The following is a 72,089-nucleotide window of genomic DNA, read 5'->3' on the forward strand; positions in this document are numbered from 1 at the left end:
GTAAGGGTCGAATCCCACGGAGATTGTTGGTTTGAAGCAATCTATATTTATCTTGTAAATCTTAGTCAGGAAGTCAATTATGTTTATCAGTTAAATTGCGAATAACCAAGAGAGCATAAATTAAAGGTTACTTGTTATGCAGTAATGGAGAATATGTTGGAGTTTTGGAGATGCTTTGTCTTCTGAATCTCTGCTTTCCTCTGTCTTCTGATTCACGCACGCACGTCCTCCTATAGCAAGCTGTGTGTAGGTGGATCACCGTTGTCAATGGCTACCATCCATCCTTCCAGTGAAAAGATTCCAAATGCGCTGTCACCGCACGGCTAATCATCTGCAGGTTCTCAATCATACCGGAATAGGATCTGCTATCCTTTTGCGTCTGTCACTACGCCCAGCATTCGTGAGTTTGAAGTTTGTCACAGTCACTCAATCATTGAATCCTACTCGAAATACCACAGACAAGGTTTAGACTTTCCGGATTCTCATGAATGCCGCCATCAGTTCTAGCTTATACCACGAAGATTCTAATTAAGAGATCTAAGAGATACTCATTCAATCGGATATAGAACGGAGGTGGTTGTCAGGCACACGTTCATGGTTTGAGGAAGGTGATGAGTGTCACGGATCATCACTTTCATCACAATTAAGCGCGAATGAACATCTTAGATAGGAACAAGCGTGTTTGAATGGAAAACAGAAATACATGCATTAATTCATCGAGACACAGCAGAGCTCCTCACCCTCAACAATGGAGTTTAGAGACTCATGCCGTCAAAGAGTACAAAGTTCAGATCTAAAATGTCATGAGATACAAAATAAGTCTCTAAAAGTTGTTTAAATACTAAACTAGTAGCCTAGGTTTACAAAAAATGAGTAAACTATGATGGATGATGCAGAGATCCACTTCTGGGGCCCACTTGGTGTGTGCTGGGGATGAGATTTAAGAAATTCACGTACATAAGGCTGTTTTGGGTGTTCAACGCCAGGTTTGGATCCATTTCTGGCGTTGAACTCCAGCTTTTGATCCTTTTCTGGCGCTGGACGCCAGAATTGGGCAGAGAACTGGAGTTGAACGCCAGTTTACATCGTCTATCCTTGTGCAAAGTATGAACTATTATATATTTCTGGAAAGCCCTGGATGTCTACTTTCCAACGCAATTGGAAGCGCGCCATTTCAAGTTCTGTAGCTCCAGAAAATCCACTTTGAGTGAAGGGAGGTCAGAATCCAACAGCATCAGCAGTCCTTTTTCAGCCTGAATCAAATTTTTGCTCAGCTCCCTCAATTTCAGTCAGAAAAATACCTGAAATTACAGAAAAACACACAACTCATAGTAAAGTCCAGAAATATGAATTTTTCCTAAAAACTAATAGAATTAAACTAAAAACTAACTAAAACATCCTACAAACTATATGAAATTAACCCCAAAAAGCGTATAAAATATCCGCTCATCAGAACTGGAGGGACTATTTGGGTAGAAGTGGTGCCTTATGAGAGAGGAGAAGGTTGTGCATACTTATCCGACCAAGAAGATGTTGGACCAGATTTGGGGGGAGGAGTCGAGCTACCCGATTTCTTGGCCTTATTCAGCTTGGCCCGATGAAAAGCTTCATTTTCTTAGCCTGCTTGAGTTTCTTATAATTGTCTGAGTTGTTGACCATTTTTTATAAAAAGAGAAAGCAAGATTTAGAAAATGCAAATAGTATATACAGAACTACCTACAAAGTAAAGCTATCTACCTAACTTGGTCCAAACATAACTCGGTTTAGCTATCAGAAATTTCTTCGTGTTGAGATTGGGAGCTCGACCCCAATATTCTTTAAATAAAGTCATGATCAATTGCTCCCTCTCATTGAGATTTTCCAAGTCGTACTTTAGAACTTTCGACTTTTCTTCCAAATACAGACAAGACATATATTGGGACTTTTCATTCATATAAAAAGGTTGGGTACCCTCAACGGGTCAGATTTTTAAATAATAGTTTTTAAAATCATGAAGCCTACTATTATTTTTTTAGAGCTAAAGGTTTTAGTTAGTTAAAAAAAATAGAAGAAAATTTTAAAGGATAAAGGAAGGTCGAGCACCTAGCTAACCAACTGGGAAATTTTCATAAACCCCCAAGAGTTTGAATGGAGTTAGGTAGGAGAAACTCGGGAATCCAACAAAATATCCATCTCAAAATCAGTAAATGGAATCCTTGTGCGTAGCCTAAGGAAAAGGCACTCATACATGAAGAGGAAATGGGATTCCAATTTGTTAAATAGGGCATAACATGTTCTCTCTTCTTGGTCAAAGGCTACTAAGACATACTTCTCTTAATCCTCTTGTTTGATATAGATAGGGTACTTAAGGCAAAAATTTGCTACGGTTTTCCTTTCCATTATAGACACAGTTGCTAATACTATGTTGTCTACCCAATCTAACTCATCCAAAATTTTAGAAGCCATAACTTGGACTACAAAGCAAGATATATGAGATGTATACCTGCAAAAGAAAAATAACTAGCCATGTAAAATACTATAATTCGGATAAGCAGAAACGCAACAAGTCAGATCACCCAAAAACATCCAAAATAACACTTGCCATTCCCAATGAAAAAAGAGGCCAAAGTATGGCCTTGGTTCATAGAAACTAAAGTGGCATCATCATCAAAGGCAACAATGGCACCACTGAGGGGGCATGGTAAGCCAAAAATATCATGCACCATAACAAAATCAAGAATCCTCCAAAAACAACATTCTAAAGTCAAAAATCCCAAATACAGTTCAAAAATTTCAAAAACAAACTCTTGATCCTAGACTATTTAAGGCACAAAATCATACAACAACATCACAAGTAACTAACTACAAGTAAGCATTGATATAGAGAAGAAAGAAGCGCTAACCTTGATAAGGAAAGTAGATGATGGAATCATGCACAAACATGGTCCTAGAAATAGCAGCCCCAAAGCAAGAAGCTTCAAGAAAGAACGATCTCCAAGGAGTGTGAGGAATTCTTATACGCACAAAGAAAAAGAAAAACTTGTAGAGAAAACGGTTTTCAGGAGTATGAAGAGTATTGAGAGGAGATTTTGTGAAAAGAAGAAGAAATGAAAAAATGAGAAAAAGAAGAAGAGTCAAGCTTTTATAATTTTGAATAGGGAAAAATGGTAAAATCACACGCATTAAATGCTACACAGTTACCAAGAAAACTAAAAAGGCGCGTAAATGGTTGTAGAAGTTTAAAATGTCACATCAATTCAAAATTACATTGAGTTAGCCGACTGATGCGTGAGTATCTTTCCTATCTTTTTCTAGTGAATTTACATTCAAATTGTTGAGTTTAAACAATATTTAAATATCTTTTAGCCACTATGGATGCTACTTTGAGTTGTGTGCAATTCAATTTATTTCAGGTAGCATTCGGATGGATTTGATGGAGTTTTTTATAGAAAAAGAGAAGAAAGTGAATGATGTTGTCAACCCTAACCTCCCTGCACTCCAACAGGAATAACACAAGCTACAAAGGTCCAATTGATGTGATTCTAGTGGCATTGGAAAGCTAACTTCTAGAGCTTTCCAACGATGTATAATAGTGCACACTTCTTCTCCAGAAATTCTGCCTTGGTGGCACCTAACTTGGGATTTTCCAAGTTAGGCGCCAAAGGAGACTCCACACGCCAAAACCATGCTGCAAGGTGGCGCCTAACTTGGCTTTTTCCAAGTTAGGCGCCAAGATACAATCAACACGTCTAAGCAAGGCTGCCATAGTGGTGCCTAACTTGGGAATTTCCAGGTTAGGCACCAGCCTTAACTCATCAAGTGGTCCCAACGCTCAATCAAGTAGCATACGAAGATCTCATTCAATTTGGATTAAAACTTATTTTATTTTAAAATAGGAAAAGATATTATTTAGTTTTAGAAAATATATTTTACATTAATTAAGATTAGATATAAAAGGTAAAAGAATCAGCCCTTTGGGCTCTTTTTCTCTTCTCTCAGACCTCATTCCGTATTTTACAGTTTTACAGAACCCTAATTTTCTCTCTGAACCATGAGCAACTAAACCTCCATTGTTAAGGTTAAGAGCTCTGTTTATTCTATGGATTAATACTATTACTGTTCTATTTTAATTTATGTATTGATTTCAATTTCAAGAATTATTTTCGTTCTTTATCTTATGAATCTGGGTGGAATGGAAGTATGACCCTTGTTCTAATTGAGTTCTTTTAAAACTTGGAAAAGCTCTTTGCTTGAACAACAGCTTGAAAATAATTTCTCCTAAATTTCTAATTATCTGGACTTAACGGGATACGTGATATATAATCCTCTTATATTTGGGTAATTAGGATTTTTGTGGCATATAAACTAGAATTGAACTTAACCCTCTAATTGGAATCAAGCGACCAAGGAATTGGCGGTTGTTGAAGGTTAGAGGAGACTAAAAAGGTCTAAGGAATTAGGGTTTAGTTACATATAGTTTGCTATGAATTGAATCTTGTATGATTAAAATAGTTGGTAAGAAAAGTTAATCCGAAAAATAAATATCTCTGAAACCTTAACTGTGTTCTCTCATATATATTTCACAACCCGTTTACTGCTTGCTTTATTAATTTCTTGAATTTACTGTTTGATGCAATTAAACTCTCAAAACACCATTTTCTGTTTGTCTAACTAAGTAAATCACACAATCATTGTTACTTAGTCCATCAATCCTCGTGGGATCGACCCTCATTCACTTGAAGTACTACTTGGTACGACCCGGTGCACTTGCCGATTAGTTTGTGGGTTATAAATTCCACACGACCAACCTCCTCGGATAAAATCACATCCAAAAACCGATCGCAGAACGGTCAAACTTGAGTACTTAACCTTACGAACTATTCAACATTCCAACGCCAACACAACTCGTCTACCTGCTTGCTCGAGTCTGACTTATCTAACTCAATAAACAAAGTCAGGTCTGAAATGAAGGCCCAATCTACAAAGAAACCAATTCTACTACATCAAATCTGCCCAACCTGTTGAAGCATGAATCCTTAGGTGCGACCCGACTTGACTTGTACATCAAAAAGATCTTAACTATACTAACGTGTATCCCTACAAATTAGCAACACTATCACTTCATAAATAATTGGAAAGTATCCACCCACCATCATAGGTAGATAAGTTACCTAGTGATAGTAATATTATCACTCTTAGTGTATAAATACCCATCACAGATAGGTATTTCTTAACCCTAATTCATAAAACATGCCTAACATTTTTGCTAACTTAGCATCGAAGTCCCTTACAGGTACAACTCCCCATTCACCATAAAAGACCTCAGATAGCTTTGTCTCGTTTGAAAAGACGTCGGGACCTTCACTAGAAGGATTCTGGACCTCACGTTCAGGCCCAAACTACTTCAATTTCACGTAATTTTTGGAACACATCTTATATTTTTCTTTAGCATACTATGAGCTTGTTTGAGTGCTATTAGGTTGTTAAAAAATTTTTAATAATAAAAATAAAAATTCTAAAAAAATTATAAAAATATCATTTATAAGCTACAATTTATATCATTTAAAAAAACCATTTTTTCTTAAAAAATATTTTAACAAAATAAATAGACAAAAACTATCTTTATATCGTTGTACTTAAGGTTCTGAAAAATCAGACCAGTCATCGAATCGTTCTAGTCACTGGTCCAACTGGTTCAACTGTGGTCCAACCAGAAAAATAATTTTATAATGAAATAATAAATAAATTATAAATAAATACTCTAAAATATAATTATACTCTAATATAAACTTTGAAATATCTTCTAAATTTAAAGTATTACATTCATGTCATCAACCAAAGCCTTAAGATCTTTAGAAAAAGTACAAAATTAAAAGTAAAATAACAAAAAAAAATATCCAAATACAAAATGCTAATATAAAAGTTTATCATAAATCATCAAAATCTGCAAAAATGTGCTGTAGATTTGTTGTATTGGGATAATCTTCACCTTCATTTTCCAACCCTTTTTTGCAGAAGAAACAAAATATATAGCATAAATCATTAAGGCAGTCACAATCTAAATTAAAATCAATAATCAAGACATTCACAATCTAAATTAAAATCAAGACAGTCATCAAGACTTTCAAAATTAATAATTAGTAAATTAAAATCACAACACACAAAACAGCAACACAGCACAACAAGAGCTATTCAATAATCACTAATCATTCAACAAAAATTAAAAACACAACTACAGACCTTCGAAAGATAGAAACAGAGCATAAAAACAAAAAAAATGAAGAACACGTGAAGAACAAGTGAGCACTGAGCCACTGACCTTTGAAGACAACGCTGACAGATTGGTGATTCAAAGACCAATTACCGCAACAGACGATGTCGACCAAATAATGGTGAACAGCTAAAGACGATGGATGGGCTGAGCTCACAAAAGAAGAAAGCAGGGATTGGAGACTTGGGGGCAATGGCTTGATGGACGAACGGTGGTAGTAGCTCGATGGACGGAAAAGAGTAGTGGCTCCACGGACGGACAATAGTAGTAGATCGAAGAGATGCTAGGATTGCAGAAGAAAGTCTTTTCTGCTTGAGTGAGAGCTGAGAGGAAGAGCAGTGAGAGGCATGCTTGAGAGATTTGATTCATTTCAGACATTCAGCGATTCAAAACGGCATCGTTTCCTTTAAACTGTCTAGTTCTCGGTCCGAGCCAACCAGCTGGTTTAGTGGTTCGCCACTGATTTTTTGCTCAGTAGTTTCACATGGTTAACCGAACCGTTGCTGTTACTGGTTTACGGTTGGACCTATCTGACTGGCCAGCTCGATCCCATTTTTAGAACCATGGTTGTTTCTAAATATAATTAATAAATTAAAAAATATTTTTACATGAGATATTTGAACATCAAATTACCTTAATTTTTCTAAAAGATCTTTTCAAAAAATCATTTAAAAATTAATTAAAAAAATTATCGAAACAAAGGATTTTTATTTAATAAAATAAATTAATTATGTAATCAATTGAATAGATTTTTAAAATTTTACCGTTTTAAACATGAAGAGTGCTAGGGGAACAATGAAAATTTTGAACAACATGAACAACCACCAATCAAATGAAAATACACTACACCTTAATTTAATGCTACTAATCAAATTTACTCTTTTAACCCTATTAATTCACATTGTTTACCCATTGTTCAAAAACTTTGTTAGTTACCTATACTTTTCCTTTAAACATTTAGGTATGATTTCGCTGGCACAAAAAGCGAAATCATCGATTACATTGATTGTGCAGTTACCGGCAGCGAAATTCAGGAAGAACTAAAAGTGCGCGGTTGCGCTATTTATAGCCTCCACCACCATGATTTTGCAGGTAGCAAAAGCGTAATCAGGCGCTTTCTAATCTTTCTGGATTTTGCTGTTAGTAACCATGCAATCAATGTAATCTGCAATTTTATTTTTTTTTGTGCCAACAAAATCGTACCTAAATATTTAAAATGGTAAAAATCTACTTAATTGAATAAATAATTATTTTATTTTATTTAAATAAGAAAAGCTCCAAACAAATTCATATTTTTTATCCTTTTTTATCTTCTCTCTTACGACTAGGCCTAACACTATATGGATTGAAGATGTACCTGAGAACATTAGAAGAGAGAGAGAAAGAGTATGGAATTGCAACAGCATACAAAAGCATCACAAACACTGAAGATGATCAATACGCAACTTAAAAAATAATTTCAACTTAAAAAATAATTTGGAATTGAAAAGGATCTCAACTTAAAAAATAATTTAGAATTGAAAAGGATCTCAACGTATAAAATATTTCATGTAACTCACTTTGCATAATAAACTTCTAACTACAAAGAGAAAGCAAAGAATTATGGGAACATTACCTAGTTGTCATAGATATGTTGGAACAGAAGAAACCTTTATACATGCGCTTTGTGGTTGCCTAGTGATCTAGACAAGATTAATGCATCTCTTTAAAATTAAAAGCTTCTTCAGAGCTCCCTTCAACACTTGACTAAGGTGAAACCTCACCTCAGAACTGAGCAACAAACTAAATGACTCTTAGATGGATAGATTTATAATTGGATATTAGTGGATCTGAAAATGAAAAACACAGAAGTATTCACCCCAACAGTGAGTAAACCCCCCAAGTCTACATCAGCTTACAGCTCACCATGTTGAGGAGATTTACACAACTTTCAAAAAAGAAAGTCTCTTAAACATAGTCGTAACCAGATTTTAAGCGAACATAAAATGGAATAGGCCTCCACAAGGATGGGTAAAATGAATTCAATTGGGAGGTCAGCGGGTAATCCTGGACCAGCTGAATGCGGTGGAGTTGTGAGAGATGAGAATGGATGATGTATAGCAGGTTTTATAGAAAATTTAGGGACATGTAATGCTTATCAAGCAGAACTATGGAGAATTTATTATGGTTTCAAAATGTTGTAGGAGTTAGGATTTAAAAGGACAATGATGGAACTAGATTCCAAAATAATGATAGAAGTTCTTGTTGTAAAAATCAGAGCAAAAAAACATCCAAATAGTCTAATAAAGAGAATTTACTCCCTTATCAATAAGGAATGGCAACTCAATTTCAACCATACATACAAGGAAGAGAACCGCATAGCTGATTGCTTAATAAGGCTAAGTACAAAAAAGAAACTTAGGTATCATTTTGTGAATCTGTCTTTTAGTGTTCTTAAAATGATTATTAATGATGATGTCCGAGAGATTATTTTACCCCGTATAGTTAAAATATAGTTTTTAGTTCCCTGAGTTTTAAGCCCCGTTAAATATATCAAAAGGAGAGAAAAAAAAAGTTTAAGTTTTTTTCTAATATTAGATTATTATGCATAAACTTTTTAAAATTGACTCAAATTATGTATTATACACTGTTGTAAATCTTTACCAAATGTTAATAATATTGTTCATACCCTGGCCCAACGCTAGGGCCCAGGATCCAAGTAAGAAGGCCCAACCCAAAGGATTGAGCCCCACCCTGCACCAAATCAACCGCTACAAAGTCGGTTTGCACCACGACTTGCTCTAAGGAAGTCGGGAACGAGGATTAGCTGGCAGATAAGCACTCATTTGAATGGGTAACTGCCCCTAGAATCTCTCTAACCACTTCCACGAGCCATATCTTAACTTCCCTAAGATAAAGGGACGATTAACACCCTAGAAAAGTGGCACTACTCCAACGGTGGTTATTGGTTCACCACTATAAATACACTGACACTCCTCAGGTATCTCTAAGACCCAATACACTCTAAACCTGCTCACGCCCTTGCTAACTTAGGCATCGGAGTGTCTTTGCAGGTACCACCCCCCATTCCTCCACGCACGCACAAGTCGGAGGGCACCGAGTTGTGGATCCACCGGGAATCCTCCTCATTCATACGTTTGGACCAACCAGCACCGTCCAGCCCATTAATCTCCGGTTACCCACCGTAGCATTGGCGCCGTTGCCGGGGACCCGAGAGATCAACCAGTGATGGCGGACAGATCCCCTGAGGAGGGTCATGTGGAAACAGATTCTGAACAAGAGAATCTGGATACCGGAAATAATGACGCGGACCTAACCCTCCATCAGGAAACCAATGATCAACACAAAGAAGGAACCTCCGGAGTCAAAACCCCGAAGGTGAATTCCTCTGAAGGCCGTGAGTCAGAGAAAGATGGACAGTCCCACGCAACTGAGCTTATGGGATTAGTCCATGTCCACCAATGTCGTTTGGAACAACTAGAACAGGAACGGGAGCGACAAAGGGAGATAGAAAAGCACCTAAGAGAGGAGATGGATCGACGAAAAGAGTTAGAGGAAAAACTCTTAAAGTTAGAATCCTCCCTCAAAGGTCGGAACTCCCGTGACGGTAGAAAAGATTCGCCCCTAGGGGGGAAGATCCTTTTAGTGAGGACATAATGAGGGCAAAAGTTCCGAGAAACTTTAGAAGCCCCGATATGGACCTCTACGACGGAACCACTGATCCAAAGCATCATCTGAGCAACTTTAAAAGTCGGATGTATCTGGCTGACGCTTCTGATGCTACGCGATGCAAAGCTTTTCCGACAACCTTGTCAAAAGCAGCGATGAAGTGGTTCGACAGGCTCCCCCTGAAGTCGGTTACCAGTTTTGAAGACCTCTCAAGGAAATTCTTGATGAGGTTCTCTATCCAGAAAGACAAAGTTAAACATGCACCAAGCCTCCTGGGAATAAAACAGGAGGTCGGAGAATCCTTACGAGCCTATATGGAAAGGTTCAACAAAGCATGTTTAGAGATTCAAGACCTGCCCACCGAGGCAGTCATAATGGGGTTAGTCAATGGGCTCAGAGAAGGTCCCTTCTCACAGTCCATATCCAAAAGACATCCCATCTCTCTAAGTGATGTACAGGAAAGAGCTGAAAAGTACATCAACATGGAGAAAAATGCTAAGTTAAGAGACCTGAGTTGGCGACCTGGGCACCCTCCCTCAACAAAAGAGAGAGAGAGGAAAACCAAAAAGAAGGAAGAACTCGGTCTCGATAGACCAAGGAAATATCACTCTTATACTCCCCTAAAGGTCTCCATGGTGGATGTATACAGAGAAATTTGTAATACTGAAAGGCTGCCACCCCCTAGACCCATTAAAAATAAAAAAGGGGGGAGCCGCAGCGACTACTGTGAGTACCATAAAATATATGGTCACTCCACAAACGACTGCTACGACCTTAAAAATGTGATAGAAAAGCTGGCTAGGAAAGGTCGGCTCGACAGATATCTCATAGAAAGGTCGGACAGTCATGGGAAGAGAAAGCGAGATGATATGGATAGAAGAGACCCACCACCGCAGACTCCGGAGAGACAAATCCACATGATCTCAGGAGGGTTCGCGGGAGGGGGACTCACCAAATCCTCTCGCAAAAGACATCTCAAGAGAATCTACCAGGTCGGAGGAGATTCATCCGACCTCCCTACCATTTCATTCACAAAAGAAGATGGGCAAGGAATAATCCCTGGACATGATGATCCAGTGGTAATAACTATGATCCTAGCAAATGCTCATCTCCACAGAACCCTAGTAGACCAAGAAAGCTCAGCGGACATCCTTTTTAAGCCCACTTTCGACAAACTAGGGTTGGATGAGAAAGAATTAAGAGCCTACCCCGACACCTTATATGGACTAGGCGACACGCCAATAAAGCCACTAGGATTTTTGCCCCTCCACACCACTTTTGGAAAAGGGGAAAAATCAAAAACTCTGAGCATAGACTTCATAGTCATCGATGTAGGGTCAGCATATAATGCTTTAATTGGCAGAGCTACCCTTAATTGACTCGGAGCGGTGGTATCCACTCCTCACCTTTGTATGAAATTCCCGACTTCAGCAGGGATAGCAACGGTAAGGGGAGATCAGAAATTGGCAAGAAAATGCTACAATGAAAGCCTAAACCTGAGAGGAAAAAGCCGAGAAGTTCACACAGTAGAGCTCGGAGGCGCAAGGGCTAGAGAGGAGCTGCGTCCACAACCGGGAGGAAAAACCGAGGAGATACAGGTCGGCGAAGAGGATGGAAAAAATACTCACATAGGGGCCAACCTAGGGGAAACCCTAAAACAAGGGTTGACTAAGCTCCTAAGAGATAACTCCGATCTCTTCGCCTGGAAGGCCTTCGACATGCCTGGGATAGACCCCGAGCTCATGTCCCATAAGCTCTCGGTTTACCCGGGGTCCCGACCTGTACAACAAAGAAGACGCAAGCTCGGCCCCGAGCGAGCCCTAATAGTAGAGGAGCAAGTACAAGCGCTCCTAGAAGCCGACTTCATTAGAGAAGTCAAGTACCCAACATGGCTAGCCAATGTAGTGCTAGTCAAAAAACAAAATGGCAAATGGAGAATGTGTGTCGATTACACCGACTTAAATAAGGCATGTCCGAAGGACCCTTATCCACTGCCAAGTATTGACACCCTAGTGGACTCCAGCTCGGGGTATCAATACTTGTCGTTCATGGACGCCTACTCGAGGTATAACCAAATCCCAATGTATGAGCCAGACCAGGAGAAAACATCATTCATCACGTCCAGAGCTAATTTTTGCTACGTGGTCATGCCATTCGGATTGAAAAATGCAGGGGCCACATACCAGAGGCTGATGAATAAGGTGTTTGCCTCTCACCTTGGAAGCTTAATGGAAGTGTACGTCGACGACATGCTGGTAAAGACCAAGAAAGAAGTCAATCTCTTGGCAGACCTCTCACAAGTCTTCAACACCATAAGGCTACACAGGATGAGACTAAATCCCTCAAAGTGTGCCTTCACAGTAGAGGCAGGAAAATTCCTAGGGTTTATGCTAACACAAAGAGGGATTGAAGCTAATCCCGACAAGTGTAGAGCTATCCTGGAGATGAAAAGCCCGACTTGTTTAAGAGAGGTCCAGCAGCTGAATGGCCGACTTGCAGCCCTTTCCAGATTTTTGGCAGGATCGGCACTAAAATCCCTCCCACTGTTCTCCTTATTGAGAAAGGGATGTCAGTTTGAATGGACTCCTGAATGCGAGGAGGCGTTCCAGGAGTTCAAAAGATTCTTAAGCCAACCTCCTATTTTGACCCGACCAATAGCTGGGGAAGACCTCGTCCTATACTTATCTGTAGCAGACAAGCAGGGGTGGCAAAGCGGGCCGGCCCGCCCCGCCCCGCCCCGCCCCGCCTAAGCCCGCCCTATAAATGGGGCGGACCGGCCCGCCCCGCCAACTAAAATGGGTTCAAAATGCTAGCCCGCCCTGCTTTATGGCGGATTGGTGGGTTGGCGGGCTAGCCCGCTTCTTTTTTTTTTGAAAAATAAAATTTATTAAAATTAACCAAAAAATAATAATTAAAAAATCAAATACAAATAAAAAATAGTCAAATTATAATATAATTTTTTTACTATTTTTTTTAATTTTTAACTTCAATAAAATTGTTTAAAATAATATTTGTCAATAGAATCATCTTTATTTTAAAAAATAAGTCACATAATTTGAGTATATATACGAAATTGTAAAATAAAATAAATAAAGTTAATAACTAAAGAAGAATAAAAACAAAAAATGAAAAAAAGTGTTTAAAAATTCTATAATTATTAATTTTATAATAGTCATCACTCTTTTATTTAATAAAAAAAAAGAAAAACAAAATCTTCGGCCCGGCGGACCGGCCCGCCCCGCCCCGCCAAAACCCGCCAATTTGGCGGTGCGGGTTTGGCGGGTTTTTGTATTTTGGCGGGCTCCAAATCCTAGCCCGACCCGCCTTTTTTAGCGGGTTTAACGGATCGGCCCGACGGGCTCGACCCATTTTGCCACCCCTACAGACAAGGCAGTCTCGTCGGCCCTAATAAGAGAAGACGAGGTCGAACAGCACCCAGTATATTTCATCAGTAAAGTCCTACAAGGCCCTGAGCTAAGGTACCACAAACTAGAGAAGTTTGCCTACTCCTTAGTAGTAGCCTCACGAAGACTACGGCCTTACTTTCAAGCTCACACAATAAGAATCCGCACAAACCAACCCATGAAGCAAATCCTCCAAAAGACGGATGTTGCAGGGAGAATGGTTCAATGGGCAATAGAGCTCTCCGAATTCGACTTGAAGTATGAAACTCGGACAGCGATCAAAGCCCAGTGCCTCACCGACTTCATTGCGGAATACGCGGGAGACCAAGAGGAAAAACCAACTACATGGGAACTTTATGTAGATGGATCCTCAAACAAAATAGGAAGCGGTGCAGGCATAATATTGGTGGACGAAAGAGGGACCCAAATAGAGGTTTCCCTCAAATTTGAATTCTCAGCTTCAAATAATCAGGCAGAGTATGAAGCCTTGATTGCTGGATTGAAGCTGGCGGAAGAAGTCGGTGCTACAAAAGTGATGATATACAGCGATTGGCAAGTAGTAACCTCCCAGATAAGAGGAGAGTATCAGGCAAAGGACCCAAATATGAAAAGGTACTTAGAAAAAACTCTGGAACATCTTGGGCGCTTTGCAGAAACCGAGGTCAAACACATAACTCGGGATCTAAATAGCAGAGCAGACGCCCTATCCAAGTTGGCAAGTACCAAGCCAGGAGGGAATAACAGAAGCCTGATCCAGGAAACTCTCCAGAAACCCTCCGTAGTAAAAGAAAAAGACAAACAAGAGGAGGTCCTTGAGGTAGTCGGATTAAACCTCGGTTGGATGAGCCCCTTGGTCGAATACATAAAATTCGACATCCTCCCCAAGGAGGAGAAAGAGGCCAAGAAGATCCGAAAGGAAGCGCAACATTACACTTTGGTGAGAAATATCCTCTACAGAAGGGGGATATCAACACCATTATTAAAGTGTGTACCGACTTCAAAAACCACCGAAGTGTTGAAAGAAGTCCACAGTGGGATCTGCGGAAATCATCTCGGAGCAAAGTCACTAGCCAGGAAAGTAATCCGAGCTGGATTCTACTGGCCGACCTTACAGAAAAATGCCACGGAATTTGTGAAAAAGTGCCAACCATGCCAGATGCATGCAAATTTCCATGTGGCTCCCCCGGAGGAGCTAATCAGTATCACTTCTCCATGGTCTTTTGCAAAATGGGGAATGGATTTGTTAGGTCCTTTTCCCCAAGCGCCAGGACAAGTTAGATACCTGATTGTGGGAATAGATTATTTCACAAAGTAGATAGAAGCAGAACCATTGGCCACCATCACCGCACAAAGAAGTCAGAGTTTCCTCTACAAAAATATCATCACAAGGTATGGGATACCTTATTCCATCACTACAGATAATGGAACTCAGTTCACCGACTCTACCTTTAGAAGCCTAGTAGCCAGTATGAAAATCAAACACCAGTTCACCTCGGTGGAGCACCCGCAAGCCAATGGGCAAGCCGAGGCAGCCAACAAAGTCATACTGGCAGGGCTAAAGAAAAGATTACAAGATACAAAAGGAGCCTGGGCCGAAGAGCTCCCACAAGTGCTATGGGCTTACAGGACAACCCCCCAATCCGCCATTGGAGAAACACCCTTCCGACTAGTCTATGGCGTAGAAGCCATGATCCCAATAGAAGTCAACGAACAAAGCCCAAGAGTGATTCTCCATGACGAGATCGGAAATATACAGGGGCATAAAGAGGAGCTCGACTTGCTCCCCGAGGTCCGAGAAGAAGCCCAGATAAGAGAAGCAGCGTTGAAACAAAGGATGACTACAAGATACAACAAGAAAGTCATTCGAAGAGCATTCACCCCAAGTGATTTAGTCTTGATCAGAAACGACATTGGAGTCAACAAATCAGGAGAAGGAAAGCTCGCTGCAAACTGGAAAGGACCATACAAAATCAATGAGGTCTTAGGAAAAGGCTATTATAAAGTGACCGACTTGGACGGCACCGAGTTACCAAGGTCGTGGCATGCTTGTAATATGAAAAGGTACTATAGCTAAAAGCGAACTCTACTCCCTGATGTACTCTTTTCCCAACTTCATGATTTTTTTTCCAAAACCAAAGGGTTTTTTCTGGAGAAGGGTTTTTAACGAGGCATCATAGTAGAGACTAAGGGAAATAGATTGTCAAAAACCCTTAGTAGCAATAAGGTACCTCCCCAATTAATAAAAGATCTTTTTTCATATATATCTCTTGCAAATTCCTTTTTTATTTTTTCTTTCGACGAAACGCGCCGACTTAAGCTCGACAAAACGTGAAAATCCCATGAACCGACCTAGATGGTCGTCAGGATAAAACGACGAGGTACAAGTCGGTGTAAAGAGGTTATAGAAGTTGATCATGATAAACTCGGAAATATCCCGACTCATAAGTCGGAAAGGGAAACCGAGTAAAACAAAAATGAATCACGAAAGTAGCCTAAAGTCATAAAAACTCAATGAAACGAAATTGAGTACTAGGAATAACCAAAGAGAGGTAGGAAAAAACCTAAGAAAAGATTAAAAGGGTGTCCTAAAGATCCTTAAAATAAAAAGGTTCAGAAAGGCAGACAAAGCCAAAGAAAAGGTTTTTCCAGAAAAGATCAAAGGGAAGTTCGAAATCAGAGAAACATGCACGCATAAGGTAACTTAAACCCTTATCCAAAAAAGGGTATTTATTTTTTAACTTAAACCCTTATTAAAAAAGGGCATTAAAAAGTGTTTTGTTTACGGCCTTAAAAGGCCAAAAAATTGTTCACGCACTACCAAAATTAAATAAAGAGTTTAAAAAGAGGGGACCCACAGGCCGGGCCCCCATATAGCCAATAAAATTATTTTTTAGGAAGGAGAGTAGACGGATCACCATCACCAGAGCCAGGAGGAGCACCACCAGGACCGGGAAGAGAGGCATCCATAGGAGATGAAGAGGAAGTCGAAGGAACTGTGGAGGAACTCGGGGCGTCCTTAGGGCGGGGAGGAGACTTTATAATCCTTTTCCCCCGAGTCTTCAAATCTGACTCGGAAATAATCTCGGGGACAGGGGGATCCACAATGGCACCATCGATGACAACCTTATCGGGATCTAAAGGAGAGAGGTCCAAGTCAGGAGCAATGACTCCGACCTGCTCCTTAAAGATCCTCCAAGCCTCCTCAGCGCCATCAGCAATAGAGTCCTCCAACTCGGCGTATGCCTTCCGAGAATTCAGCAGATCATTTTTCACAGACACAAGATCATTAAACAAACTTTGATAGCTATCCTGTACTGTCTTCCTCAAACCGACCTCCATGTTGCATTGGGCTTGCAACTTCCTCTCCCTCTCCCGGAGGTTATCTCTCTCCTCCCTCAGCTTGGCGACTTCCTCCTTCAACTTCCCCTCATGCTCTTGATATATGAGAAGCCTTCCTTCCAGCTCTTCGACCCTCGAGGTCATCCCTAAAGAGCTGAGAGGAGCCTTCTCAAAAATATCTAAGAGTTTGCCACAAACCCCCCGCCGTCTTAAGGCTCTCCTCAACCAGAGTGGTAAGGTGGCGCCGAACAGAAGCATCATCCATGCTTATACGAGCATGGGGATAGATGTTCTTTCGGACGAATGCAAGAGCATCCGCCTTCACCTCACCAGAAGAGCCAGACTCTAAGGTCTTGCGCTTCTTATTCTTTGGCTCAGGAGAAGGTCGAGCAGAGGGGGGCGGCTGAGAGAAAGTTGAAGAAGAAATCACAATGGGCTGAGAGGGAGTCCCAACGTTCCGAGGAGGAGGAGGATGAGAGATGACCGCCCTGGCGCCACCAGTCCTGGCGCGAGACCTTGCTTTAGCCTCCTGGACCCTTTGGTAAGACTCCTGAGCGTTTGCCTTTGCCATCTCTGAAAGGACAATAACAGATAGATCAGACAAGTCGGAAATCTAACAAACAAATAAAAGCTACCTAGCTGTGCCTGAACAAAGGTCGGAGACCCCTGGAGAAACTTTTTTGTGTCCAAGTATGGGGCCCTCCCCCACACTTCTCGGAGGAACCCCACAATGGCTGCTTCTACCTCATCCAGGTCATCCAGACCATATTTCTCGCAGGGGGAGGCCTCCAGCCAGTATAAAGGAAATCGGGGAGAATAATTATCATCCAGAAAAAAGGGATGGTGACCCTCTACGGCTTGAACTTTGAAAAAATAATTTTTAAAGTCATGAAAGGATTCGTCAAAAAGGGTAAAAACTCTCCGACCCTGTATGGCTCGGAAAGACACCCATTGTTGCTTATTGTTTATCCCACTGAAGGGTTTGGTCATATGGAAGAGATAGAAAAAAATCTTCAAAGAAGTCAGGAACTCCAAAGCCTGGCTAATAAATTGATAAATTTTCAAAAAACCCCAAGAGTTGGGGTGAAGCTGGGTAGGGGCAACTCGGCAGTGATGCAAAACAGATATCTCAAAGTTTGAAAAAGGAAGGAAAACACCCAAACGGGTGATCATGCACTCATACATAAAGAAAAAATGAGGGACCGCCTCATTGACCCTCCCAAAGCAAACCCGGTCTTCAGGACCCGGGACTACCAATTCGTACTTCGGCTCGTCATCCTCAGAAGTACAAATTCTGTGGTGAGTGCGAAGGTTGGTGATAAACTTAGTATCGACCGAGGGTTCCTCCCCTAGGACCGTGACATCAACCCATTGAGAAAGGATATCTACGGAAGCCATTTCTTTTTCTTAAAAAGGTAGCAAAAAACCTACAAGGGAAAAAGAAAAGAAAAATAAAAAACACGGTCTCTAAAGGAGGAAGTACGGAACTGAAGTCTACAAACCAACCTATCTACAAAATGAAGGCATGCAAATAGAAAAACATGTTACAAAAAGAACTAACATTTATCCGAAAATGAGGGTTGAAGGAAACGAAAAGCCTTCGAAGATACAAGAACACAGCACGAACGAATGAAGGGGAAAATTTGAAAAATCGCAGAAACGAAACAATGAAAGAGAGGGAAAGTATTTATAAGTACGTTAGGGACACGATGGTAAAAGCGGAGCAGTCATTAATGAGAGTGCACCGTTACCAAGGCCATCAATCCCTACGCACATCCCTAACAGACGCGACGCTTGATTAGACGTAACTGTCAGAACCAAAAGGTCACGAAAAGTCACGTCGGTTTTAAACCATCACGTCGGTCCTCCAACAAGTCGACCACAATCCCGAGTAGAATACTCGAACCCAAATCTTAAAGAGAAATTGGGCTCGAGTAGGGGCACTGTTCATACCCTGGCCCAACGCTAGGGCCCAAGATCCAAGTAAGAAGGCCCAACCCAAAGGGTTGAGCCTCACCCTACACCAAATCAACCGCTACAAAGTCGGTTTGCACCACGACTTGCTCTAAGGAAGTCGGGAACGAGGATTACATGGCAGATAAGCACTCATTTGAATGGGTAACTGCCCCTAGAATCTCTCTAACCACTTCCACGAGCCATATCTTAACTTCCCTAAGATAAAGGGATGGTTAACACCCTAGAAAAGTGGCACTACTCCAACGGTGGTTATTGGTTCACCACTATAAATACACTGACACTCCTCAGGTATCTCTAAGACCCAATACACTCTAAACCTGCTCACGCCCTTGCTAACTTAGGCATCGGAGTGTCTTTGCAGGTACCACCCCCCATTCCTCCACGCACGCACAAGTCGGAGGGCACCGAGTTGCGGATCCACCGGGAATCCTCCTCATTCATACGTTTGGACCAACCAGCACCGTCCAGCCCATTAATCTCCGGTTACCTACCGTAACAAATACTTTGTCTTTTTATAATAAAAAATTATTTTTTTACAAAATGTTAGTAGCATTTTATCTTTTATAATTAAAAGATATTTTTACTATAAGACATTAGTGATGTTTTGTCCTGCTATTATAACAAATGAAATACTAAAATAATTAAATATTTTGTATTTCACATTACAATAATTTATATATAAAAAAATTTCAAAAACTTGGCCAATATTTTTTTTTAATCATCAATTTAATTTTTTTAATTTAATAACATAACATTATTTTATATATATATTCCTTTTAAAAAGAGTGTTTACGACGTGCACGCACGCGCCTCGTTAGCAATAAAATTTAACCGAGGCGTTTTTGACGAGGTTTGATTTCTGGAAGCAATCCGATTCCCATGGCCGAGGATCGGAAACCAGATGCACAGTTCTTCGAGCTTCTATCCAATCTTCTCCAAGAGGTTCCTCCTGCCATCTTCTAACTTTCATCAATTTATTAATTTGTCTGTTCTCATGCCGGGTTTGCTGTTAGTTTTTTTTTATAAGCTTGTCATAATTCTGAAGACTGCTTGGTTCTGATGTTTGTGTTTTGAGTTGGTTTTCTGTTTGATTGATGGGGAACTAACTTTCAATTTTCCAATTATGTGAGATTTGATTATCTAGGTTATGTGATTTTTGGTCATTACTTGGGGAGGTTTTAGTATTTACACCATGATTTGTAAATTGTGATAATTGCGTTTGTTTTGCCAAGTATACTAGAGAGTAACTTTCATGCACTGTAAAATACATAAGAATTTTGCAATCATACACTGTTATGTAATAGAAAAAAATGTAATATGAAAATTGTTCTCAATCTGGTTTAATGGCTAAATTTGGCTATTTTCACATGGGAATTTGAGTTAATGCGGGGATTCGTGTTTAGCACGTTATTTTATTTCATTTTATTTTGATACAGAGGCATTCCCTGTTCTTGTTGTTTTGAATTTAGGTTTTAGGTTTTAGTTTTTGGTTATTGTCTTACAAGGTTTTTTCCACACCCTTTGTAGAGTTAGGCTGATCAGCGTCCCAGAGTGTTGATAACACCCTTTTTTACTTCATTCTCTTATTATCAATGTAATTTCATGGTTACTTTTGTGTCTCCTGATAATTGTTTTGTACTCTTAATGTTAATGGAGTATTCTGAAAATGCGGTTTGCTCGTCCACTTTATTGGTGGATTATGCAAGTCCTTGAAGACAGCAGATAAATTGGTTCTAGAGGAAACTAATCATGAATTTGCATGCCACTTTGTACTCACCTTGTTCTTGAAGATCATGAGTTTGGGTGAATAAAACAACTTATCTCTTTGTAATGTACACAGGCAGTACCTTGACAGGTTTTGATGTGTTTAAAGAGCTACCTAGCATGAAATCTCTTCATAGATTTTCATTGTGCACCATGAATTGCTTTTGGAAAATTGTTTCGGGCGGCATGTATTAACTGCTGGTCACATACCATTTTTATGGAGCTGTGCTCATCTGTAGTTATATTTGCTGTTTTGACAAAAATAGGATGAAAGGAATACATGAAATATGCACATCCATTCATCCAATAATACTGTAGCAGAGGATATAAAAGAATAGTAAAGCGTGATTTCTTTGAAACTATTTAGTGATAGATTTCTCCATTGTGGTCTGAATTGACTTTTTGGACTATAGTGAACTGTGTTTCCTGTGTTGTGGATCTAAGCTTAGATTTTTTGGAAGTATCAATGTTTTGCAATGAAGAAGAATATCCACATGGTTAATTAAACATGCTCGTCTGCTGTTCTTGTAAAGTAGCAAATTATTTGGCTACTTGTTCACACTTGATGAGCATTGTTTAGCAGTATTCATCATCTGATTAGCTTTGGCCACTACTTTCAGAAATTGCAAAATGTTGAATCACTCAAAATGTTACTGTATTAGACACACTAATTTTTCTTAAGCAATGAAGATGATTGCATATGGATGCCACTTTACTGTTCTACTTCCACAGCACTATCCCTTACTGATCATCACCCGTGTTGGATGTTAAACTGTGTAGGTGGAGACTCTGACAAACCAAGAAGAAGTTGAATTGCGTTCCAAGATTGAAGCCCTTGGATTAGAGGTTACAAAAGTTCCTTCAAATTCAACCAAGCAGCTTAATGAGGTAGTTTTCACATTTCAGTTTTCAGTTTCACTTTGTAGTTTTGTTTTAACCTTACTCAATGCACAGGGCTCAGTTTTTCTGTTAGGTTTAAAACCACATTTTGATCCCTATATGCACCCGTCATTTTTGTTCTGGTTCTTATATTAAAACTTTTTTGGTTTAGGTCTCTGTAGTTATCCACAAAATGCTGAAAATAAAAATGGGAATGGAAATCCCCTTCCTTGTTTTGAAACCTTTACAAACGGCTTTAGGATACTCGTTAACTAAAGCCATTTTTTTTTCAAATATGACTATCTTAATTTATTTATACAACAATAAAGCTTCATCTCACTAGATAAGATTGACTACATAGATCAAACAATGTCATGTGTCTTGTGACTCTTGTCCATAAATAACGAATCAACTTAATCCATTTATGCTTAAATCTCTTATCTTGATTTATTCATATGTTTAGTTAAAATCCAATGAATCATAAATTAGAAACTTAGGGCTTGTTTTGAAGGGTTTTTAAAAGATTTTTTTAAGTGATGTTTTCTTTTAAAAAAATCTTTGGAAAAAGTAAAAATAATTTGATATTTGGATATCTCATTTAAAAGTTTATTCTATCAATTATTTTTGGGTACAACATATAGGATCATCCTTAAACAATAAACATTCCTTACTAAGTAAAGAATATTGAACTCGATTTTAACTAGAGAACTTTTAATTTTACATTTTGTTATGTTTTTTTATGAATGTTTGCGATTGAAAAGGGTAACTTACTACCAAGTTAACCATTTTTTCTTGGGCTGCATATATTGTTTTTTATAGAAAGGAAAACAAAAAAAAATTAAATCCATAACTTCTTGTTTTATTTATTACCTATTTTACCTCTAATAGGCAATAGCAGGTCACCTTTTAAGAAGCACTATACTTCTTATTTTACTTAAGAGTGTATTAGCAAATACTTTTCCAAAGTAAAAAGTAAATTATAACTTCTAAAAAAATTATTTTTTTATATTTTTATTTTTCTAATATTTTTCCTTTTATTTTAAAAGATTTGTCAAAATCATACTAAAAGATAAAACATCTTTTTCTTTTAATAGAAGATCTTTTTTCTTACATGCACCCAAACACACGCTTAATGCCCATTTTAATCTTCCTTAACTATTACAGAGACCTCAACTTCTTTTAACTTCTAACCATCTTCTTGTGTACATAGTTGGAAATAGCTAGGGAGTTGGATAAATTATCAGCAAAATTGGATGATGTTGATGAGATGATATCATCAACCATGGCTGAAGATCCACAAGTGAGGTCTCTCTTAAGTGATACAGCTGATTTGTGGATGCCAGTTATCACTGCCAGTTCCGAGGAAAGGCGTAATTTTGCAGCTTCATCTGGAGAAGATAACAAAGACCAAACGCAAGTGGAAAACTCTAAATAGATTCTTATTTCTTGTATTCCAATATTGATGAGCTTGTAGCATTATTATTATTATTATTATTATTATTATTATTATTATTATTATTATTATAGAGAGAATTAGAGATAATCAGAAAGAATAATAGAGGAATTCCTAGAATTAGGGTTAAATAGAAAAAGAAGAGTTTTTAATTACAGTTCATTTTTTTAGATATTGGAAAAGATTTGGAGTAATGCTTTAATATTGGAAATGACGGTGTTTTGCAAAATTCTGGCGGCAATAGAATTTACAGAGAGAGAATTGGCAGAGGGTGGATTCTGGGCGGCAACAGGTTTTTCTAGCTGTTAATTCTTTGGTTGCAAAAGGGGCATTAATATTGCCGAAGGGTTAAGAAAAGGTGCTAAGATAGTGGAAGACCGAAAAGAGAAGAATCCAGTTGCCAGTATTATACTACTATCTAATGGACAAGATAATTACACCGTCAATAGCCCTGGAACTAACCAACCTGAACCAAATTACCAGTTGCTTTTGCCTACTTCTCTCAGCGGTCGTGATACTTTGGGATTTTAGAATGCTTTTGGATTTGGCACAGACCATGATGCTTTATGTAACACTCCAATTATCCTAAATCTTACCTCTAGTCGTAAAGCAAAGGTTAATCAGAGGTTACGACAGTCCTAAAGTTTATACATATTTATATATAGAAAGAAATAATATATTCTAGGAGCTTGATGAAGGACTAAGCTCAAAGACAGATTTACAAAAGCGCGAAACGTTCATACGTAGCTAACGCATAAGATACAAGGTATAAGTATAAGAGAATAAAATATATATATAAATATAAGAATATAATAATCATAGAGAACTAGTCGCAACTTGCGAAGTTTAAGCCGACTAGTTACAAATAGAAAGATACAGAGCTTTAGAATTAAAACAGCTTATACAACCTATCTCTCAAATAAGCCTCTAAAGCCATACAGATAAATATACAAAAGGTGAGAGAATACTATGACGAAAGTAAAACAGAAATAAACAAGGAACGAACCATACTCCGCTCTGTCACCATATCCGTAATCTCACCGAAGTAGATTACGACCTGCATCTGAAAAACAACAACAAAGTATGGAATGAGAACCAGAGGTTCTCAGTTTGGTAGCAGTGCCCAATGATGTAAGATGTAAGGCTCCGGGACGCCGAAGGCAATCCTAGAACTTCACATCACATACAGATATTCAAGCTTAACGAAATAAAATAAATACATAAGAAACTTAAACCATAAACCGGGTTATCTAAACTTAGGGGAATTCTAACTAATACTAATCATACCGCTGTATCCCACAGGTTTCGCCAACCTAACCTCTATGCAATTCCATCGCCACCACCTACCTAACCTCCTCAGCACCAGACAAACACAAGATAAATGCAAGCAAGTAAAACACAGATAGTATTCATTTACAGCAAGTAACTCAAGAAGCAAGTAGACATGTTATACAGTTAGGCAAACTCAAGTAATCAAAGCAAACAAGCATATAGAAGATGCATATGATGAATGTCTATCCTATTAGCTCATGATATCACTTGTCGGTCCGTAAATTCCAACCCGACACATCCTCCCGGATATAGCCTTTTTTGCCACGCTAGGGATATAGTGCCCTGCACACTCATGTAGTAGGAAGTCTACTACGCAAGGAATATAGGCCCCGCACACTTTCTGCAGCAGAGAAGGAACCAACCACAACAAATCATGCAGCAGAACAATCTGCCACGCCGGGGATATAGGCCCCGCATACTCTCAACATTCAACAAGTCATGCGACAGAAACATCTGCCACGCCGGAGATATAGGCTCCGCACACTCTCAACAACAACTAGTCATGCAGCAGAACAATCTGCTACGCCGGAGATATAGGCTCCGCACACTCTCATATAATCCAATCATTTTCTCATCATCAAATCATCACCAGACATTACCATTCCTCATCTCAAATCACTTTCAGTTATCAATTCTCAATATTCATCAAGATCATCATTTCTCTTCGAGTTCTCAACTCATCTCAGCCATCCTCAATTCATATTTTCCATTCCAACTAAATAGTTCATCAGTTTTTCCCAATTCCAATACCATCCTCCTTTCTCCTCTACCATACCCATCCTCAGTACACCAGAAACCTAAGCCTCCGTTCTCTAACTTTTCAAAATAATACTAAGTAAATTACCTAGGACCTTTTCCATGTTCTAAGACCCGAAATTAAGCCCAAAGTCTTAAAATTGTGTCACAGAAGCTTACAAGTCTAATTCTCCGTCTCTAGACTCAAAACGGAAGTATCCTATAGATTCAAACCCAGTTGAAATAGTTTAGTTGAATACAATAAAAAAAAACCATTTCTCTTGCAAAAACTGATTTTAAGTTTGAAATCTCTGCACCAAGATAGCAAGCTACCATGTTCTTAGAAAATCCACCAAAAATCATATTTTCATTTGATGTATCTGAAATTTTCCAGAAATAAACTAGACTCATAGAGCTTTAAATCAGTCAAAGTCTCATAGAAAAATCATTTTTTCTGGAGAGAGTTATACTGATTACAAGTTTACTTTCAAAAACTAGTTTTGCTGTCAAAATAGCTAAGAGCTCTATTTTTAAAACGAGCACAACTCCTTTCACAAAATTTATAATAGTCTGAAATTTTGACACAAATAAGAAAATAGTCCAAGTCTCAATGTCCTTTTGGTGCCACTCAAAATTATGGTCAGGATTGGGAGATATAGGCTTGGAAAGTTGCTGGTTTGATTATGTAGCAGCAGAAAATCAGTTTTAAAGTAACAAACTTCAAAAGTTTATATCTCCTAATCCGACCGTTAAACTTTAACCAAAATTTCCAGGATTTTTCTACACATCACAAAAATTCGAGAAAAATTAATCCCATTCAATTGTGATTGTTAGATCATTCCCAAAAAGTGTCTGAAGCTGCTTCCAGAAAATAGATTATGCAGAATTTTGCCAAATCTCAACTTTCAAAATATTTCAACCAAAAATCAGATCGAAACCATACCAACTCCAATTTACCTCATAACTCACTCTTTGTGTCACAATCTACCATTCATACCAAATTTTTTATTCACCCTTCAATATCCTCAACCTCAAATATCAAATATATAACACTAAAATCATTCCTCCACCAACCACATTCATCAATTTCCATTATCAAATACATAACAATACATTCATTTTTTTTTTAATCAACACATTAATCAAATTCCATTCCACCATTTCCAACAATCATCATAATCAATTTCAATCTCAATCCTCAATATCATACTATCAACATCAACATTTCAATTCATCAACAACCCAAATTATCAAATCATCATACAACAATTCTAACAACCAATTTAATTCAATCCTATCCTATGGGTCACTAGCCTAAGTGTCCATAAACATTACATATTACATAAAGGAAATCGAAACCATACATTGGCCGATTCCCACTATGCTCCGACACCAAACTTGATTCCAATCAAGCTTCTACCAAGCTTCAAACCATCAAAGCCAAACCAAAAGCCACTACCAACTCCAAAAACAAGCTTCATACATACAACATAACCACACATCAACAACTAAATCTCATACTATATCACACCACAAGGATAAAGAGGTTCCTTACCTTATCCAACGAGAGTATGGATAAAATCCAATAATTACCCGTTACTAGAGATCACCTAAACAAGCAAAACCACAAAATCTACTCAAAACCCATAACCTCAAAAACGCAGAAATCTAGGGCAAAAAACTGGGACTTGAGCTTCGAGTTCTTACCAGGTTTTCTTAGATAGAAACATAAATCTCAACGAGAGCTTCGCGTGGCTGCAAACGGCTCGTCAATCGGAGCTCCGTAGCTCAAGTTATGGCTCCCGAAAGGTGGAGATGAATAGTAACCACTCCCCTCTTCTCCTCTCATCTCAAAACCGCGGCTCTCTCTCATTTGGGGGAAGAAATGAGCTTATATATGTTGGGCCTTGGGCCCGGTTTAGCCCCGGTCCAACCCGTTAGCGTTTTTAACTCGTTTGGCCCACTTTAGGCCAAAACCTTTTAAGATTAGTGTCTGGTTTTCAATTTTAAATTCTTTTTGTCCTTTCAAAAAAATAAATCAATCTTAAAAATATTATTTTCCAAAATATGTGGTACTGGACAGACTAAAGCCGGTACTGCCAGCTTAAGCGCCAGTATGTATTTTTACAAAAATTTTTTGAAAGAAAAATATTTTCTAACTCAGAATAATTCACTGAAATCAAATTTCACATTTTTTTTAAATTAAAACTTCTAAATTTTGAATCTATTCCGGGCACTAAAAATTATTTTATTAAAACGATTTTACGTAAAAAACCCGGTTCTTACATCCTCCCCTCCTTAAAAAGATTTTCTCCCTCGAAAATCAAATCACGTGATATATCCTACTCGAAGCGCCCTACTGTGTCGATGTCCCCTCTCGCCTTCCGCTGCGTCACTCTGATTATCGTCATTAAGAATCCAGAATTTATCCTTTAAGACAAAAACCGATTTTTGTAATACTTTTCAAAACCTTTAAAACAAGTTCAATATGAACTAGTTCATTGTTAAAACTTTCTCAAAAGAGTCAAAAATCATTTATTTGTAAATCAATCACTTTAAAGCATGATTCTTCTAAATTCATTAAAATCCTTAAATCAGAACCTTTCAAATTAAACCCTTTCTGATAAGTTAAATTACAAGCCAAAATCACAAGTTGATAAAATCATAGAACTCACTTTTATTTTTAAACGATATCATTCAAACCAAGAATTTCGACTTTCTTTCAAAACCAAATCATTTAAACCAACAGTTTCAAACCAAATTTTCAAAATCATTTTAAGCTTTAGAACTTTTTCAACAAGAATTCTAAACCATACCGTTTAGAAATTGAAAACCTTAAGTAAAAACTGCAAAAGAAACAGTTGGCACTTCTCTTGCCACCAGTGTTGAGCCTCACCCATCAACTGATACGCTGCAACTCCGCGAATCGGTTTTCCGGGACATGTTGAGCTCATAACGCATAGGCTAGGTTAGTCTTCCTCACTACCTCTCCGCTAACGTGATCGACCTCTTCCGTGAGTTGCCTATTCAGGCTTCCTTTCCACACCAAAAAATCGATATCAAGGTGATCAATCTCAATATCAAAAGTCTAGTGCTTCAATTATCCAAAAAGGCACTCACAAACAAGCATGCTATGAGATATCAAGTAGATAACCTAAATAGCATGAAAGAAAAAATGGCTCAGATTATGCAACGAAGCACAATCGGTCCATCCCTCAGGCTCACAAGGACGAACCGCTCTGATACCACTAAATGTAACACCTCAATTACCCTAAGCCTTACCTCTAGCCGTAAAGCAAAGGTTAATCAGAGGTTACAACAGTCCTAAGGCTTATACATATTTATATATAGAAAAAAATAATATATTCTAGGAGCCTGATGAAGGATTAAGCTCAAAGACAGATTTACAAAAGCGCAAAACGTTCACACGAAGCTAACGCATAAGATACAAGGTATAAGTATAAGAGAATAAAATATATATAAATATAAGAATATAATAATCATAGAGAACTAGCCGCAGCTTGCGGAGTTTAAGCCGACTAGTTACAAATAGAAAGATACAGAGCTTTAGAATTAAAACAGCTTATACAACCTATCTCTCAAATAGGCCTCTAAGGCCATAAAGATAAATATACAAAAGGTGAGAGAATACTATGACGAAAGTAAAACAGAAATAAACAAGGAACGAACCATACTCCGCTCTGTCACCATATCCGCAATCTCACCAAGTAGATTACGACCTGCATCTGAAAAACAACAACAAAGTATGGAATGAGAACCGGAGGTTCTCAGTTTGGTAGCAGTGCCCAATGATGTAAGATGTAAAGCTCCGGGACGCCGAAGGCAATCCTATAACTTCACATCACATACGGATATTCAAGCTTAACGAAATAAAATAAATACATAAGAAACTTAAACCATAAACCAGGTTATCTAAACTTAGGGGAATTCTAACTAATACTAATCACATTGCTGTATCCCACAGCCTTCGCCAACCTAACCTCCGTGCGATCCCATCACCACCACCTACCTAACCTCCTCAGCACTAGACAATCACAAGATAAATGCAAGCAAGTAAAACACAGATAGTATTCATTTACAGCAAGTAATTCAAGAAGCAAGTAGGCATGTTATATAGTGAGGCAAACTCAAGTAATCAAAGCAAACAAGCATATAGAAGATGCATATGATGAATGTCTATCCTATTAGCTCGTAATATCACTTGTCTATCCGTAAATGCCAACCCGAGACATCCTCCTGGATGTAGCCTTTTCTGCCACGCCAGGAATATAGTACCCTGCACACTCATGTAGTAGGGAGTCTACTACGCCAGGGATATAGGCCCTACACACTTCCTGCAGCAGAGAAGGAACCAACCACAACAAATCATGCAACAGAACAATCTACCATGCTGGGGATATAGGCCCCGCATACTTTCAACATTCGATAAGTCATGCGACAGAAACATCTGCCACACCGGAGATATAGGCTCTGCACACTCTCAACAACAACTAGTCATGCAGCAGAACAATCTGCTACGCCGGAGATATAGGCTCTGCACACTCTCATATAATCCAATCTTTTTCTCATCATCAAATCATCACCAGAAATTACCATTCCTCATCTCAAATCACTTTCAGTTATCAATTCTCAATATTCATCAAGATCATCATTTCTCTTCGAGTCCTTGATGATTAGGATTTGCACCAGTTTGGAATTTCGCAAAACAAGAATAAGCGGTTCGTTGCAAGTATAGCCCAAACCGGAAATTCAATCCCAAACATCAAAGTTTAATTCAATTCAAATATAAACCGAGTGTAATGAAACCTCAGGTCGTTCTCCCTAGGACGCAATTGAGAGTGTTACTCTTTCGGTTGTGAAGGCAAAAAGGGGTTTTGCAATCAAAGAACTAAAGATTAAAAGAACTAAGTAATAAAAGAACTAAGGAATGATCAAAATTGTAATTCATGCAAGTAAAGAAAAGATGAGATCAAAACTAGTGAAAATGCTATAAATGCATAAAGAGCCTTGACTTGGGAATGAGAGTCTAAGAATTCTATCATTGCCATAACCACAACTATGATAATTATGATGAGTCGATCTTGCTTAGTTAACCCTAACCATCGATGAGTAAGTCAAGCAAGCATAATTTGTAACACCCTAACTACCAAAGCTCACACTTCCGGCTGCGCGACTCTGATAGCTCGGACATTACGACGACACTTATACTATTTAATACTAAAATATGAGCCTGTTTAAAACTTTAAACCGCAATACCGCTCCCAAAGATACTTACGTTCGATAACATACATCCATAAATACCATACAACTTACAACAACTCATAAAGAGTACATCCATATATATATATATATATATATATATATATATATATATATATATATATATATATATATATATATATATATATATATACAAGCATTAGACAATACAATTCCTATCCTTCTTACAAAATATCTCAAGATAAAGGCGAGGGTACAATAAACCATAATCTAAAGCAATACAGAGCATCACAACAACAACTAAATAAACTCTTTGTAACTTCTGCGCCCATATCCTGAAAGGGGAAAAATGTAGAGGGGGTGAGAACATCATCCTCGAAAGGGTTCTCAGTGGAGGGTTTTTGGGAATTACTGTAATAGGATACGTGAAGATAAACCGTACCAGTGATTAATAATCGTCTTATGTCTCCTTTTCAAAAACAACGGTTTACAGTAAAAGTAAAGTCTGAAAATCTTTTCTGAAAGAAGAACCGTTCAATTCTCAAAAACTCAAAAGCCTTTCAAAAAGGTTTATCTAAGCTAAACCAAAATAGCCTTTCATATTTTTTCAAACCAGAACACAACCAAAACAAACCATCGGTCCACCTCATTTCAACCACGGCCCTAGGCCCAAACAATCCAACCATCAACCAATCACCACAATCCAACAGAGTCCCAATAGCAAACACAAATAGGAAGATGCAAGCACAAACAAACAGTCATTGCAAGTAGAACAATTAGAAATTAATCACATAGGCAAACCGAGTACAATATGCACACCCAAACAATGTCACATAGATGCAAATGATGCATGCCTGTCCCTAGTGGCTGATGATATCATCCGTCGGTTACCAAGCCAAACCGACGTGTCCGGTAGCTAACCCGGGCACAGTCTCTCTGTTGCGCATTAATATCATTAGAGGGAATATGTGCCCTGTCACCATTAGAGGGTATCTGCGCCCTGTCGCCATTAGAGGGTATCGGTGCCCTGTCACCCTTACAACCAGAGAGAAAACACAAGCATATTCACATTCAACATTCATCTCAGCCATCCAGCTCACGGTTCAATCCAGAATCAACCAATTTATCAATAAATACAGCCCTTCGGCTTAAACTCATAATTCATAATCAGCCATACGGCCCACAATTCATTCGGCAATCAGCCATAGTTCAATAGCATACACAGCCTTTCCGGCTCATAACAAAATAGCACTTCCACCATTCAACATTATCAAATTCATCAATCGGCATTTAAGCCATAAATCACTTTTCTCAATTCATTTCACTTGAAATAGAGTTTCAACTCTTTTTAGCCTTGACTTTGAAGATCTCATGTTCAAATCATCTCAGGCTCATAAGCCAAATTTACTCAAAGTGAGTTTCCTTTTTAAAACAAAGCCACTCTCGACATTCTCTTTCCAAAACTTCCAAAACCATGGCAAGTTAAGGATTTATTTCAAAGCATTCAAAATCACCCATCCAACAATGGGATTTTATAACAAAAGTTTCCCGACAGAATTCCAAGTCTTTAGGGAAGGTCAACCTATATCGATTCCTTAAAATTCATTGAAACTCTTAAAATCATAGATTATCGGTTCAAGTAAATAAAACTGAATTTACTATAAAACCGGCCATTCAAAATCACAAGTTCCAACCCGGTCCAAAAATCAACTCATTTGAAACGGAACCGGTTCATTTGAATCAAATCACCTTCAAGTTTCTTTTTGGAACCCATTTTTCTAACTCTTCCAAATTGCCTCAAACTTAATTACCCAATCAAAGGTCTAAATTCCTTTAAAATCACTAAAAGACCCTTTTTATATTGAAATCAATATTAGAGCATCATTCTTTCCTTCAGTGATTCAAACGGAAAAAATAGTTCATTTCAAAATGGGCCGAACTCAACGCATAAAGTTCATTAAATAAATTAAGCTTGAAAACATAATTATTCTCTTAATAAATCACATAATACAATTTCTCAAATCCATCCCTTTTCAAATAACTTTTCAAACACGACTAGGATTTTGCAGAAATTTCGGCAGCACCTCCCCTAAAACTTGGACTTTTGCCACCCGGTTCGGGTCCCAACTAAACCGTTTCTCATTTCTTTTCAACATATCAAAACCAGAAATCAATTCAAAGCAAGCTAAATCCAACAGTCACCTCAGTGGCATATCTCAAGAAAACCATTTAAAAATCAACTCAATATCAACCGATTTAACTCATTTTCAAAGCTTTAAAGAAACGGTTCAGTAACAAATCATTTGTCCAAGATCAAGTCAATTAAAGTAAACCAGGCTAAATTCAAAAGTGCATTCGACTTTTCACATCATCAAATAATTGACTCAAATCAAATCAATCCTCAACGGATTAAACTCAGATTTCAAATCTTTAAAGAATCACTTCAAAACATTACATTTCACAAAGCCGCACAACCATTCAACCAAACCAACATCCATAATCACTCGAGTCAATCAAATAACACATAAGGCAGATACAATCACCAAATACACAATATCTCACAACAGTATCCATATGTAATAATTCCAATAATAAACTATAGTTTTCGGAAAGCGCCCCTACCTCAAAACGCAATTCCATAACCCAAACGCCTCACAGAGTCCTTTCCGCCTCAACCCGAACTGACGGCAACCAAAACTTCAGCTCCAAGCCACTTTCGCAACAGTCTCAACAACTCTAATCGCAACATACAACAACCGAAACTCAATTTTATAGCAATTAACGCCATAAACCTCAGCGTGAGATTACAGAACAGTAATGAAAGGGCTTTCAAATCGAGACGCTTACCGAACCGAAGAAGGAACGGCTGAACCGAAACAGCGGCAGTCTCCGAGCCGGTTCAGTGGCAACTCAGCAGCCACCTCAAGCGGCAGCGGCGACAAATTCCAATCACGACAACTGGAACAAACACGCAGTGACTATAATATCCTCGGAATTCAAAAAGGACAGAAACCACAATTAAAACCCTTACCGGCAAACTTTTCCAGCGACGGCAGCAGGATCTCAAGTGGCAGAAACTCATCCTGGAGCTCCGGCGGTGATTCTGGAAGCCACATAACCACTCCCGGTGGTCAGAAACACAGAGGCGCAGCTTACCCTTCTGACAGCGACACCTACGGCGGCCTGAACCCTTTTCCGGCGGCGGTGAGACCTCTAACAGCACCGGCGCGGCTCACTCTGCTCCATAGCACAACGGCGCCTGGCCCTTCCCCCACCGCGAGCTCTCTGCCTCTCGCTATCCTTCGTGGCGGCTCTGGTGGCCGTTCCTGACGGCGATGGCAGTAGGGGTGGCAGAACAAACCACCATCGCGCCTCATCCTCCCCGCAACCTCCTTCTCTCTCCTCGAAGCTCGACAGCGGCATCAATCCGAGGCGACGGCAATAGCACACGGCGGCGCAGCTCTGCGCGGTGGGTCGCGCTCCTCCTCGCGTGACAGAGGCGCAACTGCTGGCTCCAGGAACAGGACGAAGACGCAGTGACCCCGACGGCGACTGGGCGCAGCCCGCGGCTCCATGGGTGGCGGCGATGACGTGAGCTCCTCTTCTTCTCTCCTCTGCCGCGTGGCTTCTTCCCCCTTGCTCGGTTCTGGTCCTCGTGATGGCGGTGAGCGGCGAGCAGCTCGGCTGTGACGGTGAGGCCCGCCGGCGCCAGCCCGCGCCTCTCTTCCTCCCCTGCTTCCCTCTGCGTTCCCTGTTTCCTCCTGGCCCTTTTCTCTCTTTTGTTTCTTCTGGTAGCAGCTGTTGCTGCTGTAGTGTTAGGTGCGTGTGTGTGTTGGGTTCAGGGGAACCGGGTAACCGGGTAGGGGAATCAAAATAATTAGAAATAATATAATTAAACCCTTTATTTTCCAAAGTAACAGTATTAATATTTAAAATATTAATTATTTAATCCGAATCATATAAAAACCCTTATTATTTCACAACTACCAACTATATGATTTAAATATAGAAAATAATCCAATAATTATAAAATTGGATAATAACCATAACTTATCTCAAATTCAATAAATCAAAACTTGCCTTAATCATCTTTAATAAAATGATTTCTGAAATTAAGGCTATAAATAACTATATGATTTGAGACTTGATCATAATAAGACTTTTCAAAAGTTTTGGGTATTACATAATTGACCTTAATCCATAAGTCCTAACCAACTTCCCAAACTAGTTGATAAAAGGCTAGCGTCAATGGAAACAAGGGTCAACTAACTACCCGAGAATTACCACTAAATGTCGGACATTATGACTCTAGTATCCTAGGGACTCAAATCCCAAGCCAAAGTGTGGAAGTCTACTCAAAACTTAAGGTTGGCATTTTCACAAACACCTTGTGTTCATAAAAGTAAAACATGGGAAATTGCAAGGAAAAATAACAAACTATAACCAACTATCAACAATACCAAACATAAACAAGCAATCAAACATAAAGGGAGCATGAAACATAAAATTCATTGATCAAAACTTCAAGAAATACAAAATTGCAAATATGAACAAAGTAACTTGAACCAAAGGAAATTGAAAATAAAGACAATGTAATTAAAGAGGAATTAAAGAGTACTTACAATTAAAGATGATCAAAATCCAAAATTAAGCTTGCTATAAAATGCTACATGAAAACTACATAAACCCTAGGAGAGCTCTCTACTCTACACTACTACTCCTAATCCTAATTACTATGCTAAGAAAATGAAAAATGTGGCCTTCTACTCTAATGCCTTCATATGTCTTCAATCCCCCTTCATATAACACTTCATTTCAATGTTGAGCCTTCAAAAATTGGGCCAAAAGGCCTCAGAAAACGCACAGCACGCGTTTCATTAATGAAATCACGTGCAGGGTCCTGTGCATACACACAGATGTGTGCGTACGCACACTTGGCTGAATGGGCTCCTGTGTGTACGCACAGGTACTTGTGCGCATGCACACATGCAAATTTCCTCTTGTGCGTACGCACGCACACTTGGATGAATCGGTCTTGTGCGTACGCACGCTTGCTTGTGTGTACGCACACCTTGCTTGTGCGTACGCACACCTTGCTGTGTGTGCTTTTCCTTCTTTTCTTCATGTTTTCTCCCTTGTACATGCTTTCTTCCACTTTTGGCTATCCATTCTTGCCTAATTGATCTGAAATCACTCAACAAATATGTCATGGCATTAAATGAAATAAAAGTGGAATTAAATTGCTCATTTCAAGTACAAAATTGCATGTTTTCACATATAGGATCAAATTAAGGACAAAACACAAAAGTATGCTATTTTCGTGCTTAAGTGTGAATTCATGTGCTAGAATCCATCCAATTTGAGTCAAAATACACCAACAAATATGGACTCATCAATTTCCCCACACTTAAATAATAACATGTTCTAATGCTAAACCAACAAGGAAAACAATCAAGAGGGATTCAACTTATTAAATGCAACTATGTATATGCATGCAAGTATATTATATACTATCTATGTATCCTATTGGTTTGATGAAAACAAATAATAAAATTCCACGCAAGAGTATAAACATATAGGGCCAAGCAAAGAATTAACTCAGTGCAAACAAAATCCATTGAATTGATCCAACTCATCGAAAAGATGCAACTTGCTAGAATGCATGATAAGAAGGGTGAAAACATAGAATTGAGTGATCGAACCCTCACTAGGTGTGTATATACACTCGAATCACTCGGTGTCCAAGGGTCAATTCATTCAAGTCTCCTCTAATAATGTTTTCAAGGATTTGCTTTTCATCTAACAATCAACAACAAGTGATGCATGAATGCACTTATCATGAGGACTTATTAGGGTTGTAATGGGGTTATGGTTAAGATGGGATAGATTTGGTCAAGTAGACTAAAATGATTGAATCCTTGTATTAGTTTAAGTATCCAACTCAACCTATATCAACCAAATCAAAATAAAATGAAATCCTAACCTTCCATCATTTTTTTTTCACAAACACTCATGTATGATTTATCATTCACATCACATATGCATTTCTTATTCATTTTCCTTCACTTAGGGGTAACTTTCATCCCCTTTTCAAGATGATGTTTTTTTTTTTTAAATAAAATGCATATGTTTTAGTAGTTCATACATGAATGTTCCCATTTTCCAAAAGTTTCAACGAATACCCAAAAACGCACATTTTCATTTACTACCAATGTTTCTCAACATTTTCCCCACACTTGAATGATATACACTCCTCAACCTAAGTTAACCAAGGATACAATCCAAGGTAAATCATGGTTTTCCGCTTAAGGTTGTGATGTGTTGATATTACAATCAATGGGGTCAATAAGGCTCAAAGAGGTTAACAATGGTAGATGCAAAGGGTAGGCCATATGGGTCAATGAGTTATGCAAAGATGGCCTCAATCATGCTAAATGCAATTCAAAACATCAATCATTGGACATAAAGAATCAAGCAAAACTGAGATTACAATCATAGAAGAGATATAACACTCGATGAACAAAAATTGTAGTTAAAATGTGTAACCACTCATTAAGGCTCAAATCACACAAGGTATTTTGTTCTTTACTCTTCTATGTTCCATAAAAAGCATTCAAGCAAGCTTGAAAACAATTTTCCGAATCAATTCAATGTAATGCCCTAAAATAAAATTCTTGAAAAATCCTTGTTGTTTTTTACCAAAATTATTTTCTATATGTATGTATGATGTGATGGATGCAATTTTCAAAAACTTTCCTAGTTTTTTTCCTAATTTTCAACATCGGAAAAAAATTAACATGAACAATTAGGACAAAATTGAACTAGGTGCTATACTATTCACATCATCCAATCACAACTTCTATCTATAAAATATATACTAAGAAAAGGATACAAAATGCAGCAACTATGGATGAACTAAGATGTATATATATATACTAGAAGAAAGTGCAATGCAACAATCAAAAACACTCCAAATATCTACAAGAAACATAATAAAAAGGAAACAAAAACAAAGTGCGAAGTGTTCGGAAAAGAAAGTTTACTCCCCAAAATGACGAATCCTCCCCCACACTTAAGTGTTGTACGGTCCTCCGTGCACAAACACAATCCAGGGAGAATGTCTCTCAAGAGCTTCCTCCACCTTTGGTTGGCGGATGTGGGGGCTTGGGTTGTGTGGAGATTGCCAAGTCTAATGCATTCTCGGCATCTTTGTCCACGGTGTCTTCCTCCTCTCCCGACTCTTTGCCTTCATGTTTCATCCTCGAAAAAAATGAATAAAGTAAAATTAGAACTCATAGGCAAGTAGCATAAGAAGGTAAAGGAGAGAGCAATTCAAGCATCTTTGTGGTATGATAAAAAGTTGAGCCGTGTGCGTATTCCCATTATACGCACGGTTAGAATACACAAAATGGCCGGTTAAAATGGCATTTACACAATCAAAAAGTAAGTATGGGTTCCTCAATTAAATGGCCTAAGATGCAAGTAATGGATGAGCAACATTTAAGCACATGCAAACTTAGGCAACTACAACAAAAGTAAATTGAATGTAGGAATTATTGGATATTGAAGTTGTGCAAGTAAAAGAGAAAAATTGATATAAAATAGCACAACAAACAATAACCAATGCAATGATGAAGAGAAACTACCTATTCATCCTTAAGAATAAGGCAATAATCACATGGGAAGGTGCTTGCTACAAAAAGTGACAAGCTTGATAGAATCAAGTCAAATTAACTCAAACAAATGCAAAGCATTAACAAGGAGCAAATACCTTGTGATGTGATTATATTGACTTAAAAAAATATGATGAACAAGCAATTCCATTCAATCCACTAAATTCAATATGTACTTGTTATAAATTGTACCAAATAAGAGACAAAAAGTTAATTTCTAAATCAACTTGGTGCTATTAACTCAAGACAATGATCAAGTACATGATTGAAATTCCAATCCAAAACAACATTATACTCATTTAAAAGTGCACAATTCTTAACTAGAATGCCAAACAAGGATATAGTCTAATACATATGGTCATGACAACATATGAATTAAACAAAAAGTTCATTTAGGCAATATGTCAAACACATAGGGTGCAGTGCACATATTCAGGCCAAAAATTTAAACATCAACAACCCATAAGTTAAAATTGAACACTTGCAAAGCAACAAACAAACAATTAAGTAAACTTAAAGCTAAATAACCAAGTTAAATCAAGAAAATAGAAATTAAGCAAGCAAGTGACTAAACATAGCAAAGAAGATTAAAACAAGAAAATTGAAAAGATGAAGAATAGGAAAGAAAGGGATAGGTAACAGTGGCACTTGTGTTAGCCACTGCGAGGTTCATGGCGATGGAGTTTCGCCGGAGAAGAGAAGATAGCGAGAAGAAAAAGAAAGAAGGAAGAAGAAATAAAAGAAAGAAGAAGAAAAGAGAAAGAATAGAGAGACGGCGGTGGTGGTTCCAGCGGTGGTTGGACGGCGACAGTGGTGGTCGCCGGAAGAAGAGTTGGGTTGGGTTGAGGGAGGGGGGTGGAAGCAGAAAGAAGGAAATAAGAGAGGGGTGAGGAGTGGCGCAACAGGGCACCCTTCCTCATCATTGCCAAGACCGCGACCCGTGCGTACGCACACCAGCAAAAATGGGAGGCGTTCATATGCACAGGATGTGCGAGCGCTGCGAACAGAGCGTGCTACAATGGGTGTGCGTACGCACACTACTGTGCGCCCGCACAGGTGGGAAAAAACAGGGGAAGTGTGCGTACGCACGAGGCTGTGCGCACGCACAGAACTCAGTTTCTGCAACATTTTTAAGGCCCTTAAGGCACCAACCATGATATCAATCAAAGGATTTCAACCCCAAAACACATCATTCATCAAAAACACATGATCAAACATAAAATGCAACTAACTTAAACCTAGAATGCAATCAAATTATGCTAATCCAAGAGACAAAATTCAATAAACAAAACTAAAAAGAAAGAAGTGTTGAAAGAATATTACCATGGTGGGGTATCTCCCACCTAGCACTTTGGTTTAAGTCCTGAAGTTGGACTTTTGGGTGAAGCTTGTGTCATGGTGGTTTATGCTTCCACTCATCCTTGAGTTGCCAACCATGCTTGCTTTTCAAAAATCCTCCGAGATCCCACACAAAGTACATCAAGCTCTCAAGCAACCTCAAGTAAACGATTGGGATCCAAAATTGTTGGTTGTAGAGTTGTATGCCCGGATCCCACACTTTGGTTTTTCTATCATCCTCTTGTTGACTTTCACTTGTACCCTTGGATGAATAACCTCTCCAAGAACCTTTTGAGCACCCAATTGAATCTTGGATTCCTTTAAATTGGACCTTACACCATTTATATTTTGAATTCCATTGGCAACCAACACCCATTCCTTCACCATTTAACACTCCAAGAAGCACCTTAAGTTGGTGGTCCGTTTCCAAGAGAGCATATTGGTATGGGCCTATGAAACTTATGGAGGAAATAATTACCCATTCAAATTGTCCTTGGGTTGGAGTCACTCTTGTAAACTCTTGCATGTATGCCTCCACTTTTTGGATGATCACCTCTTCCTCACCACTCTTTTCTAGCTCTTTCCTTTCTATCTCAAGCTCAAAAGTGAGAGGCTCTTCAAGATCATTGAGGGCGTCGACCAAGATGGACAAAAAATCATTGATGATGCAATCCACTTCTTGATCAAACTCCCGCAATTCTCCATTTACCTCTTCTGGTTCACTAGTTCTACCTTCCTCCTCTTGTGACTTAAGCTTTGGCTCCTCTTCCTTTTCTTGAGGCTCCATGTTATCCTCCTCTCTACACTCCTTCGTTGATCCTCCACCTTCTTCAAGGGGGATGTCTTGAGTGGTTGAGTGTAGTGTGGCCAAGCGGTTGACCGCTTCGGCTATGGTAGTAATGAGAGTGTTACTCTTTCGGTTGTGAAGGCAAATAGGGGTTTTACAATCAAAGAACTAAAGATTAAAAGAACTAAGCAATAAAAGAACTAAGGAATGATCAAAATTGTAATTCATGCAAGTAAAGAAAAGATGAGATCAAAACTAGTGAAAATGCTATAAATGCATAAAGAGCCTTGACTTGGGAATGAGAGTCTAAGAATCCTATCATTGCCACAACCACAACTATGATAATTATGATGAGTCGATCTCGCTTAGTTAATTCCAATCATCGAGGAGTAAGTCAAGCAAGCATAATTGACCTTAATCCATAAGTCATAACCAACTTACCAAACTAGTTGATAAAAGGCTAGCGTCAATGGAAACAAGGGTCAACTAACTACCCGAGAATTGCCACTAAATATCGGACATTATGACTCTAGTATCCTAGGAACTCAAATTCCAAGCCAAGGTGTGGAAGTCTACTCAAAACTTAAGGTTGGCATTTTCACAAATACCTTGTGTGCATAAAAGTAAAACATGGAAAATTGCAAGGAAAAATATCAAACTATAACCAACTATCAACAATACCAAACATAAACAAGCAATCAAACATAAAGGGAGCATGAAACATAAAATTCATTGATCAAAACTTCAAGAAACACAAAATTGCAAATATGAACAAAGTAACTTGAACCAAAGGAAATTGAAAATAAAGACAATGTAATTAAAGAGGAATTAAAGAGTACTTACAATTAAAGATGATCAAAATCTAAAATTAAGCTTGCTATAAAATACTACATGAAAACTACATAAACCCTAGAAGAGCTCTCTACTCTACACTACTCCTACTCCTAATCCTAATTACTATGCTAAGAAAATGAAAAATGTGGCCTTCTACTCTAATGCCTTCATATGTCTTCAATCCCCCTTCATATAGCACTTCATTTCAGTCTTGAGCTTTCAAAAATTGGGCCAAAAGGCCTCATAAAACACATAGCACGCGTTTCATTAATGAAATCACGTGCAGGGTCCTATGCGTACGCACAGGTACTTGTGCGCACGCACACATGCAAATTTCCTCTTGTGTGTACGCACGCTGGTCTATGCGCACACACACTTGGCTGAATCGGTCTTGTGCGTACGCACGCTTGCTTGTGCGCACGCCCACCTTGCTCTGTGTGTTTTTCCTTGTTTTCTTCATGTTTTCTCTCTTGTACATGCTTTCTTCCACTTTTGGCTATTCATTCTTGCCTAATTGACCTGAAATCACTCAACAAATATGTCACGGCATCAAATAGAATAAAAGTAGAATTAAATTGCTCATTTCAAGCACAAAATTGCATGTTTTCACATTTAGGATCAAATTGGGGACAAAACACAAAAGTATGCTATTTTCGTGCTTAAGTGTGAGTTCATGTGCTAGAATCCATCCAATTTGAGTTAAAATACACCAACAAATATGGACTCATCAGTCCTCGACTCATCTCAACCATCCTCAGTTCATATTTTCCATTCCAACTCAATAGTTCATCAGTTTTCCCCAATTCCAATACCATCCTCCTTTCTCATCTACCATACCCATCCTCAGTACACCAGAAACCTAAGCTTCCGTTCTCTAACTTTTCAAAATAATACCAAGTAAATTATCTAGGACCTTTCCCATGTTCTAAGACCCGAAATTAAGCCCAAAAGTCTTTAAAATGGTGTCACAAAAGCTTACAAGCCTAATTCTCCGTCTCTAGACTCAAAACGGAAGTATCCTATAGATTCAAACCCAGTTGAAATAGTTTAGTTGAATACAATAAAAAAAAGAAAAACCATTTCTCTTGCAAAAACTGATTTTAAGTTTGCAAGCTACCCTGTTCTTAGCAAATCCACCAAAAATCATATTTTCATTTGATGTATCTGAAATTTTCCAAAAATAAACTAGACTCATAGAGCTTTAAATCAGTCAAAGTCTCATAGAAAAATCATTTTTCTGGAGAGAGTTATACTGATTACAAGTTTACTTTCAAAAACTAATTTTGCTGTCAAAATAGCTAAGAGCTCTATTTTTAAAACGAGCACAACTCCTTCCACAAAATTAATAATAGACTAAAATTTTAACACAAACAAGAACATAGTCCAAGTCTCAATGTTCTTTTAATCCCATTCAAAATTATGGTCAGGATTGGGAGATATAGGCTTGGAAATTTGCTGGTTTGATTATGTAGCAGCAGAAAATCAGTTTTAAAGTAACAAACTTCAAAATTTTATATCTCCTAATCCGACCGTTAAACTTTAACCAAAATTTTCAGGATTTTTTTACACATCACAAAAATTCGAGAAAAATTAATCTCATTCAATTGTGATGGTTAGATCGTTCCCAAAAAGCTTCCGAACCTTCTGCTAGAAAATAAATTATGCAGAATTTTGCCAAATCTCTACTTTCAAAATATTTCAACCAAAAATCAGACCAAAACCATACCAACTCCAATTTACCTCATAACTTACTCTTTGTGTCACAACCTATCATTCATACCAAAATTTTCACTCACCCTTCAATATCCTCAACCTCAAATATCAAATATATAATACTATAATCATTCCTCCACCAACCACATTTATCAATTTCCATTATCAAATACATAACAATACATTCATTTTTTTTAATCAACACATTAATCAAATTCCATTCCACCATTTCCAACAATCATCATAATCAATTTCAATCTCAATCCTCAATACCATACTATCAACATCAACATTTCAATTCATCAACTCAAATCATCAAATCATCATACATTATCATACAACAATTCTAACAACCAATTTAATTCAATCCTATCCTATGGGTCACTAGCCTAAGTGTCCATAAACACTATATATTCATAAAGGAAACCAAAACCATACCTTGGCCGATTCCCACTATGCTCCGACACCAAACTTGATTCCAATCAAGCTTTTACCAAGCTCCAAACCATCAAAGCCAAACCAAAAGCCACCACCAACTCCAAAAACAAGCTTCATACATACAACATAACCACACATCAACAACTAAACCTCATACTATATCACACTACAAGGATAAAGAGGTTCCTTACCTTATCCAACAAGAGTATGGGTAACATCCAATAATTACCCGCTACTAGAAATCACCTAAATAAGCAAAATCACAAAATCTACTCAAAACTCATAACCTCAAAAACGCAGAAATCTAGGGCACAAAACTGGGACTTGAACTTCGAGTTCTTACCAGGTTTTCTTGGATAGAAATGTAGATCTCGACGAGAGCTTCGCGTAGCCGCAAACGGCTCGTCAATCGGAGTTCCGTAACTCAAGTTATGGCTCCCAAAAGGTAGAGATGAATAGTAACCACTCCCCTCTTCTCCTCTCATCTCAAAACCGCGGCTCTCTCTCATTTGGGGAAAAGAAATGAGCTTATATATGTTGGGTCTTGGGTTCGGTCCAACCCGTTAGCGTTTTTAGCCTGTTTGGCCCACTTTTGGCCAAAACCTTTAAAATTAGTGTCCGGTTTTCAATTCTAAAATATTTTTGTCCTTTTAAAATAATAAATCAATCTTTAAAATATTATTTTCCAAAATATGTGGTACTGGACAGATTAAAGCCGATATTGCCAGCTTAAGCGCCAGTATGTATTTTTACAAAAATTTTTTGAAAGAAAAACATTTTTCAATTCAGAATAATTCACTGAAATCAAATTTCATATTTTTATTTTCAAATTAAAATTTCTAAATTTTGAATATATTTCAGGTACTAAAAATCATTTTATCAAAACAGTTTTACCTGAAAAATCAGGTTCTTACACTTTATAAATGCACTCAATTTTGGAGATATCTGGTGGTACATTTTCTTTCATCGAGACTGACGCTGTGTTACAGGACGCCTTTGCTCAATGCATTGGAGGACTTTTGAGTGTTGTTGTTCAGGAGCTGCAGGTGGAAATTGAGTGTATACATCCAAATCTTAGTCTTTCTTCCCTTTAAGGCAGGGAGCTACCCAAGCCGTGTCGGGTTATTGATGTTGGAGACCTATATGCTGATGAAGAGAGGGACTTTCTAGTTTGGTTGATGTCCCAGCTAGTCAGCTACATCCAGCAATGAAGCATCATTGCTTAACGTCAAATGTGTTTACTCAGGAAACAATGACACTGGAAAGCGAAGTTAAAATCAAAAGGCCTGAGAAAGCCGGGCAGGTTGTAATGTCACTTGAGGTAGATAGACAGCGAAACAGGCTCCAAGCAGCTGAGGCAATCGCCCAGGCACGGCTTGCAGCGGGACAGGGAGACCTTTCCAGCGCGGGGCTAATCCTCGAAAACTGTCGAAAGATGCTTGCGGAGACCATTGGATTGGATGCTGAACTCAAGGAAATGCAAGAGAGGATGGCGAGTAGGCATCTGGGAGAGCGTACATCCTTTCCGGATTGAGTCACACTCATGGCAACGAGCAACAGCACGAGGTGATTCTACTGATAGTTCAAGTCTTGTTCGGGCATACCAGACCCCATCAATGACCCAGATGCTTACTCGATCTCAGGCCATGTTGCTAGGTAGTCCATCAGGCCAGAGGCTTCTTCAGCCTCTGCTGTCGTTCCGACCACAACCAAGCCCAAGGTAAATAAAATCCAACAGGGAATTTGTGAAAATCATAGAGAAGAATGGTTTTTTACTTTCTGGGACACCTTGGGGTATAAAGTTTGTAATTGTGCAAATGGTTGGGGATCTCATCAGTATAATATCCTTTTTTTTTTTTTTACCAAAGATAGGAGACTCGAACTCGCAACCTCTTAACTGAGTATGGGGAGACTATGGCATTTGAGTTATAACTCATCGGCCATTTGATTCCACCCCTTGGCAACACAAATGGTTGAGTATTAATAACCTTATCTAATTCTTATGAGCACTGATGATTCCCAAAATTCAAAAGTACTCACCTTTAATCAAATGCATCTGTGTATTGTGGTACATTTTTTTTTCACTTGTAATGGTAGTAAACTTTTTTTTGTAAGGGAAGTTTCACCAAAAATCTAAAATGTGCTTTCTTATTTATTTGGGCTTAAATTCACACGCCTAAATGCCTAATGCGCAAGTATATGAATTACAGCATCATTTTTTTTGAAACAACAATATGTTGCTGATATGTATCATTGGATGAAAAAAGTAGAGAAAAAAAACTATAATATACAAGAAAACTATTAGAGTAATGATCAAATTCAAATACACAACTCATTTAATAGTAACACAGTTACACACACTCATGAAAAGAGAAGTGGAGTAGGTCGCTGTCCAATTTGGTGTAAGTAATCCTTTGTACCGAGTCACATGTGAGACAGTGAGAGTCACAGGTCAGAGACGAACGAGTTGCTTGTGAGTACTCACTACCCAGTAGTGTGGTCCATTCAATCCCATGCTTGGTCATTTGTGGGATATTGTTCAACTGTTGCATGGTGAAGGATTATTACTTCTTTATTTACTGTCTATGGTATTTAATGATGGACCCATAAAGCATTAAATTATAAATATACCAAAAAGGTTGAACCAAAGTTGAAGTTATGACTGCAAAAATGGAATGGCCTAATAAGCATTATAGTTACTGCGTCCAATGCGCATAAATTGAAGAAATGATTAATATTGACCAACCCAAATATGAAAAGACATATACACTCTTATTAAAGTAGAATCTAACACAGTAACACACACTTAGGATGTGCTTTAAATTCTGTACTTAAAAATCCCATTAAAAAAAGAGACTCGTACAATTAATCTCAACTTCATCTTCCATAGTCAAAACACTAAGTGGCAATAACAGCTTCCCTACTTGTAAGTAAGAACCGACTCTTTGACCCCATAAAATTGGTTCTATGCTTGATACAAGAGAAGTTTGGAAGTTGTTTAAAGTTCACAGCTATCATCTAATCTCACTTGCCCTCATTCGGTTTAGGAATTTTCTTGTACTCGTAATTGTCAATGTTCACCTTTTGTTGCAAGGCCTACACAACAAAACAAATAAAAGTGAATCTTTGATAGTCATTATTACCCGAAATTACTAATGAAGATAACAACAACAAAGCCTTATCCCACTAAGTGGAGTCGGCTATATAGATCAAACAATATCATGTCTACACTGAGAATGTTTACCCTGAAATTTCTAATGGAAGGGAAGAAAATTTTAGGCCCCGCAACTAGATTATCTCTCAAACCACTATATTCAATAGTCAAAATGTACACCAAAGCATTATCTATAATGGTGAATTCTTCATGCCAGCCCCATATTTTTCAACACATGTTTAAGTTTAATATTAAATACAGTGCTTATTGAAAAAAGTTCATGTAAGTAGATACAATGTGTTGAGATATATTAATTTTTCATGTATTTAGGGGAAAAAACACACCTTGAGCTCATCCTCCAATGAGATGGTTTTTGGATTGTATGCATCTACTGGTCCAAGTCTAGACAATGCTTTTCTTACTTCAGTTATTTCCCATTCCTGATCATCCTTCACCTTTGCAATATCCTTGCTGCAAGCATAAGAGAACAAATAAAAAAGGAACATCTAAGTAGATAACATAACTAACTAAAATCTAGGGCTTTATCCTGTTTTCTTAGTTGCATTTAGGAACAAGTGACATTACTAGAAAACCACCATAAATATGTTTATATATATGCATACCAGTCTTGAAAACATGGTTAAGAAATTAAGAATGTGAACAGTGTTCTCCATGCATTGGATTCTATTGAATAATGTTGATCCAATATTATAAAATAACACAAATCTTTAAACCTTGAATGCCTTCAATAAGTGAGATAATAGATTCGGAATGAGAGCTTCAAAAACTGGAAGAAGCATGAGTTTTCTGTGCCTTCCAAGATAAGCCTAATTGATAATGCAATATTCACATGTTTCCCGTTGTGTAGCCATATATACCTTTGGTTTTATAGACCCAACACCTTCACTTCTTCACATAACACAAGAATATAGATTTTCACTATTCACGCCTAAAAGATTTGGATTTTAGAGAGATCAACATACCTGCCTTGCAAGAGATGACCTAGGCCAAGAGCACCAAGAACAGTAAGAGATATCATGGGAAGGCCATATCTCAGAAAGGGGCTTTTCCTGCCCCATCTCTTGAAGGAACCAGAAGAACCTGGATTCTTAGCTGTCGTACTTCGCTTCCCATTTTCTTCTTTTGCTTTTGCTGTGTGAATTGTACTCATTGATATCCAAACTACTCAACACCACACTGGGAGTAGTAATTCTCCTAAACTTTGAATAGCACACCATCATGACATGGTTTTAGATTTGAGAATGAATTCTAATTTCCATATTTTATGTTTTATATTGTCTTAACTAAAAATCAGTTAGTTAGTTAGTTACAATTCAGTGATGTTGGGTTCAATGGACTGTGTGTTGAGGCTAATATCATTCATTGAGACATTATATCAAACATTTGGTAGGCACAAATTAATATTAAAGCTTTTGAGGGCAAATACCAAACCTAGATTATGTTGTTTTTAAGGAAAAGGTAAATGATTATTTTCCTTGTCACTTGCTGCTGCAAAGGTGAAGATCCACTTCCTCCGAGAATGTCTCTCTCTAAGTTTTGTTGCAACTTGCAACACACAAACAGGAGAGAGAGAGAGAGAGAGAGAGAGAGAGAGAGAGAGGAGAACCTCAGTGAATGACACGTCAGAGAATTAAGGCCTGTGGGCCGTAAATTGGGTGATTTTCTTTTTTGTATACTGGGCTCATTGGTTACTTTACTTTTGTTATGTCCAAAAACCTTAAAGCACAATTCCTAGTTTCCAACTTTTGTTATTTTAAAATTTAAATCAAGGTTCTGAGAACCGGACCGATCATCGAACCATTCTAATCATTGGTTCATTGGTTTACTGGTCCAACCAGTCCAACCGTGGTTCAACCGAAAAACCGTTTTAGAATAAAATAATAAATAAATTATAAATAAACATCCTAAAATATAATTATAGTCTAATATAAATCTTAAAATATCTTCCAAATTTAAAACACTACATGAAATGTCATCAACCAAAGCTACATGATCTTATCAAAATACAAACTCAAACGTTAATAAGTAAACAAGACAAGAGAATGTCCTGAAACCAAAAAGTTATAATAACTTTAATAAGGAGATAATTGAGAACCATAGATGGTAAACAAATTCATGTGAATGGTGGTCACTTTATAATAATAAATTAAAGACATTGCACATCATCCTAGCAACAAAATTCTGGTTCCAACAAGACACTAAATCATGTCTTGCAAGTTCAGCACAAAGCTTATGTATATTTGCTAATCTCTCTTTCACATCCCATTACTCACTCCCACAATTCGTTGTATATGATATGATTTCCAAACTCACCTGTTACTCTTGCACAAACTGAATGTCTGATCAAAATGTTTTGTTTATTCCTCTAGTCATTATTCCCCAAGCAATACTAGCAGGTAGGAGTGGGAACAATCCACATCCCTCCACAGTTTCATGGTTTATGTTCTTACTTTATCAATTATAAATTCCTACAAACTTGTTTGGGTAGGAATAATGTAGGATAGACCAACATTTCACTTCAAATTAGTCTATATTATTTTTTATTTTTCAGTTGATGGTTTCAATGTTTACTTCGTGTACTTAATTTGCGTAAAATAAAGTGGCATTCTATCCCCAGAAGCACTTTTCCCACAACTATTTCAGTTCATCAATATTACATTCTCATAATCTGACTATGCAAAATTTTAAATACAAATAATATTCAATTGGGAGTGATCAAGCATACAATCATTTCTGTAGTCAATTTATCAAGCTTCAAGTCCTCAACAGCTTCACAAACTTTAATGTCAAGAACAATCAGTGAAATTAAAAACATGAAGCATAGAATAAATCAAAAGATCACCAATTGCAAATTTTTTAATAAGAACAGAATCTAAGAACAATGAAAAATGAAGAAAGATTACCAGTTTTCAACCCAATTTTAACAAAGCTCATCACAATAATTAACAACAACAAAAAGCACTGAAGGAACAGTGAGTCAGTAACATAGGCAGTGCAAATTTAAAATTTATCATCAAATACAATCAGTGAGCAAAGCCAATCAACCAAGCACTGAATGAGCATTCTCTTCTGATTCTGTGACTGGGAAGCAACAAATTCAAGTTACAGCAACAAATTTAACAAATCCTAGTAAAGTCCCGAATTACAACAACATTCAGATCAGCAACAAGGCAAATTTATTGATTAGCAATTCAGCAACATGCAAAAATACAGGGAGAAGGGAAATCTGGAAAAGAGAGAACAGAGAAGCGATGGTGCACGGACTCACCAACGGTCGACGGCGAGTCGGCTACCACCCCACGGAAGGCGACGAAGCAAGAGACAACCCCACGAGTTGCTTCTGCCGCCGGCGACGAGACAGACGAACCACGAGATGCCAGTGACTGAGACGAGACTCGAGTGAGACTGGGAGGCAGAATCGAGCAAAGCCAACACGACGCGCAGCAACCAACACGCACAGCTCGAGCACTCACTGGCGGAGGGAGGCGCGAGCAGCCGAGCACAGAGGAGAGAGGCGAGATGCGAGCACACGACGCGGAGGATCCGGCGAGAGGCCCGAGAGCACGAAGACGGAAGTTCTTGAGTACGACGGACGGCGCCGCAGTCTCTCACTCCGACAGACGGCGACAACGATTGGTGGAGGCTAGGGTTTGCTTTCTTTGGTGGAGGAAGTAGTTGAGGAAGGAGGGATAACGTGTGCAACTGCAATCCCTTTTTCCCTTTCAAGGAAGGAAACGACGTTTTTTTTTAACCGGCCGGGTTCTGGTCCGGTCCGACCGTCCGGTTCATCAGTTCTCGAGCGATTTTGATTGGGCGGTTTTACACACTGACTCGGATCATTTCTTTGCTGGTTTCTAGTTGAACTGATTCGATCGGTCAGTCCGATTCGATTTTCATAACATTATTCTAAATACTTTATTGAAAGAGTGGTATTTTCTTGACAAAAAAAAAAAAAGAGAAAGAGGTATCTGTTTTCTATTTTTGATTTGGAAATAATAATTAAGTAATTGGCTAACGACAAACCCTTAAATAAATCTCAGTACCACGGCGAATTAGTCCTTAGCCTATCAGGATGAGGATACTGTGAGAAACAAAAAAAAAACGTATTAAGTATTAACAGAGACCTTCATTCAATCTCCTCAATTCATTCAATGGTTCAATACAAAAGTTATATTATTTATTTATTTATTTATATAAAAAATATTATATATACACAAAAAATTAATACCAATTTAGTAATATTTATTTATGTATAAATATATGTGGTGTTTAATTTATTTTTAATATATATTTTATATTGCAATATGTATGTTGTATAGATGATTAATTTTTTGTATATACCTAATATTAGGGCTGGAAGTAAGTCAAGCTAGCTCATCGAGCTCGACTCGTTAATAGCTCGATAAGCTAAGCTCGTGAGCTAATGAGCCAAGCTTGAGATTGGAATTGAGCTCATAAATTAAATGAGTCGAGCTTGAGCTTGGATAAGCTCAGCTCATTAGCTCGTGAGCTGACTCGATTATATATATATAATTATTAATACACATATCCTATATGCATTTAATCAATATTTTGAATATTATATATATACATATGACATAGTACTATATAATTATATATATTAATGATCTTACTTATTTAAAATTTCATATTTATTTTTTACATATAATTTTGATATAGGACATAAATAAAAATTTTATAATTTATTGATAGATAACAATATATAAAATTGATTTTTTTAATATTTTTTAAAATATATAAGTTATAATTTATTGATATAGAATTATAGATTATGTATTTATGTTTCTATTATTTGAGCCAGCTCGTGAGCTTTTGGTGAGACGAGCTTGAGCTTAAGAAATAGGCTCGATTGTTTATTTTGAATATTATATATATACATATGAAATAGTACTATATAATTATATATATTAATGATCTTACTTATTTAAAATTTCATATTTATTTTTTACATATAATTTTGATGTAGGACATAAATAAAAATTTTATAATTTATTGATAGATAACAATATATAAAATTGATTTTTTTAATATTTTTTAAAATATATAAGTTATAATTTATTGATATAGAATTATAGATTATGTATTTATGTTTCTATTATTTGAGCCAGCTCGTGAGCTTTTGGTGAGACGAGCTTGAGCTTAAGAAATAGGCTCGATTATTAATGAGTCGAGTCGTGAACCAAGCTCAATTTTTGTGAGCCAAGCTTGAGCTTGGTCTAGCTCGACTCACTTCCAGCCCTACCTAATATGGTTGTAAGCATATAAATGTCAAACCAGTAAATCTCATAAAAGTTACCATATTCAAAGTTTAAGTAATACCAAAAATTTAGAAGGAAAAAAATGTTCAATCAAACTAAAAAAATTCATATCCAAAATGAACAACTTCTATCCACTCTAGACTAGATTGTATTTGCATTTATTGTAATGTTTACCAAAATAAAATTGAAAATTCACTTAAATTTATAATTTAATAATGTCAACAATATTTTCCTAATCAGAAGTGTATTCTCTTTGTTATGATTTCCTCAACTTTATATCGATTAATTTTTCATGTCGAATTTTCCTAAAACTTAGTCCAAATATTGACATCTATAGACCATAATGTGATCCGAAACTTAGAACAACTTGACAAGTACAATAAAATGTCTAATTAAGCAACTAAACATAAAACTTTGAGTAATTAATTGCAAACTTTAGATGCCAAAAAAGCATGTCATATTTCCCAACTTTATAATGTCTGATTAAGTTGCAACATAACATAAGAAAGTGATCATCATTTAAATACATTATTATCAGCATAAGATTAAGAGCAACAAGGGAAATCTCCATTAAAACCAAACTAAAACAACCAAAAGTGAAAGCAAAGTTGAGAATATTCTTTCAACTTCAAAATCTTTCAGTTGAAATCAATCACTTCAGTCATGGCCTTTTGATCTTTCATGGTGGTGGTGGTGGTGGTGATGGTGGTTGATGTTGGTGTTATCTTGGTTTTTCTACATGACTTTGTCACCTTGTTGTTATTAGGGGGCTTAGGTATTACCTGAAGGATTACCATGTGTTCATAACACGCAATGGAAGAAAAGAAAGTAATCCTTAAAGATTTATTTTGTGCTTAAACTTTATTCCAATAATAATATATAGATCAGATCTAAATACCTGTGTACGCTAGTAAAAATCACTTTCTCCTTCGATGGTACGAAGGCGCTATACGTATCCACACCGAGACCAACCTTTGCTGTCAACTCCTTGACCGATGGACATCTGATCTTAATTGAGAAACCTCTTGCAACTCTTTGCACGCTATAAAATTCTTCTCCAAGAATTAAGCTCACATACAGTTTATGTATGTAGAGGTGAAGGAATAAAACTATTGTTTTTGTTCTTTTCTTTTTTCTGTACTCTTGGCATACATATATATAGTGTGAGATTTGTTACTGATTCCAAATTTGAATCTCAATTCAAATTTAAATCATATCTTGAAATTCTGAATATGAATCCTTCAAATTTATGAATTATATCATAACTCAATTTAAAACAGAATTAGTTAGGATCTCATCTAAACTTAGAATTCAAATTTAGAAATAGAATAACTAATTATTCTCAAATCTTATTTAATATTCTCAATTATCATACTATTATTATATTTTTGATGCTAGCAAAGAGTATAATAATATTCTATTTGAATTAATAAATTATTTATTTGATCAAATCAAAATAAGAATTAAATAATTCTATAGTAAAGATTAGAACACTTGTTAGTGTGTGACCCTATAGATTCATTACTAAGCGGGTAATAAATTAGTCATACTAAATTTACTAATCAAGGTTGGCGTCTAGCAACACTCCTCAACAACCCGATAGTATGATGTAATATATTTTTACTAAGAACCTCAGAAGAACAAAGTATAATTCTTTCTATCTTTCCAGCTCTTGGTTAACCCTAGAGTATGGTTTAATTGTCAAACTCTAACTTGTTACCATTATTATAATGAACTGTGAATGACCTAAGAAACTCATTTCTTCATTCATTCAATCCCCTTGACCAAGGTTTTATTTATCTCAGTCATTATAATCATAGAGCTCAAACTCTTCACCGAGAGTTGACGGATTCCTTATTGACTAATCATTAATTCTACAAGTATTTAAATTATACCCAATATTCATTCAACTAGCACCTTAAGGTATTAGATGTCCGGAATCAAAGTATAATAAATACATTTTTAATTACTATGATAGTCGCAAGTCAAAGAAAACTCTATTACCATGTTCATCTTGAGAATATCTTATTGACAAATATGCGGTAATTATAACCATTAGAAATTCTCAAAGTGAGTCAGTTCAATGGTCATATGTCTATATACACCATCTATATATACAATTTAATAAATGAGATCTATTAATCTTCATCTAATGAAGACCATTATATATATATATATATATATATATATATATATATATATATATATATATATATATATTGATCTTTTCGGATTATTAATGTCCTTTTTAATAATCCTATGACCAAGAACAATTTAGATTAAATTATAAAAAATTTATCTCTCAATATTATGATCACTATCACAACGATAAATCTCTAAATTTAATCAAGGACCTTATTATATTAACATTTTAATATAATAATAATAACAAATTATTTGACACATAATTGATTAGATTGTGGTCATACTATTTATTCCCAACATTAACCTACACCCCAATTTATCAGTGATAAGGTTGTTCGTATGGCCTAATCGTTGCAAGTGTGGGGGAAGATCATGCTTTTTGTAGCATATAGACTTAAATTATGTGACTTATTTTTTAAAATAAAGATGGTTCTATTGACAAATATTATTTTGAACAATTTTATTGAAGTTAAAAATTAAAAAAAATAGTGAAAGAATTTATATTATAATTTGACTATTTTTATTTGTATTTAATTTTTTTAATTATTATTTTTAGTTAATTTTAATTAATTTTATTTTTCAAAAAAAAGAGTCAAGCGGGCTAGCATTTTGAACCCACTTTAGTTGGCGGGTTGGGGCGGAGCGGCCCGCTTTGCCACCCCTAGTTATGAAGAAGCGTACAAATGTTATGTAAGGTATGCCAAGTGTGTGGGGTTTAGAGTTCGAAAGGGGGATGCGGCTCCTAATAGAACTGGCAGTTATGTTCGACATAAATTCTTGTACAATAGAACAGGTGTGAGAGAGAAGAAATGCTACGCAACTACTAGTAAAATAAGAAAGCAAAAGCCTGATACGGAACAAATTGTAATGCAATGTTGTCAATTTATCTTGACAAGAGTTGTTCAATGTGGATAGTGAGAAAGATTGTAGAGGATCATAACCATCCTTTGATACTGCTTAAATTAGTTCACCAAATTCCAAATCAGCGTACAATGACAGATGTGGACCAAGCGCAAGTGGATAGCATGCATAGACATGGCCTCCCACCTTCGAAGATCATGGGTCCTATTGTTGGACAATCTGGTTGTTATGAATTTGCTGATTTTACAAAAAAAAAAAGATTTGGATAACTATATTGAAAGAAATCTACAAAGATCATTGAAGGAGATGTAAATACAACTCTTAATTATTTATGTGGGAAAGTAGAGGATGAACCTATGATGATTGTGAGACACAGTTTAACAGATGACAATAAATTGGAGCATTTATTCTGGGTGGATGATATAACACCCTAACATACAGATCCTTATGCTCGAGTCATAAGTCAATGATATTAAGGTGGTATGATTCCCAAGGTGGATTATAATATGTAATTATATATGTTGAAGGAAAATATTAAACGAGAAGCCTGAAAAGAAGTAAAAATAAAATCGCAAAAATGGAAACTCTTATGTATCGATAACATATAAATGAGGCTCGATCAAAAAGTAAAGGTAAGGATAAAACAGTAAAGTAGAATGAGATAAAGACATAATATAATGGTATAATATATGCAAATAGCCACTAGTCACGACCTGTGAAGCTTAGGCCTGCTAGGGTTACAAAATGAAAACCAGTTTGACAACAGAAATTCTTATCTCTCCCAAAAATACATCACAGCCTCTATAGACAAGTTTCAAAGGATTAAATACATAGCATAAGTTTTCAAAACAAAAGCGGAAAGAACCTAAGAAAATGTAAATCAGAGAATTTCAAAGGTCTTCACTGTCTTTCAGATAAATCACAGCTCATTGCTGAGCATCTGGACCTACATTTGAAAAACAAGAGATATATACGGAATGAAAACCCCCGACCCATAAGTTCCCAGTATGATAAAAGTGCCAAATAAATACAATGTACTGTAATATAAATTCACTAATCATCTTAAACTTCTTATCTCGTCATATCCATCCTAGGTTCTCACTAATCCATAACTTGGCAACTATCTTAGGGGATTCTAATACTAACCCAATATCCTTCGTACTTTCACTACCTTCCCAACCAGATAATCCAAGAACCAATCCATCCCTCAAGTAATTCAACTTTATACAAACACAAACAATACAGACAAGTAATGCACAGATAAGGTAAGTATGACAATTAGCAAATAATCATGAAACATGTACAATTAGGAAAACTAAGGCAAGTAAGCAAACCCAAACAATTCAAACATATGCATATGATGTATGTCTATCCTACTGACCGTGAGCTCACGTATCGGTTAACTGCCAGAACCCGACACACCCAGTAGCTAACCCGGATATCATCTCTCTATTGCGCATTAATATCATTAGAGGGAATACGTGCCCTGTCACCATTAAAGGGATTATGTGCCCTGTCACCGTTAGAGGGTATCGGTGCCCTGTCACCCTTGCAACCAGAGAGAAAATACAAGCATACTCACGTTCAATATTTTCCATTCATGATTCATTTACTACATTCAGTCATTACTCATATATGCATCTCCGGCATACTTTTATTTTATTAAAATTAGTGTCGAAATTCTTATTTTATTAGCTCTATCTTATTAAACTATAAAATTCTATTTTCTAATTTCTTTAAATAATAATTAATTTATTCAATAATTATTTACTAATTTCTCGAATTTTACAGATGACCTATGTCGATTTGACTACCAGTATTTTGGTGATGTTTTAGTCTTTGATTCTACCTACAGAAAAATAAGTATAATAGGCCGCTATTGATCTTTTCAGGCACAAACCATCATCGTCAAACTTGTATTTTTGGCTTCAGTTTGCTAGCAGATGAACAAACAAAATCATACAAGTGATTACTAGATAACTTTTCAGAGGCGATGATGAATAAGCATCCCAGTCTTGTCATAACGGATGGTGATAATGCCATAAAAAGTACAATTGAAGGAGTTTTTCTAAATGCTACCCATAGATTGTGTGTTTGGCATCTGTATAAAAATGCAGTATCTCATATCAAGGATCCAGAATTTTGTGAGGAATTCAAGAAATGCTTGTATGCTAAGTTTGAATGTGATAAATTTAAAGAGGATTGGCATCACATGGTTGAAAGGTTTAATCTTGTGGGAAACGACTGGATGGAAAAATAATATAGAAGGAAAGAACAATAGACTACTGCTTATTTGAGTAGCAAGTTTTGCGCTGGATTTAGAACTACATCCAGATGTGAAGGCATAAATTCTTTCATAAAAAACTTTGTTAGACTCAAGGGATAGTATACTGGTGTAAAACCTAGAACGTGCTTTAAGGGACTATAGAAATAGAAATAATGAGATTGTTTTTGAACTCAAAACAATAAATGGAAAACATGTACCCACTATAGGTTTACGTTCTCTTGTGCATCATGCTACGTCAGTGTATACTAGGGAGATATTTTGAAAAATATTATAGAAGATTAAAGGTGTGGCAGCTTTGGATATTGTGTGGTGTGGTAGTCGTTCAACAACTTAGAGTACAAGATCATCAAGTATGGAAGACCTGATCATGAGTACATTGTTTTATATGATCAAGATACTCAGAAAATGGTGTGTCCATGTCAAAGATGGGATAGTTATGGCATTCCATGTTCTAATATGTTTTGCGTGATGAAACGGAAACATATTAAGGAATTGCCAGAAACTCTTCTATTGAAAAGATGGACTAAAGATGTTAAAAAAATTAACGATGATCAAGGTAACATAAACGGAGAACAGAATGAAGAAAGGAGCATTCTGATGCGGATAGGTGCATTATCAGTTGCTAGTTCTCGTATGATATACTTAGGAGGCAAAAAATTGCCTTATTTTCGCTACATAATGAATGAAATTTCTAGAGTGACGAAAGATTTGGAAGCAAAATTGGAGCAAACTATTTCACAGAAAAAAGGCAAGAAAGTTGGTGATCCTTGTGTTGCAAAATCCAAAGGTGCACCAAGAGTCTAAAAAGATGAAAATAAAAGACGACAATGTTCTAAGTGCAATCAAACTGGCCACACAAAAAGGAAATGCATAGAGAAAACCGCTGAAAAAGATGTTCAATATAACAATAGAATGGCCAGCGAAGATGAATTTGAAGATCTTGTTGAATATGTTGGTATTCCAAATGATCAGATAACACGAGAACTTATTATTACTCACAAAATTTATTATTACTTACTAGACTAAACAACTAATATCATGATATTTTGAGTTAATATGTATGTTTTAACTTTGGTTTTTTTATATAAAATTTATACTTTTGTTAATTTTGAACTAACTTTTAGTAATTTTATATGAACAGATTACAGTTGCTTCTTCTGTAGATGTGAATGTTAAAGATATATACTTTTGGAGTGAGAAAAAGAATTCACAATTGCCTCAAGAAGATATAAGTAAAGTCTAAAATTCTAGTATACACATTACTCAATTTAGTATATTTCCAATTCAATCATTCTAAAATTATACTACTATGAATGATTTCTTTGTGAAGTTCAAGTTCTACATTTTTTAGAGGAGATAGCAACCATACTTTTATTAGCTATGAAACTTCCTTATATGGTCCAATTCTCAGTCATAGATGGTTGTTACAAGTAATTAAGATTTGTTGTCATTATCCATCTTATATTTAGTTTTCAAATAATATTTTCCCATGAATTTATATCTTTTGGGATTTAATAGCACGTGAATGGTTTAGTTTTTCATTTTGATAGGCCATGCAAAATGCACAACAGTCAGATAAGGAGTTATTTTTGAGATTAATATCATGTATAGACAGCTTTGTACCATGGAAGTATATTTGGGACTAAAGACATGGATACTAAAAAAATATAGAGATGTTTTATGATTATTAGTTATTTGTAGAAACTTTTTATTTAGACACATTAATAAAAGAAAATAATGCAAGTCTATATTTGTAACTAACTGTTTATGAATATTATTAAATTACTCCAATTTATTATTATTATTATTATTATTATTATTATTATTATTTCCAATAAATCTATGTTTTTATGCTTCATAATTTTTTTATTAAGCACATTATATACATAGTAAAACACATATTATTATTAAACAAAAACATTATAAATTAAGACTATATTAAATAATTAATGCTAATAATTTAATAGTACTCCGCATTAGTATAACTTTTTTATAATTAATGTACTTCATTTCTAAGATGAAAGAGTCCCACCGAATAAATTTTGCTAAAATCGAATCGACATTAGATAAAAATACATAATCCAATAGGGTTGTCAATACATATCCTACTCGCGATATCCAAAATGGAGTTGAATCCACAACCTTTCTCATGTAATAACTTGCAATAAGTGAGCAACCACTAAATTAGTTAGTTAATTTAGTAATTTGGATCATTAGTTTTTATTTTTTATTTTATTAATATGTATGAAATTTGGAATGATTGAATTTTATATTTGTTTTGAAAAAATTTGATATTTCTGCAGGTAGTTTATGGTAGGGTTTAGAACTTTAGGATGTGAGTAGAATTAGGGTTGAGAGATTTTCAACCCACGGGTAAGATAGGGTAGAATTTTAATGAAATTTTCAACCTGCAGGTAGGGTAAGGTATATAGATAACTAAAAATATTATTTATATAATTTAGGTTTTAGCAGGAAAAAAAACTACACAAGTACATTTTTAATTTTACAGAAAAAAAGTTTAAAATAGAATAATATATAGTCAAATACAATAGTAGTAAAAAAAAAACTCATTTTCAATAAGTCAACTACACAAATACTAAGAGTCAATAATAATTAAATTTTTTATATTTGATTTAATTATTTTTTATAACATGTTTTGTATCTTAAATATTATTTTTATATGAAAATATATTTATATAATATCATTTATTTCTTATAGACACCAAAAAGAATTTAATTTTTATAAAAAATAATATCATTACATAATAAAATAATTAAATAAATAATAAATATAATCTTAAAAAAATTTCTAATCAGGTCCTACTTGCAATGCTAAACATTTTTGGAGAAATTTTGTAATGAAAAATTTTAGAATACGATTTTATTCTTATCCATTAATATAGTACCTTAGATTCTAATCCTTTAAATGTCCATTATAGTCGTATAGATCAATACAAAATAGATATTTTAATTAATGATAATTTAATGCATGTTTAGATATAATTATGTCGTTTGAAAAATATTTTTAATTAAAGTTTATTTCTTTCAACAAATTTTAGTGTGTACGATAAATTTTGTCGAATTAAAAAAATTACTTTTAAACAAAACATAATAAATAAATAAAAAATATTTTTCATAAAACATAATAAATAAACAAAGTATACTGTTATATCCTAGTACTCATATGTAAAAATATTTTTTTAAGGTGATATATTTAAATATTAGATTACTTATATTTTTTATAAGATTCTTTTAAAAAAATTATTCTAACAATTTTTTGAAAGTTACACCTACACAAGCCAATGTATTATTACTATCCGATTTATATGTAAATAATAAAAATGTGAAGAATAAAATAAATTTAATTTCAAGATAGATATTATAAATTTTATTCACTTACTTTGTTTTTTGGGTTATATTACGTTATTTAGGTTAAAATCTTAGGTATTTCAATACTTTTTATAAATACTCATTGATTTTATAATAGTGCATGTCGATTTTTAATATGAATGTAATGCAATAAAATATTACGTATTAAAAAAAATAAACATAAAATAATAATTATTCTTATGCAAATACATTATAACTAATAAGCTCAATTTATAATAATCTAAACTTCATAGACTTATAATTTATTGCAAAAAAAAAGTAATGAAATTTTCTAAAGAAATAAACTAATAATTCTAATATAAAATCATAACAAGACTAGACTACTCCATAAAATATAGATAATCAAAACACTTTCTTCAAATGAAAAAAATTAAAATTATTCCTAATTTAAATTATTCTAAAATTAAATTGGTCTTAAATGGTTGTTCCAATTTTTTATAGCCAGATATTCTATTCTCCCTTTTTTGATGTTGTGATCTCTACTAACCAAATCAATTGCAAGGCGCGTTCTTGTAAAATCATTCATCCTCTGTTATAGAATAAATTTATAATGTTATATTAGATTAAAAACTAGCTTATCAATTTAATAAATTAAATACACTACAAGAATAATTAGTTTAGCGACAAATTTTTAGTGGCAACAATACAATAGTCGCTATTTTTATAATTTAAGTTATGTTTTTGTGGCCATTATATATTTGCCACTAATATTATATATTATAATGGTAATTATTATTATTGCCACTAAAAATATTAAAAAAAAACTATGTTTTAGTGAAAATTTTTAATGGCCGTAATACTATGGCTAGTATTATTTTTATTAAAATAACTTTTTCTTAATAATTGTTGGTCAATTGCAAATTTGCAACAGAGGGGGAATGCAATCAGAGGGTGTGACGTGTGAGTGCGAGAAAGGGAAGGGAGAGCTCACTGCGGAAACCCTAAGCTCACTGTCACCGTCGCCACCGTCGTCACCGTCGTCACTGTCATCGCCGCCTTAGGTCATCTCCACCCTCCGAATCGGCGCCTCTGCCTCCCCTGACATCTTCCTCCACCTTGTCCCCTTCCGCTTTTCCAATCTCCGCAACCTCCACGTCGAGGAGCCTCTCCATTCCCCTTCCCCTCGCTCTTCCCGTTTCCGCCGGAGGGCGCTCTCTCAAGGTGCATTGCGTTGCCGACGACACCTCTTCCGCCGAGACCAATCCCGATTCACTTTGCTTATCCAATGCCGGCTTGGCCGCTCTCAGCGAAGGTCTTCCTAGGCTTACATTACGATTGAAATCTGAATCGCTCTCTAGTCATAAGGTACAAGCTCCTTAATCTTCCTCTCATTTATGTTCTTGTGCTCCAATTTGTGTTCTACTGCAATTTTTTTCCATATCTCTTATCAATTTGTGGTTTTATCTGAGTTAATTGTTCTTCCAGATTGGATTCCACTTTTCTTAGTTTTCTATTGATGAACTTATTGCAGGCTAAATCGGTAATTCAGTGATTCAGAAATTCGTTATCAAAATTTTAGGTTTTTCTTCTCTTAGTGATTTAGCAATGCTTTATCAATTTTTGATTCCAATAATTCATTTTTTTTTACTTTGCCCTTCGATTTTCCAAACTTCCTTCAAATTCATCGTAGTTGCGGTATTCGCCATCAGTGATGAGCACACTGAGCTCATCAAGGCCTGCAACATCTTCGGCCGTTTCCTCTTATGGCTACTCTTTAGTTGAGAGCAACCAGCATCAATCTCAATGTTACACTACACACTCTTCATTATCATTTGAGAAATGTATTTTTAGATTAAATACTCGTGTATGTACATCACAGGGACACATGCAACAAGAAACCCCTGGGAAATTGTGGCAGCTAAAGCCATTGAGTACTTGCTTTCTTCTTTCAAAAACGTGAGGACTAAAATGAAGGCCCAAAACCCCGAATCTGAACAAATTAAGCCTTCACTAGTTGCAAGATTTGGCAATATTCTCTTCCACGGGTAAGCAATCCATGTTTGGTTTCCTTTGAGTAATAGATGAAGTTCACATAAGCTAACAGTAGTTATATTTATATCTTGATATGAGTGGTAAATGTTACAATATATGTCAATACACATTTTAAGGTTTCAGTTTGTTGAGTGTGGAGTGTAGAACAATTAATTTGTGCTAATATATATATATTGATCCTAATAGCAGCATTGGTGGTGATGCAAAACAATCTCAATTAATGCTACCTGGTGGTGATGTTGATCCTGATAGCAGCACTCATTAGTTTGACTATATTTGGTTTTGGTGTGACAAGCAAGGGTGGTGGTGTTGAAGTTCCTGGTAAGGTGTATAAAGAGTATCATCTTGAGGATTATTCACCATGGTTGAAACAGAGAATCAAGGATCCTAGATACTGGAACACTATTAGGAGTTGTATTTTCGGCTCCAACACTTGTTCTAATGTTATCAATTGGACCCCTTTGAATTACATGAAGAGGGATATGTCACTAATACAAGTATAATTCATCATTTCATCATTTCATTTATTTCACTCTTGTCAATATTTGTTAGATACAATACTATTTTTTGTATATTTTTGCACTTGATCTTTGGTTCACATGCTAAGTGAAGCTTTTAATAGCTAATTAAAGTTATGAGTTAGTGAAGTAAAAAGCTAAATTATAAAGTTCATTTATAACTCAAATAGAAAAAAGAAGAAGAAGAAGAAGAAGAAAAAGCTAATTTAGAAAGTTCATGTCTCATCGTCAGGTTTTGCACCTTTTTCCCTCACTCTGTCAACTGTATTAATTTGAGAACTATATTTACTGTAATTCACTACTCAAATGTGAAATGAAAATTTAGTTTATGTTTGTTTTGTTTGGACATTGAGTTTTCTAAGCACTAGAAGGATGGGAAGATGAACTCGATTATTTTACCCAACTTCTTGAACAAGACATTTTCAATAACTCTACCTGGAATCAGGTAGGTCCCTACCATTGACACATTTTGAAATGAATAGGTCCCTACCTAGTAATATATATCCTTCTTGAACGAAATTTGAATCAATGGAGAGCTTAAAATCACCTTTCAAGGGTGTTGTAAACAACATTCGTGCAATATATGTTTACTATAAATAAGATTGGTCTTCTGCTATACACTCAACATTTGGGCAAGTTGATTTCTTAGTTATCTTTTCAGAAAATTATAAATAAATAAATAACTATATAGTTAATGACCACTTTGCTTTCTATTTTGATTAACTTCAGGATATTGGCTCCAACTACCTATATTTTCTTTGCTTCTGCACTTTTTGTTATTGCCTTTGGAGAGCAAATCAGTAGAGACACAGGTACCTACTTCATCTTATTCCCCTGCATGCATGTCTCTCTTATTTATATACCATACAAGATATGCAAATTTGTAATCAAGTTTAATTTGAATGTAGATGGAAGTTTGAGTACAGTAGAAACACTGGCTTCTATAGCCATAAGTGGAATCATACACTCAATATTTGGTGGTCAACCTTTTCTCATACTTGGAGTTTCTGAGCCAACCATCATCATATATACTTACTTGTACAACTTTGCCAAAGATAGAGATGGTTTGGGACAACAACTCTTTTTTGGCTTGCTGCATTATGTGTAACCTTTGGCTTTCAGTACTTTATTAAGTTATATGAAGAAGGGTTATTGAACACTTTCTAGTTTAGGGTTGGTTGTTACTGTGAATTATGTGAATTATGGGGATAGTAGTGGTATTTACAATGATCATGATATAAAATACTCATTTAATTTTGATAATTAGCTATGTGCTAATCATTGATGTAACATAAACTTGTAGTATTTGTGTTGTTTAAATTTGTATTATGCTTTATTACTTTTTAAAAAAAATTTGTGTATAAATATTTTAAATTTAATGAAATATTTTATTTTGTAATAATTAATTTTAGTATATTCATATTATGTACAATAATAATAATTATTACTAAAAATAATTTGAAATTAAAAAAAGGGTAGATTGTTATTTCTAAAAGAGTGAGTATAATTAAAAAAGTCTCAAGATTTTAGCGGCAATAATAATGGCAACTAAAAGTGAATAACATTATAATTTTAGAATTATTTTTAGTGGCCATATAAATTGCCGGTAAAATGGATTTTGGCGGCAATAGTAATGGCCACTAAAAGTGAATGATATTGCAATCTTAGAATTATTTTTGGTGGCCATATAAATTGCCAAGAAAATGGTCGCTGAAAGTTATATACTTTTTGCAACCATTAAAAAGGTCTTTACCGGCAAATATTATAATTGCCACTAAAACCTTTTAGCGACAAAGCATAAGACGGCTAATGTCAAATTGCCGGTACATGTATTAGCGACTATTTTTATTGCCGCTAAAAGCAAAATAAATGGCCGCTAAAAATGATTTTTCTTGTAGTGATATATTGTCATAGTACGCCAACATCATATGATCTCCGAAGATCAAATTGTATTATTTGTTGTGCAACATAAATACCACAATCATCCCTGTAATAGAACATATAAAAAGAAAAAAGATAATATTAGGTGTTTTAAATTTTAATAATATTGTTTCCTAATAATATAAGTTTATGTAGTAATTATTATAATTTTTCACTCATTAATTTATATTAAAATTAGTAAGTAAATCAATTACGAAATTTTTATTTACTTACGAGCCATCTTCTTCTTGTGTAACTTTGAGATCTACCAATTTATAAATAGAAATGGTAGGTAATATCCCAATAGGCAATTTATATGTTCCGTCACCTAAAAGATATTTTAGAAAGGACACCTGAAAGATAGTCATCAACAATAAGTGGTAATCCAAATATGATAAAAAAATATTTTTCAAATATAATCCGTTTTGTTTAAATATCCCACACTTTATTGATTGCTGTTATTCTTGGCTTTTTTCTGTATCTTAGATTTTTTAGAGTCAAGATATACAATTTCTTCATCAGATAGGTTAGCAACCATCAACAACTAGTGAAAATTCATGTGAATTGGAACATAAATATACAATAACAGATGATATTAGATTATAAGATTATTTGTTACAATAAATCACTATTAGCACCATACTTTGATAGTAAATTTTTCTATCAGACATGTTTACCTTTTTAAAATTTTCTGCTTCTCTCATAACATTAGCCTTAATGTAATTCCAAGTTCCCATGAAAATGTTTTTTAGATGCATTATAATTTGCTGTAAAAGACATGTCAATTAGAATTGAGCATACATACCTATATTAATGAAAAAAAATAAACATACCGTAAATGTTGTGGGAAGAAACCACTTGTGGCCATTATTATGAGTTAGCATGGAAGCAATAAGGATAAGGACTTATAGTTATATCAAATCATAAGGTCCAAAATTATATAAAACAAACAATTCAATAAATTTTGCTACAAAATAAAGTCAATTTGAGTACATCTTGGATGAATGTGTAACAAAGCAAAAAAAAAAATACCATACATCATCAATAATAGGTTGTCCAGGTTTTAGCGTCATCAAGGCTTCTCTTCTATAAAACTCGGTTAATTAATAAATAATTAACTCATAAATTAAAATTTATTTTAGAAAATAAGAAATATAATTTTTATGGTTTAATATGATAGAGAAAATTAAAATGAGAATTTTGACACTAATTTTAAAGAATTTGACCCAAGATTGGGTCGAACGAGCCGAACCGGGCGAATTGGGCCCAAGGCCCAACCCATTCAGCCAAGACACATTAAATGAACCATGCTTTCTTCTCTCCTTCAGCAAACCATGCTTTCCTTTCTCCTTTAACCATGGAAGAGAAGAACACTCTTCCAAAAACAAAAACCTAGCTTGATCTTCAAATCCTTGTAACTTTTGATCCGGAGCTCCGATTGTCGCACCGTTTGCGGCTACGTGATCGCGGTATCGAGCTCTACAAAGCCTACAAGGTTGTATAAGAGTTAAGCCACGTTCTCTTTCTTGTCTTCCCAGCCCTTGATTTCGAAATTATTGGGTGAAAGTGTTGAGATTTTGAGTTCTTTGATGTTATAGGATCCAATTAGCATGAAGGAAAAGTTTAGTCTTGCATTTTTTATCCTTGGGTATGGTAAGATTCTCAACCCTAAGTCAAATACTTGAGTTGTTGTGAATAGATATTGAGTTTGTATGTATGAGTGCATATTATGTGTGTTAGGCAAGGTGTATATGAATATTGGAGCTTGATTGAGGTTTTGGAAAGCTTGGAAGTGGAGCAATTGTTGGAAGATATATTGGTGAGGTGTTGAGGTCTTGGGAGCTTAAGGAAAAGTGAAATTGGAAGTGTTCCAGGTTGAGCAAAAAATCGGCCAAGGTATGGTTTCGGTTTCTCATATCTAAAATGTAATGTAATGTGAAAACTTAGGCTAAAGACCCTAAGATAGGAATTGAATTATTGATGTGGTTGATTCATTGGTATGGTTTGCATTATTATGTATGTAGTTAGTGATGTTGGAAGTTGTAGCTTGATTGTGTGATTAACTTGATATCATATTGGGGCTAAGTGGATGTGGTAATTGATATGGGTAATTTATAATGCTTGTTGTGTATCATTGAATTTGGAAAGATTGGGGATTGTGGATGATATTCTTGTTGACGGAGTATGTAATTGGTATATGATATTGATTTGTATGTATAATGGTTGATTAAGTTGTGTATTGTTGGACTTAGATTATTGAGTTGATATCAGTAAAAAAATGGAGGGTTGATGTGTTGTGGATCGAGTAAGGAAGTTGGAATGTGGCTAAGGCTGAATTGGTAATGTTTTGGTTGGTTTTAAAAGGATTTGGAAATGTATGTTTGAAAATTGAGGCTTGTTGGTTTTCGGTGAAAATTGTGATTTTGGCCCAACTTTGGCGGAGCATAACTTAGTCTCCGGACCCCCGATTTGTGTCAAACTTATTTAAAAATAAAATTGGGTCCGAGATGTTTATGCCTTTCAAAGAACGGAAGAAAAATATTTTAAAATGAAGACGTTATGCTCGATCAAAGTTCAGTGCGTAAACTGAAAAATTAGGGCTCAGCAGCTTTTTGTGTTTCAGCATTATATGCGTACGCATACATCCTATACGCGGGCAAAATCGCATGCTCACGCGTACGTGTCGCTCACGCGTACGTGTGACATGGGGATTTTGCATACACAAAATTCTCATGCGCGACCAGTCGATTCTGCCTGGTCCGCATGCGTACGCGAAAAAGAGCAATGTGTACGCGTAATGGGCCAACATGCACGCTCACGCGTACGCGTGACTTGGGATTTCTTTGGCGCTCACGCGTACACATGGCCCACACATATGCGTGACCCTGCTTTTAGCAAATATGATTTTTTGTGTTTTTAAAATCGAATTTCCAACTTCTAAGCCTCCTTTTCATCCTTTAAGTCCTAAATCTTAATAGTATGCCTAGTAGTAAGAAGAAACTAGGGAATGTGGTAACTTGTGGATGAAGTAAGGGGAGGATTAACGATGAATGATGAGTAATGATGTCTGTATGAGTTGCTGAGTATGAGGGTGGAATTACTGTGTGTGTTATAAGCTGGACGACTGTGATAAACATTGAATTATGACTGAGCATGTATATGCATATGATTAATTATTAAAGGATTATGATTGATTGAGAAAGCTTGAATATGTGGTGAGTATGCCGGGGTTGCCTATATGATTAATAAATGAATGTGGTAAATGAATCATGATGGAAAGTGTTGGATGTTAGTATGCTTGTGTTTTCTCTCTGGTTGTAAGGGTAACAAGGCACATATACCCTCTAACGGTGACAGAGCACGGATCCCCTATAATGGTAATAAGACGCAACAGACAGACTGTGCCCGAGTTAGCTACCGGACACGTCAGGTTGGCTTGATAACTGACAGATGAGACTCATCAGCCACTAGGACAAGCATGCATCATATGCATTTTATATATTTGTTTGGTATGATTTGTTTGGAATGCCTAATTGACTGCATAAATACTCGCTACTTGTTTAACTGTTGTATTTACTTCCTGTTTGTGATTTCCTTGCTTGATATAATTGTGTTTGCAATATAAAATTACCGGAGGCAGACGGAAGGTTCGAAGGAATTGGAAATGGGAGTTTTAGTTAGACTGAAGACCCTTATTTAGTTGCCTAATTTCATTCCTCATGGTTTAGTGATGTTTATAAGCTTTAATTATATGTTGGAAGTTCTAGGATTGGCTTCAGCTTTCCCAGGACATTATATGTTAGATATGTGGGCACTGTTACTATGCTGAGAACCTCCGATTCTCACCCATGCGGATTTTATGGTTTATAGATGCAGGATATAAGGCTCTGACGAATGGGAAGATTGATGGTTTAGAATTCACAATAAATTCTCGTTGCAAGTATAGTTTCTAAACCAAGCAATAATCCTTTCGTACAAAAACTTGGTTGCACAAGTAACAAAACTCAATAAAATTTATAACCGAAGTATTGAAACCTCGAGTCGTATCTCAAGGAATTACAGGGAAGTATGAATTATTATTGGTTATGGAAAAAGGTATGTTTTTGGGTCTTTTGAATTAGAGAACAAGTAATTTAAATGGCAAGAAAAATAAATTAATAATTATTAAGAAAACTCTTGGCAAGGTGTAAGAACTGGAAATTCCATCCTAGTTATCCTTATCAGGTGTGATGAGAATTGTTTGTTGCTCCCACTTAGTTAACCCTTACTAAATAAAGGAAAGTCAAATGGACTAATTAATTTGATCCTCAAGTCCTAGTCAACTCATGTGGAAAGACTAGCTTTAGAGCGATCCAAATCAATCAGCAATTCCCAAATCTCAATCTATTGCTGAGTTTGACAACTCAAGTGTTACCAATTACTTAACCAAAGCCAAAAGGGAAAATAAATCATAAATAGAATAAAACAATCATAAATCTGAAATACCTCAAAATATATTAAATAGAATATTCAAATCTAACATAGAAAGTTCATAAACCAATTTGGCAACATAAGTAATTAACGAGTAAAAGCATTAAAGTAACTAAAAGTAAAAGAGAACATAAAATTAAAGTTGGGAACATTGAACCTGATATGAAGAAATAACCATAAAATAAGAGAAATCCTAATTCTAAAACCTGAGAGAGAGGAGAGAGCCTCTCTCTCTCTAGAAAACTACATCTAAAACCTAAAATTGTGAATTATGAATGTTGTATCCATCCTCCTTGTTGATTCTCCCATTCTCTGGCTTATATTCTGTGTTTCTGGGCTTGGATTTGGGCCGAAAAAGGGTCCAAAAATCGTTGAGGGTGACTTCTGCAATTTACTGCACGTGGCGTCCGTCACGCGTGCGCGTGGGTCATGCGTTTGCGTCATTTGGAGTTTTTTGTTGTCACGCGTACGCGTCACTGCCATTTCGCGCTAGGCATGCGTCCGCGTCGTCCACGCGTGCGTGTCGCTGCCTTTTCTTCAAAACTCCAATTTTGTGCTTTCCTTCCATTTTTGTATGTTTCCTTTCTGTCCTCTAAGCCATTCCTGCCTTATAAAGCCTGAAATTACTTAACACACAGATCACGGCATCGAATGGTAATAAAGGATAATTAAATTTAATATTTTTAAAGTATAGTAAACATGTTTTCACATATATCATAAAATAAGGAAGGAATTATAAAACCATGCAATTCATATGAATAAGTGGGTGAAGAATTGATAAAAACACTTAATTGAGCACAAGATGAATCATAAAATAGGGGTTTATCAACCTCTCCACACTTAAACAATAGCATGTCCTCATGCTAAATCCAAGAGAAAAGAATGAAGGTAGAATGGTGGAATCTTATGCAATGCAATCTATTCTAAATGCAAGCTACCTAAATGAATCATGCAATTCTAATTATTATCCACCTATATATATAAAGCTTACATGTGGTTAATTTGATTCATATTTTCAAGGAATCATATATGTACAACCAAGGCCAAATCATATTAAAACACATTCACAATTGAGTTGAGTTAAAGGGATCAACAAACTTGCAAGACAATTTAATAATTAAACATGGATATATGGAAATGAGCTATTGAACCCTCACTGGATTTGTGTTTACTCTCTAGTCACTCAATATTTGGGGTTAATCACTCTATTCTTTTCTATTCATGCTTTCTAAAACTTTGTTCTTCATCTAACCAATCAACAAATATATAATGCATACATACAAACATCATGAGGTCTTTTTCAAGGTTGTAATGGGGCCAAGGTAAAGGTAAGGATATATATAAGGCTAAGTGAGCTATAAATTGAGTCTTTGATTAGTCTAAGATCTCAGCTAACATATACATTCTCTATAAAAATTTAAAATTATCCTGGTCTTCCCAATTTTCTCACTTTTGTGTCACATACTCATGTACCAATTTTATTTATTATTTTTTTATTTTTATCCCATGTGTATTGGTTTTTCTTTTAAACTTACTAATGGGGTAATTTTGTCCCCTTATTTATTTATTTAACTAAAAGAGAGATTTTTTTTTTACATAAACACAACATTTTCAATGCACATGGTATTTTTAATTATTTTGGTTTCGCATGAGCATGCACCCAAATTTCTGTTTATTTTATTAATTTAATCTTTCCTATCAACCCATGTTTCCACGTTTTCCCACACTTAGTGGATACACAATCTCTATCTTAAGCTAACCAAAGATTCAATTTGGAATTTTTAATTTGTTTTATGCTTAAGGCTAGTAATATGGTTATAGAACAGAATAAATAGGGGGTAAAAGGCTCAAGGGGGCTAACAAGAGTGATATAGGAGGTAGGCTTATTTGGGATAAGTGAGCAAAACAAGCAATGGCCTCAATCACATGCAAGTATGTAAATACATTCTATATTAGACATATAGACTGAAACAAAGTAAAGATTGCAAGCATAAAAAAGAAGGGCGAAACAAAAAAAAATGAAATTTATGGTTAAATGTAACCATACAATTAAGCTCAAAAACTCACGGGATGTATGTTCTTTGACTCAAAAACCATATATCAGTTATGTACATCATGCAAGCAGAAATTAAGAGTTTCTATTCAACTCAATGTGAATCTTAGAATGGCTCATATAAAATTTAGTATTTTCTTTGAAAAAATGTTGTCAACTAACCAACATTTATTGCTATATATATATATATATATATATATATATATATATATATATATATATATAGTGTGTGTGGATTGTTGTGATTCTGAAAAACTAAAATTTTCTAGTTTACTCTTTTTATTTTCAATTAAACCAAGTTATCGTTTGCTAAAAGGGTAAACTAAACTAATTAATCTATATTTTCTATATCACAACTTAATAAGCTAAAAGTGCAAAATAAACTAAATATCTAAGATACATACAAACCAAAGTGCAAAATGTAGAAATAAAGTAAACAAAAATACAGTAAAAGAAAAATGTGCAAGTACTGAAAGATAAATAAGATAAGATAAGATAAAAATAAAATAAAAATACAGAAAATAAACAAAATGGGATAAAAAGAGTCTGAAAGTAGTTCACCAAAAAGATTCGCCAGAGATGGCGACCTCCCCACACTTAAATAATAGTATCGTCCTCAATGCTCAATCAAGCTGGGTGTGAGGAAGTGGCATCTCCAGAAGGATGTGCTGCTGGTGTCTCGGTGGGCTCTGGTAGGGATAGTACATGAGGCTCTGCCTGTATCGGTGCCTGTGGGTCTGATGGCTGTGTCTGCGGAGGCTTCTCATGCTAGGAATCTGCTTGCTGAGATGCTCCCTGCTGGTGCTCTGCACGTGCCTCTGCCTCATGGTCATCTGCCTCCTCCTCAGATGGCTCTGATGGTGTGTCAGGCTCGGAGGGGATGTTAGGGGTGCCGGACCGGATCATTAGCTTCAGATACTCATAACGCCGCTTGTTGCGGCGCTCCATATGATCCAGGCGCTCGAAGAGTCGGTGCACCAGGTGGTAGATGGGCTCTGAAGCAGGTGGAGGTGCTGTGGTGGTGGCTGGTGCAACAGGAGCTGAACGGGCAGCAGAAGATGTGGCTGCCTCAGCAGAGTCAGTGAGAAAAGGTGGTCGGTAGCCCAAAGCCTGGAACTTCCTGCTGTGTGGGATAATCTTCTTTCATTCGGCGGCAGGTGGCTTTTCATTAGC

The 72,089-nt window shown here is 36.2% G+C and overlaps 2 protein-coding genes and 3 long non-coding RNA genes across 8 annotated transcripts; 1 reads left to right on the forward strand and 4 right to left on the reverse strand.

Annotated features, from left to right (window-relative positions):
* Positions 1-5,736: 5,736 nt before the first annotated feature.
* Positions 5,737-8,527, reverse strand: LOC140181718 (uncharacterized). Of its 2 annotated transcripts, XR_011876813.1 has the most exons (4): positions 8,109-8,527; positions 7,866-8,020; positions 6,299-6,823; positions 5,737-5,983 (listed from the first exon to the last, which is right to left on the reverse strand). It is a non-coding gene; the product is annotated as an uncharacterized lncRNA (long non-coding RNA). The 2 variants fall into 2 exon arrangements; XR_011876812.1 differs by lacking the exon at positions 8,109-8,527 and having other exon boundaries at positions 7,866-8,076.
* A 10,879-nt stretch (positions 8,528-19,406) lies between these two features.
* Positions 19,407-22,800, forward strand: LOC112770637 (uncharacterized). Its single transcript, XM_025814962.3, has 3 exons — positions 19,407-19,581; positions 21,184-21,291; positions 22,493-22,800. The coding sequence occupies exons 1-3, from the start codon at positions 19,519-19,521 to the stop codon at positions 22,715-22,717; spliced, it is 396 nt and encodes a 131-aa protein (XP_025670747.1). The 5' UTR covers positions 19,407-19,518; the 3' UTR covers positions 22,718-22,800.
* Positions 22,801-23,510: 710 nt separating this feature from the next.
* On the reverse strand, positions 23,511-26,671 carry LOC140181719 (uncharacterized). The gene is made up of 3 exons (XR_011876814.1): positions 26,510-26,671; positions 26,358-26,412; positions 23,511-23,798 (listed from the first exon to the last, which is right to left on the reverse strand). It is a non-coding gene; the product is annotated as an uncharacterized lncRNA (long non-coding RNA).
* Positions 26,672-40,622: 13,951 nt separating this feature from the next.
* LOC112770639 (uncharacterized) lies at positions 40,623-44,637 on the reverse strand. Its single transcript, XR_003186613.2, has 4 exons — positions 43,170-44,637; positions 43,018-43,072; positions 42,827-42,937; positions 40,623-41,194 (listed from the first exon to the last, which is right to left on the reverse strand). It is a non-coding gene; the product is annotated as an uncharacterized lncRNA (long non-coding RNA).
* Positions 44,638-45,577: 940 nt separating this feature from the next.
* Positions 45,578-49,722, reverse strand: LOC112770638 (uncharacterized). 3 transcript variants are annotated; one of them, XM_072226107.1, is made up of 4 exons: positions 49,270-49,722; positions 46,964-47,195; positions 46,325-46,451; positions 45,578-45,922 (listed from the first exon to the last, which is right to left on the reverse strand). In XM_072226107.1, exons 2-4 carry the CDS (start codon positions 47,149-47,151, stop codon positions 45,851-45,853), a joined length of 387 nt encoding a protein of 128 aa, XP_072082208.1. In that variant the 5' UTR covers positions 47,152-47,195; positions 49,270-49,722; the 3' UTR covers positions 45,578-45,850. The 3 variants fall into 3 exon arrangements, with proteins under 3 accessions (XP_072082208.1, XP_072082209.1, XP_072082207.1); XM_072226108.1 differs by having other exon boundaries at positions 46,964-47,200; positions 49,270-49,714; XM_072226106.1 differs by having other exon boundaries at positions 46,964-49,697.
* Between the last annotated feature and the right edge of the window lie 22,367 nt (positions 49,723-72,089).

Source organism: Arachis hypogaea, chromosome 18 (assembly GCF_003086295.3).
Source record: "Arachis hypogaea cultivar Tifrunner chromosome 18, arahy.Tifrunner.gnm2.J5K5, whole genome shotgun sequence".
NCBI classification, from domain to species: domain Eukaryota; kingdom Viridiplantae; phylum Streptophyta; class Magnoliopsida; order Fabales; family Fabaceae; genus Arachis; species Arachis hypogaea.

Coding starts and splice junctions, on each gene's coding strand:
- LOC112770637 (XM_025814962.3), top strand. CDS start 19,519: ATGGCCGAGGATCGGAAACCAGATGCACAGTTCTTCGAGCTTCTATCC. Junction 19,582..21,183: donor TATCCAATCTTCTCCAAGAG/GTTCCTCCTGCC, acceptor TAAACTGTGTAG/GTGGAGACTCTGACAAACCA. Junction 21,292..22,492: donor CAACCAAGCAGCTTAATGAG/GTAGTTTTCACA, acceptor TTGTGTACATAG/TTGGAAATAGCTAGGGAGTT.
- LOC112770638 (XM_072226107.1), bottom strand. CDS start 47,151: ATGAGTACAATTCACACAGCAAAAGCAAAAGAAGAAAATGGGAAGCGA. Junction 46,452..46,963: donor GGTCATCTCTTGCAAGGCAG/GTATGTTGATCT, acceptor TTATGCTTGCAG/CAAGGATATTGCAAAGGTGA. Junction 45,923..46,324: donor CATTGGAGGATGAGCTCAAG/GTGTGTTTTTTC, acceptor TTTGTTGTGTAG/GCCTTGCAACAAAAGGTGAA.